This window comes from Coregonus lavaretus (genome assembly GCF_964263955.1).
Source record: "Coregonus lavaretus genome assembly, chromosome: 31".
NCBI lineage: Eukaryota > Metazoa > Chordata > Actinopteri > Salmoniformes > Salmonidae > Coregonus > Coregonus lavaretus.
Window position 1 is genome coordinate 39,432,089 of NC_140018.1, and position 72,089 is coordinate 39,504,177.

The 72,089-nt window shown below is 42.4% G+C and overlaps 1 protein-coding gene across 2 annotated transcripts; it reads left to right on the forward strand.

Moving 5' to 3' along the window:
• The first annotated feature begins 379 nt into the window (after positions 1 to 379).
• On the forward strand, positions 380 to 47,219 carry LOC311106438 (protein sel-1 homolog 1-like). 2 transcript variants are annotated; one of them, XM_084148772.1, is made up of 21 exons: positions 380 to 888; positions 1,172 to 1,215; positions 7,952 to 8,156; positions 23,449 to 23,616; positions 23,961 to 24,066; positions 28,353 to 28,515; positions 28,873 to 28,926; positions 29,115 to 29,174; positions 29,298 to 29,379; positions 29,681 to 29,835; positions 30,912 to 30,968; positions 31,064 to 31,132; positions 31,345 to 31,422; positions 32,977 to 33,039; positions 33,305 to 33,392; positions 33,667 to 33,815; positions 34,569 to 34,734; positions 42,628 to 42,705; positions 43,219 to 43,391; positions 43,630 to 43,758; positions 43,999 to 47,219. In XM_084148772.1, the coding sequence occupies exons 1-21, from the start codon at positions 801 to 803 to the stop codon at positions 44,248 to 44,250; spliced, it is 2,427 nt and encodes an 808-aa protein (XP_084004898.1). In that variant the 5' UTR covers positions 380 to 800; the 3' UTR covers positions 44,251 to 47,219. The 2 variants fall into 2 exon arrangements, with proteins under 2 accessions (XP_084004898.1, XP_084004899.1); XM_084148773.1 differs by having other exon boundaries at positions 42,631 to 42,705.
• Positions 47,220 to 72,089: the final 24,870 nt, after the last annotated feature.

Consider the following 72,089-nt stretch of genomic DNA (forward strand, 5'->3'; position numbering starts at 1 on the left):
GAAAGGTCACTGGTTTGAATCCACGAGCCGACTACGTGTAAAATCTGTCGATGTGCCCTTGAGCAACGCACTTATACCTAATTGCTCCTGTTAGTCGCTCTGGATAAGAGCGTCTGCTAAATGACTTAAATGTAATTATGTTAAGACTAGTACTGATTACTTTTCTTTTTTTTGGCGTGCCAAATACATTTTATTGCCACACAAATTTACACACGAGAGAAGATCCCGAATTATGCCAGAAGGCGTTTCGTCTTTCGTGTTGTGTACAACCAAAGGCTAAAACATTTTGTACATGCAAGAAACGTAATTGTGTGTGCACACCGGATTGGATGATGTCTTTTATATTGGTCAATTTCAGTCAACGCGTACTAGGATTGGTCTATCGGAGGGATTAGGAAGTGGCGTTCAAGCGGCAGTTTAGCTAGCTGTGTTGTATGATAAAACTCTGCGAACTATATAACAGCACATCGTTGCTGTTTATCAGCAGGTTTCAAAGACTAGGAAAGCGTACAGTTACCTAGCTAACGAAATATTTATCTCAAAGCATATCGAAGCTAGGTCTTTTGTTTAGCTAACATGCTAGCTAGCCAGCTAAATATCTTGCATGTCAGCAGTAAAAAAGAATGAGCTAGCTATTATTATTATTTTTAAACACCTCCCTGTCGGCTTTGTCCTCATGAACGTTAGTTAGCAGTGTATGCAAGAGAAGAATAATCCTTGAAGTGGATGATTAACATTAGCCACAGAGCTAACTTCGTTAACTACAGTAGCTAGCTAGCAGTCGTTAGTTTGTAATCTAAATGGATTTTAAAGGGTCATTCAAGACTTCGAGGATGGTTTTGTCCTTGGTCATTCTCCTTATAGTTTTCTCACACGGAACAGCAGCTGGTAAGTCTTAAAAATGTCAGCCGGGTAGATGTCATCTGTCAACGTTGATACTATTTGACAGATTGTGTAACGCTAGTGCTGGCTAGCATTAGCAAGCAAGCTTGTTGAAATTTTTGTGAGGCACTAGCTAGCTAACATTAGCTAACTATCAATACTGTCTGTCTGTAGGAAAGTGTTTTTTTCTACGAAGTGGTGTTTTTTGGAAGAAAAGTGTTGTTTGGATTGTCAGCAGATGCACAACGCCTAATCAATGATGTTTTCCTTTGATGTTGACTTTCTGCAGATGAAGAGCTACAGGGGAATCATGATCATGCTCCTGAATTGAAGGTAGCTATAAACACATTTCACTAGCCCTAGGTTCAAATAGGTACCTACTGTGCCCTTTTCTATTACTTGACGTAACAAGCAATATATACTGTGCATTCGGAAAGTATTCAGACCCCTTTATCCACATTTTGTTATGTTACAGCCTTATTCTAAAATTGATTAAATTGTTTTTTGCTTTTCTACACACAATACCCCATAATGACAAAGCAAAAAGGTTTTTATAAGTTTTTGCAAAGCAATTTTCAGGTCTCTCCAGAAATGTTCAATTGGGTTCAAGTCCGGGCTCTGGCTGGGCCACTCAAGGACATTCAGAGACTTGTCCCGAAGCCACTCCTGCCGTTGTCTTGGCTGTGTGCTTAGCGTCATTGTCCTGTTTGAGGGTGAATCTTTGCCCCAGTCTGAGGTCCTGAGTGCTCTGGAGCAGGTTTCCCTCGACCCTGACTAGTCTCCCAATCCCTGCCGCTGAAAAACATCCCCACAGCATGATGCTGCCACCACCATGCTTCATTGTAGGGATGGTGCCAGGTTTTCTCCAGACGTGACGCTTGGCATTCAGGCCAAAGAGTTCAATCTTGGTTTCATCAGGCCAGAGAATCTTGTTTCTCATGGTCTGAGATTCCTTTAGGTGCCTTTTGGCAAACTCCAAGCGGGCTGTCATGGGCCTTTTACTGAGGAGTGGCTTCCGTCTGGCCACTCTACCATAAAGGTCTGATTGGTGGAGTGCTGCAGAGATGGTTGTCCTTCTGGAAGGTTCTCCCATCTCTACAGAGGAACTCTGGAGCTCTGTCAGTGACCATCGGGTTCTTGGTCACCTTCCTGACCAAGGCCCTTCTCCCCCGATTGCTCAGTTTGGCCTGGCGATCAGCTCTAGGAAGAGTCTTGGTGGTTCCAAACTTCTTCTATTTAAGAATGATGGAGGCCACTGTGTTCTTGGGGATCTTAAATGCTGCAGACATTTTTGGGTACCCTTCCCCAGATCTGTGCCTCGACACAATCCTTTCTCAGAGCTCTACTGACAATTCCTTCGACCTCATGGCTTGGATTTTGCTCTGACATGCACTGTCAACTGTGGGACCTTATATAGACAGGTGTGTGCCTTTCCAAATCATGTCCAATCAATTGAATTTACCACCTGTGGACTCCAATAAAGTTGTAGACACATTTTAAATAATTTTCTATGGAAACAGGATGCACCTGAGTTCAATTTCGAGTCTCATAGCAAAGGGTCTGAATACTTATGTAAGGAAGGTATTTCTGTTTTGAATTTTTTATAAATTTGCAAAAATGTTTAACCTGTTTGCTTTGTCATTATGGGGTATTGTGTGTAGATTGATGAGGAACATTTTTTATTCAATCAATTTTAGAATAAGGCTGTAACGTAACAAAATGTAGAAAAAGTCAAGGGGTCTGAATACTTGATGAATGCGCTAGAATACAGGACTAGAATATGGCTAGAATACAGTATATACATATAAAGGGGGTAAAACAGTATGTTAACATTATTAAATTGACAACGATGTACACTGGTACAAAGCAGTCTCGCTTTGTCATTATGGGTTACTGTGTGTAAATTGATGAGGATTTTTTTATTCAATCAATTTTAGAATAAGGCTGTATCGTCACTAAATGTGGAAAAGGTCAAGGGGTCTGATTACTTTCCGAATGCACTGTCATATATTGACAGACTTGAAAGATTTATTATGCAGTCGCAATCTTCGCTCTCTCTCCCACTACTCTCTCTTCTATCCTATCATCTCTTCCTTCCACTAAATCCTTCTCCCTCCCGACTCTGCATCTTCAACCCTACTCTCCTCCCTTCCCACCTCCTTTGACTCCCACTGTCCCCTTTCGTCCCGGCCAGCTCGACCCTTCCCTCCTGCTCTTTGGCTGAGTGACTCACTGCGTGCTCACAAAAAATGGAGGAAAACTAAACTTCCAAGGCCCTATCATCCTTCCACCCTCCTCTCTACCTTCTCTTCTGTATCCGCTGCTAAAGCCACTTTCTTTTTTCTTTTGTATTTTGCTTTTACCCCCTTTTTCTCCCAATTTCAATAATGATCTTGTCTCATCGCTGCAACTCCCCAACGGGCTCGGGAGAGGCAAAGGTCGAGTCATGCGTCCTCCGAAACATGACTCGCCAAACCGTGCTCCTTAACACCCGCCTGCTTAACCCGGAAGCCAGACGCAGGTGCCAAAGTCAGCCTGCAGGTGCCCGGCCCGCCACATGGAGTCGCTAGAGCGCAATGAGCCAATTGTGTGCCGCCCGATAGGACTCCCGGTCACGGCCGGTTGTGACACAGCCTTGGATCGAACCCAGGTCTGTAGTGATGCCTCTAGCACTGTGATGCAGTGCCTTAGACCGCCTCCGACCCTGGGAAACTCTTTTCCACGTTCTACTCCCTCTTTAATCCTTCACCTCCTCCCTCTCTGCAGACGACTTTGTCAATTTAAAATGAAAGGTTGACGACATCCGCTCCTCATTCACTCAGCCTACTGAAGCCACTGGTCCCACTCACACAGCCCTACCCTACGCCTTGACCTCTTTCTCCCCTCTCTCTCCAGATGAAATCCTGCGACTTGATGTCCAGCCGCCCGAGAACCGGCCCACTCAACCCCATCCCCTCTTCCCTTCTCCAGACTATCTCTGGAGACCTTCTCACTTCCCTCAACTCATCCCTGACCGCTGGCTGCGTTCCCTCTGACTTCAAGATGGCCAGAGTCACTCCCCTCTTCAAGAAACCAACATTTGACCCCTCCGATATCAAAAACTTCAGACCGGTATCCCATCTTTCTTTTCTTTCCAAAACACTTGAGCGTGCTGTCTCTGACCAACTCTATGGTTATCACTCTCAGAATGATCTTCTTGACCCTAACCAGTCAGGCTTCAAGACGGGTCACTCAACTGGGACTGCTCTCCTCTGTGTCACGGAGGCTCTGCCAAAGCTGAATTTCTCTCTTCTGTTCTCATCCTCCTAGATCTCTCCACTATATTTGACACTGTGAACCATCAGATCCTCCTCTCCACCCTCTCAGGGCTGGGCATCTCAGGCTCTGCACACTCTTGGACTGCATCCTACCTGGCGGGTTGCTCCTACCAGGTGGTGTGGTGAGTATCTGGTTTTAGGCCCTCTCCTCTTCTCTCACCACCTCAAGCTTAACCTCGACAAGACGTAGCTGCTCTTCCTCCCGGGAAGGCCTGCCCGCTCCAAGACCTCTCCATCGCGGTGTCCCCTTCCCAGAGTGCAAAGAACCTTGATGGGACCCTGGACAACACCCTGTCGTTCTCTGCAAACATCAAAGCAGTGACTCGCTCCTGTAGGTTCATGCTCTATAACATCCGTAGAATACGACCTTTCCTCACACAGGAAGCGGCGCATGTCCTATTCCAGGCACTCGTCATATCCCGTCTGGACTACTGCAACACTGTTGGCTGGGCTTCCCGCTTGTTCCATCAAATCCCTGTAACTTATCCAGAACGTCGCAGCCCATCTGGTGTTCAACCTTCCTAAGTTCTCTCATGTCACCCCTCATGTCGCTCTTCCGTACACTCCACTGGCTTCCAGTCGACGCTCACATCCATTACAAGACCATGGTGCTTGCCTACAGAGCAGCAATGAGAACTGCTACATTCAGGCTATGCGCAAAACCTACATCCCAATCAGCCATCTCTTGTCTCTTGGTGGTCCCACCCCTATGGGAGGTCAGCTCCCGCTCAGCCCAGTCAAAGGGGTAAATCCATTTGAATTCAATCACTTTTTGACAGCATGCCTTTTTGTTTTAAACAACTTGTTTTGCCCATGGAAGAAGTGGTCGGAAAGGGACTTTTTTGCCAAAACATGGACTTGAATGACCCATTTTGCATACCCTACCCTACCATGAGACATCCATGTCTTCATCATTGGAAAATATAAACGGTTGAGATTGATGTCATTTAAAGGCTTACAAACAGGATTGTCAAACTTTCATAATTTTATTTTTTAAATAAATAATACGATGTCTTTTTTTTTTACCTTTACATCTATCTAAAAACATATTTGCATATGTTGTAGCTTAGACCCTATTTTACATCATATACATTTTTTGTGTTGTGCCTGCCATCGGTTGAGACAACATGCTCTTGAATACAGGGTGGGTGTCATTTCAATCATAGAAATAGAATGGACCTATCCCTTCAGACCATTGCAATGTATCAGGTATAACTTCTAATTACTACCACAAAGATGGCCAACGTTCCACCCACCGTTGAATGTCAATTTTGTCAAAATTGTCATGTCTATTCTGTTATCTATATTTCTATGATTTAAATACAGTTGAAATCGGAAGTTTACATACACTTAGGTTGGAGTCATTAACTTGTTTTTCAACCACTCCACGAATTTCTTGTTAACAAACTATAGTTTTGGAAAATCGGTTAGGATATCTACTTTGTGCATGACACAAGTAGTTTTTCCAACGATTGTTTACAGACAGATTATTTAACTTATAATTCACTGTATCACAATTCCAGTGGGTCAGAAGTTTACATACACTAAGTTGACTGTGCCTTTTAAACAGCTTGGAAAATTTCAGAAAATTATGTCATGGCTTTAGAAGCTTCTGATAGGCTTATTGACATCATTTGAGTCAATTGGAGGTGTACCTGTGGATTTATTTCAAGGCCTACCTTAAAACTCAGTGCCTCTTTGCTTGACATCATGGGGAAAATAAAAAGAAATCAGCCAAGACCTCAGGAAAATTATTGTAGACCTCCACAAGTCTGGTTCATCCTTGGGAGCCATTTGAAAACGCCTGAAGGTACCACGTTCATCTGTACAAACAATAGTATGATACCGCTCAGGAAGGAGATGCGTTCTGTCTCCTAGAGATGAACTTACTTTGGTGCGAAAAGTGCAAATCAATCCCAGCAAAGGACCTTGTGAAGATGCTGGAGGAAACAGGTACAAAAGTATCTATATCCACAGTAAAACTAGTCCTATATTGACATAACCTGAAAGGCCGCTCAGCAAGGAAGAAGCCACTGCTCCAAAACCGCCATAAAAAAGCCAGACTACGGTTTGCAACTGCACATGGAGACAATCGTACATTTTGGAGAAATGTCCTCTGGTCTGATGAAACAAAAATAGGAAAAAGGGGGTTGCTTGCAAGCCGAAGAACACCAACCCAACCGTGAAGCACGGGGGTGGCAGCATCATGCTGTGGGGGTGCTTTGCTGCGGGAGGGACTGGTGCACTTCACAAAATAGATGGCATCATGAGGAAGGAAAATGATGTGGATATATTGAAGCAACATCTCAAGACATCAGTCAGGAAGTTAAAGCTTGGTCACAAATGGGTCTTCCAAATGGACAATGACTCCAAGCATACTTCCAAAGTTGTGGCAAAATGGCTTAAGGACAACAAAGTCAAGGTATTGGAGTGGCCACCACAAAGCCCTAACGTCAACCCTATAGAAATTTGTGGGCAGAACTGAAAAAGCGTGTGCGAGCAAGGAGGCCTACAAACCTGACTCAGTTACACCAGCTCTGTCAGGAGGAATGGGCCAAAATTCATCCAACTTATTGTGGGAAGCTTGTGGAAGGCTACCTGAAACATTTGACCCAAGTTAAACAATTTAAAGGCAATGGTACCAAATACTAATTGAGTGTATGTAAACTTCTGACCCACTGGGAATGTGATGAAAGAAATAAATAATTATCTCTACTATTATTCTGACATTTCACATTCTTAACATAAAGTGGTGATCCTAACTGATCTAAGATAGGACATTTTTACTAGGATTAAATGTCAGGAATTGTATAAAACTGAGTTTAAATGTATTTGGTTAAGGTGTATGTAAACTTCCGACTTCAACTGTAGGTTTCCTATGGAGGATTGACAGTATAATTTAAAACAACAGATATTCCCATTCGTCAACATTCTCTGAAGTCTGGACCTCCAACCATCTTTTAGTACATTTATCAGCCAAAACATGACACCCACCCTGTATTCAAGAGCATGTGTATCAACTGATGGCGGGCACAACACGAAAACCTCAGATGTAAATTGCAACATCTGTGAATATGAAAATAATCTGAGTTGATGGTTAAAAATTACAATTTGTATAAAAAAAAAATATATATATAATAGTTTGACATCCCTGTTTATAAGCTTTTACATTTATATCAATCTCAACCATTTATCTTTTCAAGTGATGAAGACATTGATGTACATTTACATTTACATTTTAGTCATTTAGCAGACGCTCTTATCCAGAGCGACTTACAGTTAGTGAATACATATTTTTTTTTTATACTGGCCCCCCGTGGGAATCGAACCCACAACCCTGGCGTTGCAAACGCCATGCTCTATCAACCGAGCTACATCCCTGCCGGCCATTCCCTCCCCTACCCTGGACGACGCTGGGCCAATTGTGCGCCACCCATGAGTCTCCCGGTCGCGGCCGGCTGCGACAGAGCCTGGATTCGAACCAGGATCTCTAGTGGCACAGTTAGCACTGCAATGCAGTGCCTTAGACCACTGCGCCACTCAGGAGTCTAGGATGTCTCATGGTATGGTTGTTAAGCAAAGAACTGACCAAAGCGGATTTGTGTAGCCTTGGTGTTACTTTCATCCACTATCCATCAATCTAATGACAATATAATAATAAGTGAAGTTATATTTCATAATGTAACATGACATGACTTAGAATGTCTTTGTTTCCCCTCCACCCTCTCATATTGCTTGTTTCCCCCCTCTAGTCTTACCATGACCCAAACTCTGAGGAGGAAGAAGTCCCAGTAGGCTCCAGGATTGTAGCAGGAATGGTGACTTCCCCCAGGGAGGCACCGCAGCGCGAGAGGGAGAGAAGACCTGACGGTGGGGTCCAGGAGGATGGGCTGGAGGGGGAAGAGAAGGAGGACTTGCCCACCCAACCACCACCTGTTGAGCAAAGGCCCAAAGAGGGTAAGGACAGCTAGGACAAACAAATTTTCACGATTACACTAATATCATCAAAATCAAGAAATCATATCACGTTTTGGGGCTCATTCTGTAGTTTTTACCTGATTTTAAAGTAGAATCCTGTTAATTTTTTTTTTTCAAAAATACCATTTATATTCCTAAAAAATAAGTTGCAAATGATACTGTTGTTGCTTCCTGTTGTCATGTATTTTTCATTTCAAATCCAATTTTGTCACATACTTCGTAAACAACAGGTGTAGACCAGAGTTTCCATTAGGAGAATATGGCGCTGGACAACGTGACCGGGAAGATGTTTGAGAAATTTACCGGACCCATATATGTTGGGTGCATAACACATTAGGGCGTCCACCCACGGTGCTCAAAATGACAGAAATCACATTTAGATTATGGTAATGCATCTTAACTCATGTAATGAAGCAGCCAATAAAACTTAATTTCTAACATTTGCCAAAATGCAATTCATGGGAAAACACCATTCTAAGCAGTGCACCTGATAGCAGTCCCATGTGTGACAGAGATAAATATATCTGTTAGAAACTTAGAAATCTAAAGATGCAACAACTAGGATGGGTTGCTAATATGACTAGGATTGTGCCTTTGGCTTCTGGAAAACAAAAGAAAGTTGATATGAAAACCAATAGAACATGAGAGAAATGGCACATCGGTGGGTCCAATAGGGAAGTAAATGGAAATGCATTTGCAAAAATTATACAGAAATAAATAAAATCATAAATACTTCACCAGAAAGCATGACTTAGCCACAGAGGAATCGAGGATCATTAGCTTCTTTAAAATGTTTTTGCTGTGGATTGTTTCAAATCACAAGCTCGTAGGCCTATGCGTATTTGGGAACCCCGCAGTTTGGGCGGTGCGTGTGGCAATAGGCCTAGCTGATTTGAGTTGCGGCTGTCAGTGAAAAGCATCTAAAATATGTGTAAAGATAATGTGTCTTGAGTATAATTTTAAATTTTGAGACAAGAACAAGGGGAGGGGTGTGTCGCGAAGATATAGGCATGTCTCTCCAGAATGGCTCAGCTTTCTCCCGCCAAATGTTGCTCATTAATTGTTTCATTGTGTGAATGGTTTGTCCTTTTTGTTTTTTTCTTTAATCAGTACCGTTAATCCTCGTCGTTTGGTTACATTAATTTCTGTTAATGCATTTATTCATTAGTCATTTACCATTCTCATTCTCGGAGTGGAAACATTGTTTGTAGAGTTCACAACCTGCTACACTTGTGGTAAACAGGTTTTGGTTTATTTCATAACCATCATTTACGAGATATGTCCATTTTTGTCATTTGTCTTTTGTTTGGAGTGTTCCATGTGAGCAATGAGCATGTGTCTGGTTTCTCTGTCCTGAGAATGTTGAGGGAGCGCGCGCACCTGAGCACACTTAGAAGTACCTGGCCTGCTCTGCGAAATGTAAGAAAGTGTTTTTTTAACATCCATTGTGAATGATAATATATTAAAACTATAGTTCCTCACAGTAAGCTATTTGGAGAAACAATCTCGTCCTCGATAATCACCAATCCTCGGTGTGAAAGAGCAATGAAAGTTATAGGCCTATTGCTGCATAGGCCTATAGGCAATGAGTTCCATGCGCGTATTTCTTCAGCCGCCAATGGATCACGGTGTATCAATGTGTCCATATGGCAGAGGCTGGTGATCTCGCATTAGTTGACTTTTAACTTTAATTTTATGTCAGATTTTTATGATTAACCGCATGACAATGATTTTGAGAAACTAAAACGTTATTATTGAAATGAAACTGTTCCGCACAAATGTGCATATAAAAATCATAACTGGCACGCAGAACTGTAGAAATGGTAGAATAAATTCTAAGCTTCCCCAAACTTGAAACTCATGTGGCACCTATAAAGTCATAAAATAATTGCCTCCATGTTTCCATGGTCAGATTCTGCCTATAGGCTACTTTGAAGCGAGGAAAGACATGCCTGAGGAGCTGTAGGATAAATCCTGCTCAAAATTGGCTCTGTATGCTGTGCGCATGTGGTAGTTGTGTTGTTGTGGGGTGGATAAATAAGATGCATGATGACTAATGAAACACACAGGCCAATTTAATTTCACTCAATTATGCAAATTTACCTTTAGACCGATAACGATGATGGTCAAATGTATTTCCATCGACTGGTATTTCTATCGATGAATAAAAAGCATTATTTTGCAATGGATCTTTTTTTTTCTCACGGTCATTTTAGCCAACAACAGTTTTATTTATCAGCTTTTCATTTGTTTTATCGGCCAAAAGTCGGCAATTGCCATTTAACAGAAACCCTGGGGTAGACTAACAGTGAAATGCTTACTTATGGGCCCTTCCCAACAATGTAGAGAAAAAAACTATTGAACTATGAAATTATTGAAAGATAACACAAGGAATAAATACACAATGAGTAACGATAACTTGGCTATATACACGGGGTACCAGCACTGAGTTGATTTGCAGGGGTACGAGGTAGATATGTACATATACTATAGGTAGGGAGAAAGTGACTAAGCAACAGGATAGATAATAAACAGTTGTAGCAGCAGCGTATATGGTGACTGTGTTTGGCGTCAGTATGCATGCGCGTGTGTGGGCGTATGTAGTGTGTTTGAGTCAAAAGGGCTCCCGAGTGGCGGAGCGGTCTAAGGCACTGCATCTCAGTGCTTGAGGCGTCACTACAGACCCCCTGGTTCGATTCCAGGCTGTATCACAACCGGCCGTGATTGGGAGTCCCATAGGGAGGCGCACAATTGGCCCAGCGTCGTCCGGGTTTGGCCGGTGTAGGCAGTCATTTTAAATAAGAATTTGTTCTTAACTGACTTGCCTAGTTAAATAAAGGTAAAATACATTTTAAAAAGTGTTATTGAAAAAAAAAAGGGTAAATACAGATATTTTGGGTAGTTATTGGTTAACTATTTAGCAGTCTTATGGCTTGGGAGTAGAAGCTGTTCAGGGTCCTGCTGGTTCCAGACTTGCTGAATCGGTACTGCTTGCCGTGAGGTAGCAGAGAGAATAGTTTATGACTTCGGTAGGGCTTTCCTCTGACACCGCCTGGTATAGAGGTCCTGGATTGCAGGGAGCTCGGCTCCAGTGATGTACTGTGCTGTACGTACTACCCTCTGTAGCGTCTTGTGGTCGGATGCCAAGCAGTTGCCGTACCAAGCGGTAATGCAGCCAGTCAAGATGCTCTCAATGGTGCAGCTGTATAACTTTTTCAGGATCTGAGGGTGCAGGCCAAATCTTTTCAGCCTCCTGAGAGAGAAGAGGTGTTGTCGTGCCTTCACGACTGTGTTGTTGTGTGGGGACCATGATAATTCCTTAGTGATGTGGTCACCGAGGAACTTGAAGCTCTCGAACCGCTCCGCTACAGACCCATCTATGTGGATGGGGGCGTGCTCGGCCATCCATTTCCTGTAGTCCACGATCAGCTCCTTTGTCTTGCTGACGTTGAAGGAGAGGTTGTTGTCCTGGCACCACACTGCCAGGTCACTGACCACCTCCCTATTGGCTGTCTCGTTGTCGTCGGTGATCAGGCCAACCACCGTTGTGTCGTCAGCAAACTTAATGATGTTGTTGGAGTCGTGCGCGGCCATGCAGTCGTGGGTGAACAGAATGTACAGGAGGGGACTAAGCATGCACCCATGAGGGGCCGCGTGGAGGATGTGTTGTTGCCTACCCTCACCACCTGAGGGCAGCCCATCAGGAAGTCCAGGATCCAGTTGCAGAGAGGTTTTCAGTCCCAGGGTCCTGAGCTTAGTGATAAGCTTGGAGGGCACTATGATGTTGATTGCTGAGCTGTAGTCAATGAAAAGCATTCTCACGTAGGTTTTCCTCTTGTCCAGGTGGGAGAGGGCAGTGTGGAGTGCAATAGAGATTGTGTCATCTGTGGATCTGTTGGTGGTATGCGAATTGGAATGTGTCCAGGGTGTCTGGGATGATGGTGTTGATGTGAGCCATGACCAGCATTTCAAAGCATTTCATGGCTACAGATGTGAGTGCTACGGGGCGATAGTCATTTAGAGAGGTTACCTTGGCATTCTTGGGCACAAGGACTATGGTGGTCTCCTTGAAGGTTATTACAGTCTGGGTCATGGAAAGGTTGAACATTTCAGTGAAGACACTTACCAGCTGGTCAGCACATGCTCAGAGTATGCGTCCTGGTAATCTGTCTGGCCCTGCGGCCTTGTGAATGTTAACCTGTTTTAAGGTCTTACTAACATCGGCTAGTTGCTGTCATGCATGGTTCAGTGTTGCTTGCCTCGAAGTGATCATAGGAATTTAGCTCGTCTGGTAGGCTAGCGTCATTGGGCAGCTCGCGGCTGGGTTTCCCTTTGTAATCCATGACAGTTTGCATGCCCTGCCACATCCAACAAGCGTCAGAGTCGGCGGAAAACATGGTTGTTGTGGATATTGTTTCAAAGCCTAACACAACGAAATGAACAGCGCTTTCTAAGGTGATGATTAATTCAAAACACATCTGTATATCATTTGACATTTTTACATTTTAGTCATTTAGCAGACGCTCTTATCCAGAGCGACTTACAGGAGCAATTAGGGTTAAGTGCCTTGCTCAAGGGCACATTTACGTCATTTAGCAGACGCTCCAGTCCAGAGCGACTCACAAATTGATGCATTCACCCTATAGCCAGTGGGATAACCACTTTACAAATTTTTTTTTGGGGGGGGTAGAAGGATTACTTTATCCTATCCCAGGTATTCCTTAAAGAGGTGGGGTTTCAAATGTCTCCGGAAGGTGGTGAACGACTCCGCTGTGTGTGTGGGGGGGTAGAAGGATTGCTTTATCCTATCCCAGGTATTCCTTAAAGAGGTGGGGTTTCAAATGTCTCCGGAAGGTGGTGAGTGACTCCGCTGTCCTGGCGTCGTGAGGGAGCTTGTTCCACCATTGGGGTGCCAGAGCAGCGAACAGTTTTGACTGGGCTGAGCGGGAACTATGCTTCCGCAGAGGAAGGGGAGCTAGCAGGCCAGAGGTGGATGAACGCAATGCCCTCGTTTGGGTGTTGGGACTGATCAGAGCCCGAAGGTACAGAGGTGCCGTTCCCCTCGCTGCTCCAAAGGCAAGCACCATGGTCTTGTAACGGATGCGAGCTTCAACTGGAAGCCAGTGGAGTGTGCGGAGGAGGGGGGTGACGTGAGAGAACTTGGGAAGGTTGAACACCAGACGGGCTGCGGCATTCTGGATGAGTTGTAGGGGTTTAATGGCACATGCAGGGAGGCCAGCCAACAGCGAGTTGCAGTAATCCAGACGGGAGATGACAAGTGCCTGGATTAGGACCTGTGCCGCTTCCTGTGTAAGGCAGGGTCGTACTCTCCGAATGTTGTAGAGCATGAACCTGCAGGAGCGGGTCACCGCCTTGATGTTAGCGGAGAACGACAGGGTGTTGTCCAGGGTCACGCCAAGGCTCTTCGCACTCTGGGAGGAGGACACAACGGAGTTGTCAACCATGATGGCGAGATCATGGAACGGGCATGAGAGGTGATGCATATATAGTGCATCACCTCTAATAGTACCCGTCAAAAATTTGGACACACCTACTCATTCCAGGGTTTTTCTTTATTTTTACTATTTTCTACATTGTAGAATAGTAGTGAAGACATCAAAACTATGAAATAACACATATGGAATCATGTAGTAACCAAGAAAGTGTTAAATAAATCAAAATATATTTAAGATTCTTCAAAGTAGCCACCCTTTGCCTTGATGACACCTTTGCACACTCTTGGCATTCTCTCAACCAGCTTGACCTGGCATGTTTTTCAAACAGTCTTGAAGGAGTTCCCACATATGCTGAGCACTTGTTGGCCAGGTCATCTGATGCAGCACTCCATCACTCTCCTTCGTAAAATAGCCCTTACACAGCCTAGAGGTGTGTTGGGTCATTTTCCTGTTGAAAAACAAATGATAGTCCCAATAAACCCAAACCAGATGGGATGGCATATTGCTGTAGAATGGTGTAGTAGCCATGCTGGTTAAGTGTGCCCTGAATTCTAAATAAATCAGTGTCACCAGCAAAGCACCATAACACCACCTCCATGCATTACGGGTGGGAAATACAAACATGCGGAGATCATCCATTCACCCGCACCGCGTCTCACAAAGACACGGCAGTTGTAACGAAAAATCTCTAATTTTGACTCATGAACAAAGGACACATTTTCACCGGTCTAATGTCCATTGCTCGTGTTTCTTGGCCCAAGCTGGTCTCTTCTTATTATTGGTGTCCTTTAGTAGTGGTTTCTTTGCAGCAATTCGACCATGAAGGCCTGATTCACACAGTCCCCTCTGAACAGTTGATGTTGTGATGTCTGTTACTTGAACTCTGTGAAGCATTTATTTGGGCTGCAATTTCTTAGGCTGGTAACTCTAATGAACGTATCCTCTGCAGCAGAGGTAACTCTGGGTCTTCCATTCCTGTGGTGGTCCTCATGAGAGCCAGTTTCATCATAGCGCTTGATGGTTTTTGCGACTGCACCTGAAGAAACTTTCAAAGTTTTTGACATGTTTTGTATTGACTGACCTTCATGTCTTAAAGGAATGATGGACTGTCGTTTCTCTTTGCTTATTTGAGCTGTTCTTGCCATAATATGGACTTGGTCTTTTACCAAATAGGGCTATCTTTTGTATAACCCCCCTACCTTGTCACAACACAACTGATTGCCTGAAACACATTAAGAAGGAAAGAAATTCCACAAATTAACTTTTAAGAAGGCACACCTGTTAATTGAAATGCATTCCAGGTGACTACCTCCTGAATCTCGTTGAGAGAATGTCAAGAGTGTGCAACGCTGTCATCAAGGCAAAGGGTAGCAACTTAAATATAAAATATATTTAGATTTTTTTGGTTACTACCTGATTCCATATGTGTTATTTCATAATATATATATAATATATGCAGTTGAAGTCTAAGGTTTACATACACTTGGAGTCATTTAAACTTGTTTTTCAACCACTTCACACACTTCTTGTTAACAAACTATAGTTTTGGCAAGTCGGTTAGGACATCTACTTTGTGCATGACACAAGTAAATTTTACAACAATTGTTTACACTGTATCACAATTCCAGTGGGTCAGAAGTTTACATACACTAAGTTGACTGTGCCTTTAAACAGCTTGGAAAATTCCTGAAAATGATGTCATGGCTTTAGAAGCTTCTGATAGGCTAATTGACATCATTTTAGTCAATTGGAATATTTCAAGGCCTACCTTCAAACTCAGTGCCTCTTTGCTTGACATCATGGGAAAATCCAAAGAAATCAGCCAGGACCTCAGGAATTGTTTTTTCTCCAAATGCCTGAAGTTACCACGTTCATCTGTACAAACAATAGTACGCAAGTATAAACACCATGGGACCACACAGCCGTCATACCGCTCAGGAAGGAGATGCGTTCTGTTTCCTAGAGATTAACGTACTTTGGTGCGAAAAGTGCAAATCAATCCCAGAACAGCAGCAAAGGACCTTGTGAAGATGCTGGAGAGAACGGGTACAAAAGTATCTATATCCACAGTAAAACGAGGCCTATATCGACATAACCTGAAAGGCCGCTCAGCAAGGAAGAAGCCACTGCTCCAAAATCGCCATAAAAAAGCCAGACTACGGTTTGCAACTGCACATGGAGACAATCGTACATTTTGGAGAAATGTCCTCTGGTCTGATGAAACAAAAATAGGAAAAAGGGGGTTGCTTGCAAGCCAAAGAACACCAACCCAACCGGGAAGCACGGGGGTGGCAGCATCATGCTGTGGGGGTGCTTTGCTGCAGGAGGGACTGGTGCACTTCACAAAATAGATGACATCATGAGGAAGGAAAATTGTGGATATATATTGAAGCAATATCTCAAGATGTCAGTCAGGAAGTTAAAGCTTGGTCGCAAATGGGTCTTCCAAATGGACAATGACTCCAAGCATACTTCCAAAGTTGTGGCAAAATGGCTTAATGACAACAAAGTCAAGGTATTGGAGTGGCCATCACAAAGCCCTGACCTCAATCCTATAGAAAATGTGTGGGCAGAACTGAAAAAGCGTGTGCGAGCAAGGAGGCCTACAAACCTGACTCAGTTACACCAGCTCTGTCAGGAGGAATGGGCCAAAATTCACCCAACTTATTGTGGGAAGCTTGTGGAAGGATACCTGAAATGTTTGACCCAAGTTAAACAATTTAAAGGCAATGCTACCAAATACTAATTGAGTGTATGTAAACTTCTGACCCACTGGGAATGTGATGAAAGAAATAAAAGCTGAAATAAATCATTCTGACATTTCACATTATTAAAATAAAGTGGTGATCCTAACTGACCTAAGACAGGGAATGTTTACTAGGATTAAATATCAGGATTAGTGAAAAACTGAGTTTAAATGTATTTGGCTAAGGTGTATGTAAACTTCCGACTTCAATTGTACATACATACATACATACACACATACAGTGGGGGAAAAAAGTATTTAGTCAGCCACCAATTGTGCAAGTTCTCCCACTTAAAAAGATGAGAGGCCTGTAATTTTCTTCATAGGTACAAGTCAACTATGACAGACAATGAGAAAAAAAATCCAGAAAATCACATTGTAGGATTTTTAATGAATTTATTTGCAAATTGTGGTGGAAAATAAGTATTTGGTCAATAACAAAAGTTTCTCAATACTTTGTTATATACCCTTTGTTGGCAATGACACAGGTCAAACGTTTTCTGTAAGTCTTCACAAGGTTTTCACACACTGTTGCTGGTATTTTGGCCCATTCCTCCATGCAGATCTCCTCTAGAGCAGTGATGTTTTGGGGCTGTCGCTGGGCAACACAGACTTTCAACTCCCTCCAAAGATTTTCTATGGGGTTGAGATCTGGAGACTGGCTAGGCCACTCCAGGACCTTGAAATGCTTCTTACGAAGCCACTCCTTCATTTCCCAGGCGGTGTGTTTGGGATCATTGTCATGCTGAAAGACCCAGCCACGTTTCATCTTCAATGACCTTGCTGATGGAAGGAGGTTTTCACTCAAAATCTCACGATACGTGGCCCCATTCATTCTTTCCTTTACACGGATCAGTCATCCTGGTCCCTTTGCAGAAAAACATCCCCAAAGCATGATGTTTCCACCCCCATGCTTCACAGTAGGTATGGTGTTCTTTGGATGCAACTCAGCATTCTTTGTCCTCCAAACATGACGAGTTGAGTTTTTACCAAAAAGTTATATTTTGTTTTCATCTGACCATATGACATTCTCCCAATCCTCTTCTGGATCATCCAAATGCACTCTAGCAAACTTCAGACGGGCCTGGACATGTACTGGCTTAAGCAGGGGGACACGTCTGGCACTGCAGGATTTGAGTCCCTGGTGGCGTAGTGTGTTACTGATGGTAGGCTTTGTTACTTTGGTCCCAGCTCTCTGCAGGTCATTCACTAGGTCCCCCCATGTGGTTCTGGGATTTTTGCTCACCGTTCTTGTGATAATTTGACCCCACGGGGTGAGATCTTGCGTGGAGCCCCAGATCGAGGGAGATTATCAGTGGTCTTGTATGTCTTCCATTTCCTAATAATTGCTCCCACAGTTGATTTCTTCAAACCAAGCTGCTTACCTATTGCAGATTCAGTCTTCCCAGCCTGGTGCAGGTCTACAATTTTGTTTCTGGTGTCCTTTGACAGCTCTTTGGTCTTGGCCATAGTGGAGTTTGGAGTGTGACTGTTTGAGGTGTGGACAGGTGTCTTTTATACTGATAACAAGTTCAAACAGGTGCCATTAATACAGGTAACGAGTGGAGGACAGAGAAGCCTCTTAAAGAATAAGTTACATGTCTGTGAGAGCCAGAAATCTTGCTTGTTTGTAGGTGACCAAATACTTATTTTCCACCATAATTTGCAAATAAATTCATTAAAAATCCTACAATGTGATTTTCTGGATATTTTTTTCTCAATTTGTCTGTCATAGTTGACGTGTACCTATGATGAAAATTACAGGCCTCTCATCTTTTTAAGTGGGAGAACTTGCACAATTGGTGGCTGACTAAATACTTTTTTTCCCCACTGTGTGTGTGTGTGTATATATATATATATATATATATATACACACACACACACACACACACACACACACACACACACACACACACACACACACACACACACACAGTACCAGTCAAAAGGTTGGACACACCTACTCATTCAAGGAACTGGGAGCTTCGTTAAATAGTACCCGCAAAACACCAGTCTCAACGTCAACAGTGAAGAGGCGACTCCGATACTTTTGTACCTGTTTCCTCCAGCATCTTCACAAGGTCCTTTGCTGCTGTTCTGGGATTGATTTGCACTTTTCGCACCAAAGTACGTTCATCTCTAGGAACCAGAATGCATCTCCTTCCTAAGCGGTATGACGGCTGCGTGGTCCCATGGTGTTTATACTTGCGTACTATTGTTTGTACAGATGAACGTGGTAACTTCAGGCATTTTGAAATTGCTCCCATGGTTGTACGACTTGTGGATGTCTACAGTTTTGTTTTCTGAGGTCTTGGCTGATTTCTTTTGATTTTCCCATGATGTCAAGCAAAGAGACACTTAGTTTGAATGTAGGCCTTGAAATACATCCACAGGTACACCTCCAATTGACTCAAATGATGTCAATTAGCCTATCAGAAGCTTCTAAAGCCATTAATTTTCCAAGCTGTTTAAATGCACAGTCACCTTAGTGTATGTAAACTTCTGACCCACTGGAATTTTGATACAGTGAATTATAAGTTAAATAATTTGTCTGTAAACACTTGTTGGAAATATTACTTGTGTCATGCACAAAGTAGATGTCCTAACCGACTTGCCAAAACTATAGTTTGTTAACTAGACATTTGTGGAGTGGTTGAAAAATGAGTTTTAATGACTCCAACCTAAGTGTATGTAAACTTCCGACTTCAACTGTATGTCGTAGGCCTACCGTTTGTAAAACACCCCAAAAAGACGGCAGGTACGAACAGAACCAAAAAAAGACCTCCAGAAGACGTCTGCCCGTGCTTACTAGGGTGTAGCCTACTGTGTTGGTCTGCAAAGGAATTTTATCAATGCCCATCCATGTGGTAGGCCCACCGTTTGTAAAACAGCCCATTGAATTGGCTTTATTAGTCCTGATTCCTGTGACTAATCAATTTGGCTATTTAAGCTCCGAATATCAGCTACACAACTTCATCAGGAGTTATCCTGAGCCTATTTGCAATGTGTTTACACAGCGGGAAATCAGAAGTATTTTCTTTTTCGCCGTGATCAGCTCATCAAAAATTGACAGATACAAATTTGAAACCACTGATCATGAAAATTTAGCCCACAGGGTGAAACTTCTGGACAGCAGTTGTGAGTAGCCTGATTTGTCCATTTCATATTGTCCATTTTACTTTGATCTGTCTTGTTTTTAGGGTATGTCAGCGTATTTTTTTATTTCATTGGTTGCCATTTAGGTTAGGCTATTTGATCTGAGAAACCTGCATGATGTAAAACGTGTCCGTCTCATTACATTGTCATACATTTTATCTCCAGCCTGTAGGCTACAGAAAAGGCCACATACTTTTTCTACCATATGCTATATCCAGGGGTGAAAGTATAATTAATTTATTCCCGGTACGGGACCAAGCGCGTGCACCAACATTTCTTATGGGCCTAGTCATAGAGTGACAAATACAGTCCCTATTAATTCAATAGGATCTCTGTGGGCCTAGTTGTAAAGATTTGTCATTTAACTTTTAAAATGCATGACCTTTTATTGTGGCATAAACACAACCAGTCAAAATGTTTTCATCTGATTCTTAAACAATCACTTCAAAGGGCTCCTTCATAGGTTAACCATGCACATATATATTTCCAGACTCCAAACAGTGGTGAATGGAAAGAGACATCTGTTACACGTAAACACCAAAAAGTGAAATGACAAATTTGGCTATTGTCATGTCACTGTTCTCGTCGAACCACATCGCATTGGACTGTAGGCTATACCATCCGTTTTCAAGTCCATTCGCTCATTTGTCATGCCTCTGACGTGCGGTAATGATAAAGTGGTGTAATAGCATACAGTTTTCTTGACATTTTGTTTTAATTATTGTGAATGGCTCATGTTTTACCCTGGCGATATCTGCTACATTTTTTTTACGGAACGTTGGTGGAGCGCCACAGCGATGCGTCTCTCCAACAGATGGCGCCCTGGGAATGGACAAGCAAAATAATTTGTGCCCCTGCCTTTGAGTGTATGTTAACTTCTGACTTCAATTGAATGTATACAGTTATACAATACATAGATTACTGCATATTACACATGGCACAAGAACAGAAAACTAAACTAATTTTAAGATGTCTTTGGTATATAATTGGTCAAGCCTATACTTCAAAATTAAACAAATTCTAGTAATCGCCTTTGAGTGTGGATTGTATTATTATGCATACTGGATGGACTGGTTACCTTATGCTATACTCCAAAATGTCTATCCATGAGGCTGGGAGAGAACGTATAGGTCTAGGCGATGCTGTTGGTTCATTGATTGTGCATGGCTGCTTACAGTTTGCCTACAATTATAGTGAATTTGATTTTAAATAGCCTAGTAATAGGGCATTTATATATAATTTGATAATGAATAGGCAGACACAAGGCCTACCTTTCAGCTACAGAAAATCTCATCACCATGCATTTCCATTTCCTCCTCTCTCGCCTTCATTACTTTCTCGAGCGCACAGAGAGGGGCTGCCAATAGTTTAATTAAATTAGTTTTGTTGTGAAAACGTTACTATCGACGTTCCGAACAGCTGCAGAGACAGGGTTGGAGAGCCCATGGCATACAGAGTTTGGGTGGAATATCACCTGTAGCGCACAGCGAGAGGCTGCATGCGCCTCAAACATTGGTTGATGCATTGATTTAAAAAAATATGTTAATTAGTTATTTCTGTTTTTATTTGTAATAAATGTGCAAACATTTCTAAAAACCTGTTTTCGTTTTGTCATTATGGGGTGTTGTGTGTAATTTGAGGGGGGGGAATAATTTAATCAATTTTAGAATAAGGCTGTAATGTAATTTTATTTGAAAAAAGTCAAGATGTCTGAATACTTTCCGAATGCACTATATGTTTTGATTTCTAAGACATTCTAAGGTTTGCATCATTCACAACTAAAATTGCTAAACAACTCAATCTAGTTTATAGGACCTGTTTCAAATGATCATGTTTACGCTCAGCATAGCCACTTCATATGCACACTCTCTCTGGATTGGGAAAAATATCATAAGTTCAATTAATTCTTCTTACTATAAAATCATAAAATATAAAATAATGGCATGGGACTTAGACGCATATCTTTTCTGCATGGCGCATAGCCAGATAACATACAGTAAGCTTACTCATGTTCTGTTCTTCTGAAATACATTTTCTTCATATCATAAAGTTTCTATAGACCTGCCTAAAATAAATAATGGATTTATTGTGACGGGTGTATATTCAGGTAATTTATTATACTTTTTTTTTTTTATGTAGATATTTCAAAGGCTCTTATCAGCGGCTTGTATGTGGCTCTTATGCATGGAGGTCTGGAAATGCTAAATATGTTTGTTAATTGACGATCAATTACCGTGAGACCTGCAAACTTTTACATGACAATAACCGGCTGACACAATTTCATGACCGCCACAACCCTCCATTTGCAAATCTGACCATATGGTTATGGGCAGATTTGCCAAATGCAGGGCGAGGGAGAGCTTTGTATGCGTTTCTTTGTGTGGCGTAAAGGTGATCTAGAGTTGTTTGTTTTTTTGTCTGTAGTTGTACACGGTGACATGATGGTAAAAAATGTGGTAAGACTGATTTCAGTTCCCTGCATTAAAATAAACGGCCACAAGGTGGGCCGCTACTAGATGTGCATTTTCTTGTTTGCTTATGGCCCTATACAGCTCATTAAGTGGGGTCTTAGTGCCAGATTTCAGTTTGTGGTGATGAATAGACAGCTACGAAAAATATAGATAAACTCTCTTGGTAAATGGTATGGTCTGCAGCTTATCATGAGGTATTCTAACTCAGGCGAGTAAAACATTGAGACTTCCTAAACATTAGAGATCACGCACCAGCTGTTAACAGAGACACACACACCTTCCCCCTTGCCCGAAGCTGCCATTTGGTCTTGACGATGAATAGAAAAACCAGCTAGATGCATGTTATCCATGTCCCTTTTCAGCCACGACTCAGAGAAACCGGATATTACAGTTCTACACGTCCTGTTGATGGGATAGTCTTAAAACGGAGCTCGTCCAGTTTGTTCTCTAGTGATTGTACGTTCGCCAATATAACGGAGGGTAGAGGCGGTTTATTTACTCGCCAACGTAGTCTCGTCAGGGAGCCCGCTCGTTTGCCTCTTTTGCGCCGTCTCTTCCTCTTTCGAGTCCCGGGATTAGGGCCTGGTCCGCAAGGAGCAGTACATCCCACAACTGCGAACTCGTTGAAGTAATAATCTTCATCCAAATCGACGTAAGTGATCACTGTTCTGATGTCCTGAAGCTGTTTTTGGTCATAGGAAATGATGACGGAAATAATATGTAAAAAAAATAAAAAATTACGATCAGCGTAAAACCCCCCACAAAATGTCATGAGCCCGTAAAACGGCAGCTATCCACTGCAGTGCCATCTTCCCAATTTATAGCCGAGTGTCAAAACACCGGTTTTAAATGTCCAAATTCATAATCTGTATGCTGAAATAAGTGATATGTTGAAGACCAAGACACAAATTACTCCCTATACACACACGTGTCATACTTGTGTTCAGATTACTTCTATTTTGCTAAATTAGTACCGTAACTGCTCACGCGTCAACATTTACCAAGCGGTCACTCCAGACTGAAATATCATAGCTTTCACCTGGATTCACCTGGTCTATGGATTGTTTATGGCCACAATGCTACAATATGTTCCACAGATAGGAGTGATAGGAGTGGGGAAAAAGGTACTTGTGCATTGATAAGCACACCAAAGACGGGATTACCGATAAATAATCAAATAAAGACCGCACTTCTAAAAGCCTATTTCACACCATAACCTGCTGAATTTGGAAGATTACGCTTTCTTTCATTTTGATTTCGGCACAAATGAAAATGTGGTACAGGCTTGCCCATGGATTGACGTTTCAGCATTGTCTCAATGAATAGTTCAGCGTTTGACCAGCCATGTACAACATGCACGTGCAGTTACAAGCCTGTCTGTGTTTTTGCTTGAACATACTAACTCCACTCCCCCTACCATTTGTGATTTTTGGTTGATGCAGTTCCTGTGGTGAATGGGGGCACAGCCAATGGGGAGCCCTGTCTGTTCCCCTTTCTCTTCCTGGGGAAGGAGTACTCGGACTGTACCACCGATGGACGGGGGGACGAACGGCTGTGGTGCGCCGCCACCTACGACTACGACAGGGACAAGAGATGGGGCTTCTGTGAGAGTAAGTCGGCATGGCCGTTTCAGACCTTGAGGAAACTCAAGTGAGTTAGTTACTGTTATCTTAAATGGAATGTATTCAGTGAGTGAATCTATTGGTTGAATTTGTGAGCTACTGCAAAACTTGTAAGCTCAGTGAGGACCAAATTCAGAATTGTCCTAGACTGACCAATCATTTGAGTGAACCTTAGATGACAGCACATTTTTTTCTTTGTGAGTGAATCAGTGTTTGATTGTTGTGGTCAAAATGAAATTCTATTTTCTGTCCCTCCCCCTTAGAGAGGGACACACACACCACTTACGAGGCTGAAACAAACAGTGAATGAATAAAGTTGTGTTGTGTTGTAGCGGAGGAGCAGGCTGAGCAAAGGCATCTAGCGGAGGAGGCCGAAAAGGAGTACCAGACAGCCCTCCGCATGATTAACGGAACCAACCGGAAGAGCCAGAAGAAAGAGTGAGCTCTCTTTCCTCCCCTCCTCCTCCTTGTCTCACCTACACACTAATCTCTCACATTCTCCTTTAGTGTTCATAAGTGTGCCTGCTGAAAGCAAGAACATTCTAGACATCCCACTTACTCATATTATTATTATTATTATTAGTGTGCTTGCTGAGAGCAAGAACGTTTTAGAAATCCAACAATCTTATTATTAGTGTGCTTGTTGACAGCAAGAACACTCTAGAAATCCTACAGTCTTAAAATTATTTGCTCTAGCGCTTAAACTGCTTAAGCGATCAACACCAAACAAACTTTTTAAATATGCAGACAGACAGTCTTTAGGTTACTAGGGAAAGTCTGGGCTGATTTTGGGAAACCCTGGTTTAAGGCACGGAGGCATGTGGGATTTGACTTTAACTCCTCCTATATCCATCTGAGCCTCATATAGGCGGCAGGTAGCTTAGTGTTTAAGAGCATTGTGCCAGTAACCGAAAGGTCGCTGGTTCTAATCCCTGAGCCAACTAGGTGAAAAATCTGTCGATGTGCCCTTGAGCAAGGCACTTAACCCTAATTGCTCCTGTAAGTCGCTCTGGATAAGAGCGTCTGCTAAATGACTAAAATGTCAATGTAAATATAGTCTACCATTTGTATAGCCACATCATGGGTTAGCACATGCTGAGATGAAAGGATGGCCATTTTGTGCTTTTAGTAAATAAGAATTTATATTTGTATGGGAATGTGTGTGTGTGTGCATTGTTTGTGTGTACAGTGCCTTCCGAAAGTATTCATAGATTGCACACAGGGATTACACCAGGCCAACGGTGATTTTAAAACAGTTACAAAGTTTAATAGTTGTGGTATGAGAACTGAGGATGGATGAACAACATTGTAGTTACTCCACAATACTAACCTAAATGACAGAGTGAAAAGAAGAACCTGTACTCAGGGGTATTTACACCCCTGAGTCAATACTTTGTAGAAGCACCTTTGGGGGCGATTACAGCTGTCTCTTTTTGGGTAAGTCTCTAAGAGCTTTGCACACCTGGATTGTACAATATTTGCCCATTATTCATTTGTAAATTCTTTAAGCTCTGTCCCGTTGATTGATGATCATTGCTAGACAGCCATTTTCAAGTCTTGCCATATATTTTGAAGCCGATTTATGTCAAAACTGTAACTAGGCCACTCAGGAACATTCAATGTCTTCTTGGTAAGCAACTCCAGTGTATATTTGGCCTTGTGTTTTAGGTTATTCTCCGCTGAAAGGTGAATTAGTCTCCCAGTGTTTGTTGGAAAGCAGACTGAACCAGGTTTTCTTCTAGGATTTAGCCTGTGTTTCTAGCTATATTCCGTTTTTAAGTGCCTTGTGGCAAATAGGATGCATGTAAAAAAAAAATGTAAAATTCTGTACAGGTTTTCTTCTTTTCACTCTGTCATTTAATAATAATAATAATATGCCATTTAGCAGACGCTTTTATCCAAAGCGTCTTACAGTCATGCGTGCATACATATTTTTTTGTGTATGGGTGGTCCCGGGGATCGAACCCACTACCTTGGCGTTACAAGCGCCGTGCTCTACCAGCTGAGCTACAGAGGACCACATTAGGTTAGTATTGTGGAGTAACTACAATGTTGTTCATATATCCTCAGTTTTCTCATACCACAACTATTAAACTCTGTAACTGTTTTAAAATCACAGTTGGCCTGGTGTAATCCCTGAGCAAAGGGGTTGAATATTTATTGACTCACTAAAAGTGGCAGTAATAAAGCCTCTCTTGAAAAAGCCAAACCTTGACCCAGAAAATGTAAAAAACTATCGGCTTATATCTAATCTCCCATTCCTCTCAACATCTTTAGAAAAAGCTGTTGTGCAGCAACACACTGCCTTCCTGAAGACAAAACAATGTATACGAAATGCTTCAGTCTGTTTTTAGACCCCATCAAATCACTGAGACTGCACTCGTGAAGGTGGTAAATGACTTTTTAATGGCGTCAGACCAAGGCTCTGCATCTGTCCTTGGGCTCCTATATCTTGATATCTTTCTGACAGATAAGATCTAAACCAGGCAAGGACAAGTTCTTGCCTGGTTTAGATCTTATCTGTCAGAAAGATATCAGTTAGTCTCTGTGGATGGTTTGTCCTCTGACAAATCAATTGTACGTTTCGGTGTTCCTCAAGGTTCCGTTTTAGGACCACTATTGTTTTCACTAGATATTTTACCTCTTGGTGATGTCATTCGGAAACACAATGTTAACTTTCATTGCTATGCGGACGACACACAGCTCTACATTTCAATAAAACATGGTGAAGCCCCAAAATTGCCTGCCCTGGAAGCATGTGTTTCAGACATAAGGAAGTGGATGGCAGGACATTTTTTTTACTTTAAAACCCGGACAAAACAGAGATGCTAGTTCTAGGTCCCAAGAAACAAAGAGATCTTCTGTTGGATCTGACAATTAATCTTGATGGTTGTACAGTCGTCTCAAAAAAAAACTGTTACTCTGGACCCTGATCTCTTTTGACAAACATATCAAGAATATTTCAAGGACAGCTTTTTTCCATCTTCGTAACATTGCAGAAATCAGAAACTTTTTGTTGAAAAATTATGCAGAAAAGCTAATCCATGCTTTTGTCACTTCTAGATTAGACTACTGCAATGCTCTACTCCCCAGATACCCGGATAAAGCACTAAATATACTTCAGTTAGTGCTAAACACGGCTGCTAGAATCTTGACTAGAACCAAAATATTTGATCATATTACTCCAGTGCTAGCATACACTGGCTTCCTGTTAAGGCTAGGGCTGATTTCAAGGTTTGACTGCTAACCTACAAAGCATTACATGGGCTTGCTCCTACCTATCTCTCTGATTTAGTCCTGCCGTACATACCTACACGTAGGCTATGGTCACAAGACGCAGGCCTCCTTATTGTCCCTAGAATTTCTAATCAAACAGCTGGAGGCAGGGCTTTCTCCTATAGAGCTCAATTTTTATGGAATGGTCTGCCTATCCATGTGAGAGACGCAGACTCGGTCTCGACCTTTAAGTCTTTACTGAAGACTCATCTCTTCAGTAGGTCCTATGATTGCGTGTCGTCTGGCCCAGGGGTGCGAAGGTGAACGGAAAGGCACTGGAGCGACAAATCGCCCTTGCTGTCTCTGCCTGGCCGGTTGCTGTCTCTCCATTGGGATTCTCTGCCTTTGACCCTATTACGGGGTCATCCCTAGGAGGGGTCCGTGCCCCCTAATTCTCTCTCTCTCTCCCTCCCCTCCCTGAGGACATGAGCCATAGGACCATGCCTCAGGACTACCTGGGCTGATGACTCCTTGCTGTCCCCAGTCCACCTGGTCGTGCTGCTGCTCCAGTTTCCACTCTTCTGCCTGCGGCTATGGAACCCTGACCTGTTCACCGGACGTGCTACCTTGTCCCAGACCTGCTGTTTTCAACTCTCTCTCTTTACCGCACCTGCTATATCAACCTCTAGATGCCCGGCTATGAAAAGCCAAGTGACATTTACTACTCATGTACTGACCTGTTGCAACCTCTACAACCACTGTGATTATTATTTGACCCTGCTGGTCATCTATGAACGTTTGAACATCTTGGAGAAAAATCTGGTTTTAATGGCCATGTACTGTTATAATCTCCACCAGGCACAGCCAGAAGGGGACTGGCCACCCCTCAGAGCCTGGTTCCTCTCTAGGTTTCTTCCTAGGTGTCTGCCTTTCTAGGGAGTTTTTCCTAGCCACCATGCTTCTACATCTACATTGCTTGCTGTTTGGGGTTTTAGGCTGGGTTTCTGTATAGCACTTTGACATCTGATGTAAAAATGATTTATAAATACATTTGATTTGATTGAAGACATTTCAGCTTTAAATTGTTATTAATTTCTCAAATCTTCTACAAACAAAAGTCCACATTATGGGTTATTCTGTGTAGATCTGTGACAATATCAATTTAAGCAATTTTTAATTCAGGCTGTAACACAACAAAATGTGGAAAAAGTAAAGGGGTGTGAATACTTTCTGAAAGCTTTGATATGCTTGCACGGCTGCGTGTCTTGTCGCTAATCTCGTCCCACTCCTTTCTTATTTTGTATCTTTGTATCTATCTTGGACAGGATAGACAGAGAGAAAGGAAGGAGGAAACATATTGCTAGAGCAGTGGGTTGGATTCGAACCCATGCTTGCAGCGGTACTTTACACATGTGTTCTAGAGGAGAGGCAGCGGCTTAGACTGCTAGACAACCCCAGGCTACATACACACCTTTAACTTACTCAATCTTCATCTTATTCCTCATCAGGTTGTATGAAAAGCTATTGAAGGTGGCGTGGAAAGGCCACCACAAGGCCATGGAGAAGGTGGCCTACGCCATGCTGTTTGGAGACTACATGACCCAGGACATCCCCAAGGCCAAGGAGCTATTTGAGAAGCTGGCCCTGGAGGGCTCCCCCAAAGCTCAGATGGTAATGGAACATTCCTATTTAAACTAAATGGATCCAGGGTAGACATTTTAAACATGCTCTGTTGATGCTTAGGGCTACAGCCACACAGCTTTTGTCTTAAAATTACGGATTGAGTCATCCATTGATGAACGGAGCTGATTGTCCTTCAAAAAAAGCACAGTATGTCCATCTTTTTACGTATGCAACTCGCTTTTAAAGTAGTTGACTTGAATAGAAATGTTGACTGACGAAAACAAACAATTGATGTATGTATGTATGTATGTATGTATGTATGTATGTATATACGATTTCATCTATGTTTATGCATCTCTGTGTGGTTGTAGGTAGCCTAACGCTCCACCTGGTATCTTCCAACAGGCACTTGGTTTCTTGTACGCTGCCGGGTTAGGCGTGAACTCCAGTCAAGCAAAGGTACAAACATCCAGCCTCTCTCCTTTTTCTCTCTCCCTCCTTTCTCCAAGCCCGTCTCTCTTCTTTCGATGTAGCCTATATACTGATGAAAAGCTGTATTTGTTCAGAGGTAGCTTTCGTAGATAATATGGAGTTACCTCCTTAACCAGGAATGTAAAGTAAAGCATATCCCCTCAACTCTGTTTCAGGCGTTGGTTTACTACACCTTCGGGGCTTTGGGCGGAAACCTGGTGGCTCATATGATTCTGGTGAGCTACTTCTGCTTTTAGTAGATTTGAATAGAGAAGCCTTATAATGTGTATTGTTTCTCTCTTATGGATATACTGTATAATGATTGACCTTTTCTCCCTTTGCTACCATTCTCTCTTTAGGGATACCGATACTGGGGTGGTGTGGGTGTGCCCCAGAGCTGCGAATCGGCACTGACGCACTACAGACTGGTGGCCAATCATGGTAAGAAGACACCCGCTGCCAACCAATTAAACACTTTCACTGTCTCAGATTACAGTTTCTCAGTGTTTTGAATCGAGAACACCTGCATCTAAACAGCCCTAAACTAGCATGTGCAGTAGAGTTCGAAAAGTAGATTTGTTTTAAGTTTGTTTTGTTGCGAAGTGTCTCTATTGCACATTTGTAGGTGCTGCCCTTTTATAGGAAAATCCCCAGATTCTCAGCAAACTGATTAAACAAAAGGAAAGGCTGCAACTCTACTGATCACAGAGACATGTATGCAGAAACATGTGTCTTTCTCCAGTGGCCAGTGATGTGTCCCTGACGGGAGGCAGTGCGGTGCAGAGGGTGCGTCTGCTGGACGAGGTGGAGAACCCGGGCTCTACCAGCGGCATGCTGGAGGAAGACCTGATCCAGTACTACCAGTTCCTTGCTGAGAAGGGAGACGTCCAGGCCCAGGTTAGGGTTAAGATGGGGAAGACTGCTCTTAGTGTTTTTTCTGCGTAGGAAATTCTTTGGAGTTCTTTGCGATGGGAAAAACAGCATTCACTGTAAACTTGAAGGATGAAAACTAAATTGAAAGTATGTAGAAAAGATAATAGCCCTATATATTTTTTCATAATGTAATCTTTGAGAACTAACAATCACCAAAATTAAAGCTAGACAGTCAGGGAAAATGGAAAATTCTATAAATTATGAATTCAGGGCATTATACCCATTATACCCTTCCTCGCACTTGCGGGAGTTAAAGGAAGTAATCAAATCACTTGTTGAGTCTCTTGATTTTCAAGTTTCTCTGGCGCTTGCACGACTATAGCATGAAAATGGGTAAGCATGTAATGATTGAAAAGGTGGATTCTGGTCAAAAGTAAATCAAATCAAATCAAATTTTATTGGTCACATGCGCCGAATACAACAGGTGCAGACATCACAGTGAAATGCTTACTTACAGCCCTTAACCAACAGTGCATTTATTTTTAACAAAAAAGTAAAAATAAAACAACAACAAAAAAAGTGTTGAGAAAAAAAAGAGCAGAAGTAAAATAAAATAACAGTAGGGAGGCTATATATACAGGGGGGTACCGTTGCAGAGTCAATGTGCGGGGGCACCGGCTAGTTGAGATAGTTGAGGTAATATGTACATGTGGGTAGAGTTAAAGTGACTATGCATAAATAATTAACAGAGTAGCAGCAGCGTAAAAAGGATGGGGTGGGGGGGGCAGTGCAAATAGTCCGGGTAGCCATGATTAGCTGTTCAGGAGTCTTATGGCTTGGGGGTAGAAGCTGTTGAGAAGTCTTTTGGACCTAGACTTGGCACTCCGGTACCGCTTGCCGTGCGGTAGCAGAGAGAACAGTCTATGACTAGGGTGGCTGGAGTCTTTGACAATTTTGAGGGCCTTCCTCAAAATTGCATGAGGAGAAACCACTGGAGGAGAAAGCACTTCCAAAAGTAGTGCACTATATAGGGAATATGGTGCCATTTGGGACTCATACGTCGTGTTTTGTGCCATGACCCCATGCTTTGTTCACAACAGGTTGGACTGGGCCAGCTGCATCTGCACGGTGGTCGGGGGGTGGAGCAGAACCACCAGGTAACCTTTCCCTAACCCATTTTCAACCTTATTCGAACACTAGCTGTGCTGCTCACTCTTGTATTTAATGTGATTAAATGTTTGTTTGTCGACAGCGGGCCTATGATTACTTCAACCAGGCAGCGAATGCCGGGAACACACACGCCATGGCCTTCCTTGGGAAGGTAAGATTATTACATGATTTTATAGGCCTGTAGCACTGTGTAGAAGTAAGTAGGTAACGCTAACCTTACTCTGTGGCTGTGCTACTTTCCAGTGGTTTCTCCTCATGCTCCCTTCTCTCTCCTTCTCTTTATTTTTTCTTTGTTCTTTTTTTCTCTCGCCTGTCTTTTCTTGCTCTTTTCTCACTCTGTCTCTCTCTGTCTCTCTCTGTCAGATGTACTCGGATGGCAGTGAGTACTTGTCTCAGAACAATGAGACGGCCCTGCAGTACTTCAAGAAGGCCTCTGACCTGGTGAGTGTCCAAATCTTAGAAATAGAATCACTGGAGTGGAAATCATATTTCTATGGTCCAGCCATGGATTGTTATACATCCATAATGATATCTATATAACTCTGTTTGCTTCATCTTTCCATTTATCAAACAATTCACTCCTTTGGGTATCTTATAGATAGGCCACAGTGCCTGCACATACAGTGCATTCGGAAAGTATTCAGACTCCTTCCCTTTTTCCACATTTTGTTACATTACAGCCTTATTCTAGAATGGATTACATTATTTTTTTCCCTCATCAATCTACAAACAATACCCCATAATGACAAAGCGAAAACAGGTTTTTAGAAATTTTTGCAAATGTAGAAAAAAACAGAAAAACCTTATTTACGTAAGTATTCAGACCCTTTGCTATGAGACTCAAAATTGAGCTCAGGTGCATTATTCTTCCATTGATCCTCCTTGAGATTTTTCTACAACTTGATTGGAGTCCACCTGTGGCAAATTCAATTGATTGGACATGATTTGGAAGGCACACACCTGTCTATATAAGGTCCCACAGTTGACAGTGCATGTCAGAGCAAAAACCAAGCCATGAGGTCGAAGGAATTGTCCGTAGAGCTCAGAGACAGGATTGTGTCGAGGCACAGATCTGGGGAAGGGTACCAACACATTTCTGCAACAACACAGTGGCCTCCATCATTCTTAAATGGAAGAAGTTTGGAACCACCAAGACTCTTCCTAGAGTTGGCCGCCCAGCCAAACTGAGCAATCGGGGGAGAAGGGCCTTGGTCAGGGAGGTGACCAAGAACCCGATGGTCACTCTGACAGAGCTCCAGAGTTCCTCTGTGGAGATGGGAGAACCTTCCAGAAGGACAACCATCTCTGCAGCACTCCACTAATCAGGCCTTTATGTAGAGTGGCCAGACTGAAGCCACTCCTCAGTAAAAGGCACATGACAGCCCGCTTGGAGTTTGTCAAAAGGCACCTAAAGGACTCAGACCATGAGAAACAAGATTCTCTGGTCTGATGAAACCAAGATTGAACTCTTTGGCCTGAATGCCAAGCATCACGTCTGGAGGAAACCTGGCACCATCCCTACGGTGAAGCATGGTGGTGGCAGAATCATGCTCTAGGGATGTTTTTCAGCGGCAGGTTTTTCGAGGCAAAGATGAACGGTGCAAAGTACAGAGAGATCCTTGATGAAAACCTGCTCCAGAGCGCTCAGGACCTCAGACTGGGGCGAAGGTTCACCTTCCAACAGGACCACGACCCTAAGCACACAGCCAAGACAACGCAAGAGTGGCTTCGGGACAAGTTTCTGAATGTCTTTGAGTGGTCTGAATACGTTCTGAATGCACTGTATGCCTGTAAGAATTCCCAATATAAAAGTCCACTGCTCATAGTGGTCAAAAACTGTTGGGACAGAAATATTCTTATACATCGCTTTTCAATGATAACATGGTTTTTCAGGATCGATCAGTTATACATTATTAGTCAAATTAACCGGTGTAGATGTGGTTTTCAAGACTGCCTCTCTTTTTGGTGTCCTTACCCGCTGTTCTTGTCCCCTAGGGTAACCCTGTTGGACAGAGTGGACTGGGCATGGCGTACCTGTACGGGAGGGGCGTGCCAGTGGTAAGTGACTGCCAGTGTCCACCATCACCCAGTGCCACCCATACCACCTGGCACCTACACTAGAAGAGCTTGGCAAAACACATTTATTTTAGGTAAAGATTTGGCACATGCAATAAGGTTCAGCTGCATGCCTGTTTGATTCAAACTGTAGTTAAATTACTAAAGTGAGCTTTTGTAAACATTGGCATTTGAATCCAGCAGCTGTGTAGGCCTGTCTGTATTTTCTGTATGATTTACACAATAGTTTTGTGTGTGTGTCCTACAGAATTACGAGTTGGCGCTGAAATACTTCCAGAAGGCAGCGGAGCAGGGCTGGGTAGACGGACAGCTTCAGCTGGGTACCATGTACTACAGTGAGTGTGTGCGCATGCGTGTGGGCCTGTGTGTGTGTAGAGACCCACAGTTTTTTCTGTTGGTTAGTGTAAAACAGCCTTGTCCCTTTGGTCTCCTGGGGAACAGTGCAATGTTAGTTGCCCACCAAAATTCTGCTCCCAACTCTGCAACTCTGCAGCCATAAGATGCCACTCTTTTTTTCTCTTGCACACCACATCTTCCTCTCCCTCTCCTTCTCAATGTTGGGGATCTCTCACTCACTTTTGTCTCTCCATTCCTCCTCTTCCTCCCCAGATGGCATCGGGGTGAAGCGTGACTACAAGCAGGCCCTCAAGTTTTTCAACCTGGCCTCGCAGGCGGGCCACATCCTGGCATTCTACAACCTGGGCCAGATGCACGCCACGGGCACCGGCGTTATGCGCTCCTGCCACACCGCCGTGGAGGTGAGCTAGTTAGCCATTAGCTAGCTGCTGTACATAATTGGCTAGCTGCGGCATTAGCCATTAATTAGCTATAGCTGCTGTATAGAATTGGCTAGCAATAGCATTATCCGTCAACTAGCCGTTAGCTGCTATGGAATTGTATAGCTATAGGATTAGCCATTAGCTAGCTATTAGCTAGTTGAGTATCCCAGTCCTTCAGTTCATTAGCCTTTAATTAACTTATCACACACCACTGCTACACTAGCCACCTGGAAGCTAGCCTCTAGACAGTGTTTCCCGGTTTATTAGCCAGCAATTAGCTTTGTTAGCTGTGCATTAATCATCAATAAACCATCCGTTAGCCTGAGATTAACCTTAATCCGTTAGAGTTATGCATGAATAACCAATTAGCCGTCTTCTAGCTAGGCATTAAAAATAGCCACCCGTTTAGCCATTTAGTAGCCTGCTAATTGCCCTCCGTTAGCTGCTATTCAGCCATGCATTAGCTAAGCATTTAGCCATTAGCTACTCATTGTCAGTCATTGTTTGCCAATCCATACTTATCCATTCCTTAGCCATTGAACCACAACTGGGGTCAGATACATTTTAATCCTCCCATTGGTTAAAGTTAAAATCAGGGGTTGTGTAATCTGATCCTAGGTCTGTGCTTAGGGGCGACTACTATCTTGAGAATTGCCTGAACAGCCCCTGTTTTGTTCATGTTTCTGTGTGTATATGTCTGTCTTTTGTGTGTGTGTGTGTGTCTGCGAGCAGCTCTTCAAGAATGTGTGTGAGCGTGGGCGCTGGTCGGAGAGGCTTATGGCAGCCTACGGCAGCTTCAAGGACGGCGACATGGATGGGTCGCTGGTGCAGTACCTGCTGCTGGCCGAGCAGGGCTATGAAGTGGCCCAGAGCAACGTAGCCTTCATCCTTGACCAGAGTAAGAACACATAAACTGTGTGTGTATGTATGTACAGTACGAGTCAAAAGTTTGGACACCTACGCATTCAAGGGTTTTTCTTTATTTTAACTATTTTCTACATTGTAGAATAATAGTGAAGACATCAAAACGATGAAATAACAAATATATGGATAACATATGAATAAATAACATAATAAATAACATATGGAATCATGTAGTAACCAAAAAAGTGTTAAACAAATCAAAATGAGATTCTTCAAATAGCCACCCTTTGCTTTGATGACAGCTCTGCACACTCTTGGCATTCTTTCAACCAGCTTCATGAGGTAGTCACCTGGAATGCATTTCAATTAACAGGTGTGACTTGTTAAAAGTTAATTTGTGTAATTTAGCAGACGCTTTTATCCAAGTGCATGCATTTTTACGTATGGGTGGTCCTGGGGATCGAACCCACTACCCTGGCGTTACAAGCGCCATGCTCTACCAATTGAGCTACAGAGGACCACAAATAAGCAAAGAGAAACGACAGTCCATCATTACTTTAAGACATGAAGGTCAGTCAATATGGAAAATGTCAAGAACTTTGACATTTCTTCAAGTGCAGTCGCAAAAACCATCAAGTGCTATGATGAAACTGGCTCTCATGAGGACCGCCACAGGAATGGAAGACCCAGAGTTACCTCTGCTGCAGAGGATAAATTCATTAGCGTTAGCTGCACCTCAGAAATTGCAGCCCAAATAAATGCTTCACAGAGTTCAAGTAACAGACACATCTCAACATCAACTGTTCAGAGGAGACTGTGTGAATCAGGCCTTCATGGTCGAATTGCTGCAAAGAAACCACTACTAAAGGACACCAATAATAAGAAGAGACTTGCTTGGGCCAAGAAACAACAGCAATGGACATTAGATCGGTGGAAATGTGTCCTTTGGTCTGGAGTCCAAATTGGAGATTTTTGGTTCCAGCCACCATGTCTTTGTGAGACGCGGTGTGGGTGAACGGATAATCGCCGCATGTGTATTTCCCACCGTAAAGCATGGAGGAGGAGGTGTTATAGTGTGGGGGTGCTTTGCTGGTGACACTGTCTGTGATTTATTTAGAATTCAAGGCACACTTAACCAGCATGTCTACCACAGCATTCCATTCTGCAGCGATATGCCATCCCATCTGGTTTGGGCTTAGTGGGACTATCATTTGTTTTTCAACAGGACAATGGCCCAACACACCTCCAGGCTGTGTAAGGGCTATTTTACCAAGAATGAGAGTGATTGAGTGCTGCATCAGATTACTTGGCCTCCACAATCCCCTGACCTCAACCAAATTGAGATGGTTTGGGATGATTCGGACCGCAGAGTGAAGGAAAAGCAGCCAACAAGTGCTCAGCATATGTAGGAACTCCTTCAAGACTGTTGGAAAACCATACCAGGTGAAGCTGGTTGAGAGAATGCCAAGAGTGTTCAAAGCTGTCATCAGGGCAAAGGGTGGCTATTTGAATATAAAATATATTTTGATTTGTTTAACACTTTTTTTGGTTACTGTATGATTCCATATGTGATATTTCATTGTTTTTATGTCTTCACTATTATTCTACAATGTAAATAAAGTATAAATAAAGAAAAACCCTTGAATGAGTAGGTGTTCTAAAACTTTTGACCGGTAGAGTATGTATGTATGTATGTATGTGTGTATATATATATATATATACCCTAGCTAGCTAGGGGGAACTGTTTTGAAGAGTTCCGTACTGTTTAACTGCAACCATCTTGAACCTCCTTATCCCAATTATGTTTCTCCTTCTTCAGCATTTGGATTGGTGTAGCCATGGGCAAGAGTGAGCCATGTGCCTTCCACAAGTTAATTCCTTTTAAATTCAAATTTGAACAAGTGCACACTTTTAGGGAGAAAGGGGAGAAACCAAATGTGGCTCTCATACAGTATGTACATTGGTACGACCATGCCACCACTGCTTCCACTCACCTCTGTCACCAGAGGGCACTGTTACCCTATAACAAGTGAACCAAGCATACGGCCTGGGGAAAGTCTGTGGCCTGCCATCTGATCTAATGTGTTCAGAACACTAACCGCTTGTCTGGTTATATGAAAATATGTGATTTTGGAGAAATAAGAATTCACCGGAATGCAGTGAATCCCCTGTGGTTGTTGTTTAGATCATGAACGATTGTTACACTATGCTAAAATAATCAATTTCTTTGTGCAGCCCTTCTGATACGTGCTTTTACACAAACAGTGCGTTCTGAACGTTTTCAGACCCCTTTACTTTTTCCACATTTTGTTGCGTTACAGCCTTATTCTAAAATAATAATAAATAAATAAATCCTCATCAATCTACACACAATACCCCATAATGACAGTTATTAGAAATGTTTGCAAATGTATTAAAATTATAAAACAGAAATACCTTGAATGCCAAGCGTCACTTCTGGAGGAAACCTGGCACCATGCCTATGGTGAAACATGGTGGTGGCAGCATCATGCTGGGGGGATGTTTTTCAGTGGCAGGGACTGGGAGACTAGTCAGGATCGAGGGAAAGATGAACGGAGCAAAGTACAGAGAGATCCTTGATGAAAACCTGCTCCAGAGCGCTCAGGACCTCAGACTGGGGCGAAGGTTCACCTTCCAACAGGACAACGACCCTAAGCACACAGCCAAGACAACGCAGGAGTGGCTTCGGGACAAGTCTCTGAATGTCCTTGAGTGGCCCAGCTAGAGCCCGGACTTGAACCTGATCCAACATCTCTGGAGAGACCTGAAAATAGCTGTACAGCGACTCTCCCCATCCAACCTGACAGAGCTTGAGAAGATCTGCAGAGAAGAATGGGAGAAACTACTCAAATACAGGTGTGCCAAGCTTGTAGCATCATACCCAAGAAGACTTGGCTGTAATCACTGCCAAAGGTGCTTCAACAAAGTAAAGGGTAAAGGGTCTGAATACTTTTATGTAAATGTGATATTTCAGTTTTTATTTTTATATAAATTAGCAAACATTTCAAAAAACCTGTTTTTGCTTTGTAATTATGGGGTATTGTATGTAGATTGATGAGGAAAAACAATTTAATCAATTTTAGAATAATGCTGTAACGTAACAAAGTGGAAAAAGTCAAGGGGTCTGAATCCTTTGCAAATACACTGTCATTTTTGACAAAGTAAATCTTGAATGCATTTAATTACCACTTATCATGATGATATTAAACCAGTTGGTACCATTTTGTATTTATGAACCATGGGTTGGAACCGGTTCAGGAAACAACACACAACTGGAAAATAACTTCATTTTTTGACAAACAGAACCATAACTTCTCTAGTGTTCTGGAACAGAAACATTATTTAAAATCTTGAGAAACGGTTAATAAAATACAGTAACTATTCCTAGTACATGGGTCTCCAACAGGTCGATTGCGAGCAACCAGTAGCTCACAGCCCACCTATGAGGAGCACACCAAACAATTCTGGAAGTACATGCAATTTTCAAGTTTTCCACCGCAAACTGTCATAAACAAATCTCACAAGTATCAGACACCGCAAGCTCCCAACTACTATCTAATCAACGCACCGTTGACATTATCCCACCCCTGGTTAGCCACTATTGACTTAAAAAGCCAAACCTAACACAATATCTTCCAATTAATTTCCAGCAGTATTGCCCTGGTCTGGCTGTGTGGTGCGCGTGTTTGTCTATCACTCCTTGTGTAGCCATCCAGTTGATGTGATAGCCATCTTGTTGGTAGATAGAAATACTTTCCCCTAAACCTTCTCAATTAAATGTTAACTGCAAAGTAGGCTTACCTGGCAGAAGTACATTTATATATATATATATATATATATATATATATTATATATGTGTGTGTATGTATGTGGACACCCCTTCAAATTAGTGGATTCGGCTATTTCACCCACACCCGTTGCTGACAGGTATATAAAATCGAGCACACCGCCATGCAATCTCCATAGACAAACATTGGCAGTAGAATGGCCTTACTGAAGAGCTCAGTGACTTAACGTTGCACCGTCATATGATGCCACCTTTCCAATAAGTCTGTTCGTCAAATTTATGCCCTGCTAGAGCTGCCCCGGTCAATGGTAAGTGCTGTTATTGGAAACGTCTATGAGCAACAACTGCTCAGCCGCGAAGTGGTAGGCCACAAGCTCACAGAACGGGACCGCCGTCTGTCCTCTGTTGTAACACTCACTACCGAGTTCAAAACTGCCTCTGAAAGCAACGTCAGCACAATAACTGTTCGTCGGGAGCTTCCATGGCCGAGCAGCCGCACACAAGGCTAAGATCACCATGCGCAATGCCAAGCGTCGGCTGGAGTGGTGTAAAGCTCGTCGCCATTGGAGTCTGGAGCAGTGGAAACGCGTTCTCTGGTGTGATGAATCACGCTTCACCATCTGGCAGTCTGACAGAAGAATCTGGGTTTGGCGGTTGCCAGGAGAATGCTAACTGCCCCAATGCATACTGCCAACTGTAAAGTTTGGTGCAGGAGGAATAATGGTCTGGGGCTGTTTTCATGGTTCGGCGAGGCCCCTTAATTCCAGTGAAGGGAAATCTTAACGCTACAGCATACAATGACATTCTAGACGAGTCTGTGCTTCCAACTTTGTGGCAACAGTTTGGGAAGGGCCTTTCCTGTTTCAGCATGACAATGCCCCTGTGCACAAAGCGAGGTCCATACAGAAATGGTTTGTCAAGATCTGTTTGGAAATCAACTCTAAGGTTTGTCAGACTGAAACTATTTTAAGGCGATCTTTGAAGCTTCTTGCTTGTCCAGTGTTTGCTGCACAGAGAGAATTAAGTGTTGTATCTGTGAAAGTTCACCTCTGCGCTGTCACAGACTGGTCTTCCCTGGTTCTCTGACCCTGCTGAGACCCCTGTCACCATCTGATCCTGCTCAGATGAGGCATGACAAAGAATTACCTTGGTGTACATTTATACATGATATTATCCAAGAATAGAATCAATGGTTCAATAATTGAAATGACCATTATTCTCAGATCCTAGACTGTATCCATCAACTCAAGATGGAACTTTGTATACATTCACAGATGTATTATAATATACTGCAAAATTCACTTGAGCTCCATAGGCTTGTTTTCCCTGGCTGTCTGACCCAGCAGGGACACCTGTTGCCATCTAATCCTGATAAGACATGATGAGCATATTGTTGTGTACTGACTGTGCACCTTGACAGTGAAGCGTGTAGAACTGTTTATACCGTGTCAGTCTGAAAAGTAGGGAAATAACTAGGGAAACTGACAGATCAATAACATTACATTGCTATACTGACTAATAAAAACTCACATTGCGCTGAAAAAACGTCAGAATATCAGTCTTCAATCGTTTGGCCGCTGGTTTCATCGTTTGATTCAGGTCTAGTGTGATTGAGGCAAAAATAATAGCTGAAGTTAGTGAGCTAGCTAGCTAACGTTAGACAACTTTTGGCTAGCTCTAGCTAATGGTACATCAAATTTACTTCTGTTAAAATGGGTCATAACAAAGGCTAGAAAACATTTCCATACACACAACAGCTGTTAGATATTGCTAACTGACAGATGGCTAGTAGTTCATTCACTCCAGTCGAGAGGGGATGAAACATTACATTAGCTAACGTAACGTCAGTTACACTACTAGCTCAGTACTGGGAATAAATACTTTTTTTTTTCTGTCAAACAGTAGTTACCTTGCCAGCTAGATCAGTCAACTAAAGAGTAGCCAGTTTCTGCTCTGCTTGCTTTTACAACTTGGAGAAATAGCGTAACACAGAGACAGCAGCTGCCTCTGTTAATCTCTCCCATGCTGGTCCTATGTGCCAGCCTTTCAGAAGCTTTGCCTTCACACTGCCTGTCCGCACGCGCTGTGGTGTCCGTGCGGTCCAAAATCCAGCCGGCTGAACCCGAACGCTCTGAGGCGTCCGCATGGTCCCAAAGCACACCGGTGCCTTATTTTGTATCACAGTGCAATAATAAAACTGGGGGTGACAAAAATGCAATTTCAGAATGTGAGGGGGGTCATGTCCCCCCTGTCCCTAGTGAAAGTTGCGCCCCTTGACCATATTATATTTCAAAACTCGAGCTTTGAAAACCAAATAGATCAGTCGGTGTAGCACTTGTGAGGCATAGTTGAATGTACATTTTAATAATTTGCAAATAATTTGCTTTTTTATTTTACTGGACTGCTGGTACCTGCATCTGATGTTCATTGTGCATTCAAGACAACTGGGAACTTGGTCATGACGTCACTGATCTTCAGGTCGGAAAGTCGGAGCTCTAGAAAGAGGCCAGCATTCCCGACTTGGAATTTCGAGTTGGATGACCGTTAAACAATTTTTTCCAGACTGAGTTCCCAGTTGTCTTGAACGCACTGAAATCTGACATTTCCGAGTTCCCAGTTGTTTTGAACACGGCATTAGTCTCAGCGGAGGTAGGGAGAGAGCAGCAGAGTCCCTGCTCTCTCCTTCCTTTCCTCCAGGGAGACTGACCAGAGAGAGGGGACACTGTCTTCCACCTGATGGGGAAACTCGAGTTGCACCGCATCTGCCTCGTGCACAAATTAATGTTGTTCCTATGACCAGAGAAAGTGAAATGTTCCTCTATTAAAATAGACACGCAGGGCTATCGATACACTTGGCTACTCATTCATTGCAGCTGCTGCGCAAGTGCTTTTATGTTTTGTAATAGTGTTGAGCAAAAAGAGTATTGACAGTGCTGAATAAAAACTTAAGATCTCACGCATAAAAACAGCTGCTTTTTGCTTTATTCTTTGGCAGTCTCTCTCTGTTGATGATTTTAAAAGTTATGAAGTCTCACGTAGGCTAGTATCAAAATTTGCTGTTGCCGGTGTCATGGACGCTGTAGGAACGGTGATTTAGACACAGATCTCCCTGTCCGCCGGGCGGGCTGAAATTGTATTTTCAGACAAATTGAAATGGTTCCAAATGGGAACACTTTGCCTATCCGGTGCGCAGGGCTTATGAATCAAGTGCACCTACCGCCAACAGCGCAACACAAATAATAAAAAAAGGAGTGCAAGCCTTTATTGTTGGCTTTTCTGCAGAAATGTTTGGTGATCGACTAGGAATGCCTTGAAGATCGACCAGTCGATAACGATTGACCGGTAGGTGACCACTGAATTATATCATTTGTATCTATTTGTTATTTGCGAACTTTGCCATGAGATGAGCAGCAGCAGTACAGATACATTGCTAGACCATCACATTAGACGGCACATTCCTCACTCGCTAGAAGGGCAATTAAAGGGCCAGACGCTCAATTAAAGGGGAATTACACTTACAAATCAAAATGTTAGTTTTCCAGACCTAAAGAAAATGGTCTTCTGTGATTTAAGCATTGACATGGACTCGGAACATCCAATATTGATGTTTCTCTATGAACAGTTGTAAGTTTGAGCATGAAAAACTAAAAAAATCTTAAACCATGAAAAGGAAAATATAAAACAGATTTTATAGGGCCCCCCTTAGTTGTTTACTAACCATTATTTTACCAGATATATTGACAAAACAGTGCACTATTTTCTCTTGTACAATAAGGACCCAGGGGAGAGGATAAGAATATGCCTATTTCAGCTGCATATCAAGCCGGCACTTATCTGACCAATTAAACATGTAAACAACTATCTTACCCGTTCCAAAGCAAGGTGCTCTAGTCGTGATAATAAGCTAAATTTAAAGACTGTTGATTTCACGGGTTGAAAAAATTAACAAAAAGGAACTATATGAACCATGACTTTTTTGGGGTTCGAACCAGTTCACAACTTTTATTATGATGGTTGTAACAAAAAAATATTGAGTTTCGAATGGAACAATTTGGAAAATAATTTGGGTTCCAACCCCTGTTCTGAACTGTGTGTGTGTGTGCGCGTCTCATTTTTAAGCAGAGGAGGCGCGGATCTTCAGTGAGAACGAGACGTACCCTCGAGCCCTCCTCCATTGGACCAGAGCAGCAGCACAGGGTTGGTCTAGCCTCCTTCATAAATCACCCTCCCCTGTTATTTCTGTGCTGAGCAACCATCTTGTTTTTGTACCCTTAAGTTATTGTAGGCAAGGATAGCTAAGATAAAGCTGGGGAATTAAAGTGACGTGTGCTGTATGTTCAACTGTGTGACTCAGGTTAAACAGGGACCAGGATAAAACTGGGGGACAACCACTTCTACGGTTACGGGACTGACGTGTGTACTGTATCTTCAACTGTGTTACCCAGGGCCCCAGTTAAAAAAACAACAACATTTGAATCTAGATTAAAATGATCCTGTCACAAAATAGAAGCAAATCTGCAACATATCACATTATATGCTACAATAAATATAATGTTATATGATCCCATGACATTTGGTTTGAAAAACTGGGCCCAGTTTATACAGTGGCTAGGATAAAGCTGGGGGACTACCACTTCAACGGTTATGGTACTGGCGTGTGTACGGTTATGGTACTGACGTGGGTACTATATGTCCAACTGTGTTACCCAGGTTATACAGTGGCTAGAATAAAGCTCGGGGACTACCACTTCTACGGTTACGGCACTAACGTGGACTACGAGACTGCTGTCATCCACTATAGGCTGGCCTCGGAGCAGCAGCACAGTGCTCAGGCCATGTTCAACCTGGGCTACATGCATGAGAAAGGCCTGGGCATCAAACAGGTGGGCAAACACACACATGCGCACACATTCATACACATTTACATTTAACATTTTAGTCATTTAGCAGACGCTCTTATCCAGAGCGACTTACAGTTAGTGAGTGCATACATTTTCATACTGGCCCCCCGTGGGAAAGGAACCCACAACCCTGGCGTTGCAAGCGCCATGCTCTACCAACTGAGCTACAGGGGACACCCGCACACAACCATGTAACCCTCTATCTTTCCCCCTCGTGTAGGACATCCACTTGGCCAAGCGTTTCTATGACATGGCTGCCGAGGCCAGTCCCGACGCCCAGGTGCCCGTCTTCCTGGCTCTGTGTAAACTGGGCCTGGTCTACACCCTGCAGTACATGCACGACCTCAACGTGAGTGTACAGTACAGAGCGCCTCCTGGACCTGGGTGACTCTGGGAGATTGTTTCATCAGTCGTTTCTATTTCAACTCGTGTGGGCCAGGCTCAATGTTTGAGGCAAACTTAGGCTAGTTGTAGTTTATTACATTCGTACAGGATTCATGGGATTGTACTGCTGGTTAAATGTAATCAATGCTCTCTCTCTTTCTGCTCCCTCTCCCTGCATCATCTCCCTCCATCCCCCCTCCACCAGATGACTGAGCTGGTCAGTCAGGTGGACCTTGACCAGCTCCTGGGCCCCGAGTGGGACCTCTACCTCATGACGGTCATCGCCCTGCTACTGGGCACAGTCATCGCTTACCGCCAGAGACAGCACCAGGCCGTGCCCCCGCGGCCCCCTCCTCCCCCGGCCCCAGCCAGGCCCCTCCAGGAGCAGCCCCAGCCCCAACCCGAGGACCAGGTTCAGCCCGAGGTCCCGCCCCAGGCCGAAGAGGAGCAGCAGTGAGAGATGGAGAGGGGAGAGGGGGTGGCAAAGGCTGACTAACTAGCTCAGATCTTGGGCACCACCACCTTCTCTCCCCTAACTCCTGCATGCTGACCACAGACTATGTAGGCTACTGAACAGGCCAGACTAGGGCTAATTAACTCTCCGTTAATGAGCCCTAATTAAGTATCCGGGGGTGGGGGGGGGAGAGTTCACTTCTAGGAGCTAGCCACGTGGGCTGCCAGATTGGGGCAATCAAGCAATCTTCTTAAAGGGATAGTTCGGGATTTTGGCAATGAAGCCCTTTATCTACTTCCCCAGAGTCAGATGAACTTGTGGATACCATTTTTATGACTCAGCGTTCAGTTTGAAGGAAGTTGGTAACTAACGTTAGCGCAATTGCTACTAGCATTAGTGCAATGACTGGAAGTCGATGGGAACATCTAATATGCTAGCTGTTCCTGTAGACTTCCAATTATAGCACTAACGCTAGTTAGCATTGGCTCACAAAATTACCTCTTACTTCCTGCATACTGGGCGCAGAGACATAAAAATGGTGTCCACAAGTTAATCTGACTCTGGGGAAGTAGATAAGGGACTTCACTGCCAAAATCCCGAACTATCCCTTTAATTATCGTCCAATCTGCAAATTGAACAGTCTTGTTTTGTGTGCTCTAGTAGTGGTTGGGCTCTGAAAAAATGACCAGATATTTTTTCTGATTTTTCTTAGCAGATTTTATGTAGGTGTTTAAGGTTACAACTCTCCTTATCAGCAAATAAGATTCCAGAAAGAATACACAAACCTTGCAATACCAACCTATTTGAGAGTGGCAGCAATTGGAACTCGACACGTGACATAAGTTTAATCTCCTTGTCTTTAGCAAATGATTTGTTAGGGAACACGTTCTGTAAGCAAACATGTTCTGTTCATAAACAATGATTATTTATCAAGCACGTTTTTTTCCAGCATGCTTTTGTTAGCACAACTTGTTTTGTGCAAATATTTCTTTAGCAAACAGGAACTTGTTTTGTTAGCGAATGTGCTTTGTTAGCACATTATGTTGAATTAATGAAGAAAACATAAACTTGCTAATTTATTTGACATCCAGTTCAAAACAGAGTTGAGCTTTGGACAGCCTACTTCTTGTTTGAGTGGAACAAGTAATGAAAGGTATTGTTGTCACTTGTCAGTCCTTTGAGCTCTGCTATGGTATGGTCAGGCATTAGAACGAAAGATACAAATTATTTTGCTACCCCTTCACTAGCTACCCTATTTCCTCCAGTGCAGCGCATGATTCTGTGTCTCAGAAAAAGTTGGATTCTTGAGCTATTATCCATATAATAAGGAAAATATTCTTGGGATATTGCCGAATGCCGATCCTGAGAAAGTGCTAGGTTGAAGAATCCCTTCAGTCTCTACACTGTATGTGCATGATAGTGGTGCACACAGCTGAACTCTTAAAGGTGCACTCAGCAAGATTACATCATCAACAGAAGGACATTATACAACAGCAACAGCAGATAGCTTAGTGGTTAAGAGCGTTGTGCCAGTAACCGAAAGGTCGCTGGTTCTAATCCCTGAGCCGACTAGGTGAAAAATCTGTTGATGTGCCCTTGAGCCCTCTTCCACTTAACCCTAATTGCTCCTGTAAGTCGCTCTGGATAAGAGCGTCTGCTAAATGACTCAAAAAAAATAATAATGTCCAATCTGCCAAGATTACCATTATTAAACCAATGTAACAATTTACATCCTCCCTTGTTGTACACCCACATTGGGAATAGCCAATAATGTCAGTCTTGGCAGATTTTGAATTCTCTTTATGTTGTTTGTAAGTAGGAAGTTGCCCCATTTTGTATGATGATGTCATCTTGCTGAGTGTACCTTTTAACCCTTTGTGGCATTTTTTATTTTATTTTTTACAGCAAACAGAGAAGAAATGTATATGTTTTGGTCCACTGCACTCTGCACAATATATTACTGTAAAGAGTACCATAACTTAAGAATTGTACAGTTCTGTGTTTGTTTGTAGTCTGTCTACATTGACAATTGATTATCTTATTGTAGGTACATTTTCGGGTTCCATCATCTACTATTAATTGGTAGTACGTTTGTGGCACCATTTCTTAATTTAATTTTCTTTTGGTTTGATAAGTCAAACAGACGTTTAACTGCGACAGGAACAGAGATGGCGGCTCTCATAAGCTCCGGTGACTGTGTAATGTTTTTGTTATCATTTTAGACCCAGTTACCCTTTGTGTCATGTGAAGACTCAATAGAAGAAAGCATTGACTTTTTCTGACTTGACTTTGTTATGTACATGGTTCCACTCTCAGGGGCTGTATGTATCATTCTTTCAGAGTAGTAGTGCTGATCTAGGATCAGTTTCGAGTTTTAGAACATAATGAATAAGACTAAATGAACAGGAGGGACCTGATCCTAGATCAGCTCTCCTACTCTAACACACTTGATACATTTGGCCCCAGATCTTCATATTTGAGTGTAAGGTGGCAACGGAAAACGCTGTGTGCCAAGGTAAAATATTATTACAGTACTTTAAGGAAGATTGGGTGTGGTATAATACCACTGAAGTAAAAAGAGAACATTCACACCCTTTATGTGCTATTTCATTGGCTGTGTTCATTGTGGCACACACTGGAAACCGTTTTTTAATATGAAAAGTCCCCCTCTGTTTCAGTATGTTTTGTTCCATTTGGTGCCCAATTTAATTTGCCTACGGAGGATGTATCCTTTGCATAATGTAAAGAGGAATACACATGTTTATATAGCAATACACGAATGAACCAGTACATTAAGAACATGATAGGATGTAAAGAGAATGATTCAGATTTTTCATGAGATTTTTCACTCACCAAAACGTAACAATGATGTCCTCCGTGCTCATTTTGGTTTGAGTATGATATCAACACAAGGAATAAAATAATAGGCTACATACTATTTCTCTGTCTGCAATAAAATACTGGTTCAGGTCGTTGTTGAAAAAACTGCATTTTTTTACCATCGCAATGATCTATAAATATTAATTTTATTGGCCTGAACACTGCACTATATACTCAGTTTATTAGGTACACCACCCCGTTCATGAAAATTGTTCGCTCCTACAGACAGTCACGTGGCCGTGGCTTGCTATATAAAGCAGGCAGAGAGGCATCGAGGCATTCAGTTACAGTTCGATTGTACATTAAAATGGGCAAAATGAGTGACCTAAGCAACTTTGAGCGTGGTGTGATCATTGGTGCCAGGCACGCTGGTTCCAGTATCTCAGAAACGGACGGCCTCCAGGGCTTTTCACGCACGACAGTGTCTAGGGTTTACCAAGAATGGTGCGACAGACAAAAAACATCCAGTCAGCGGCGTTCCTGTGTGCGAAAACAGTTTGTTGACGAGAGCGGTCGAAGGAGAATGACAAGGATCGTGCACACTAACAAGCGTGCCACAAACGGGCAAATAGCGGTTTGTACAACGGTGTGCAGAACAGCATCTCGGAACGCACAACTCATCGGTCATTGTCATGGATGGGCTATTGCAGCAGATGACCACACCAGGGTCCACTCCTACCAGCTAAAAAGAGAAAAAAGAAGCGGCTCCAGTGGGCGCTCACCAACACTGGACAATAGAGGAGCGGAAAAACATTGCCTGGTGAATTCCGGTTCCTATTGCGTCATACTGATGGCAGAGTCCATGGCCCCATCCTGCCTGGTGTCAACGGTACAGGCTGGTTGTTGTGGTGTAAAAGTGTGGGTAACGTTTTCCTGGTGAAAGTTGGGTCGTTTGATACCAATTCAGCAACGTTTGACTGCCACAGTATATCTGAACATTGTTGCTGACCAGGTGCGAACCTTCATGGCTACAGTGGGGTCTGACCAGTTACTAGATCGGTGTACCTAATTAACTGGCCCTGAGTGTATGTACAGTGCTTTCGAAAAGTATTCAGACCCCTTGACTTTTTCCACATTTTGTTATGTTACAGCCTTATTCTAAAATTGATTAAATAAATAAAAATCCTCAGCAATCTACAAACAATACCTCATAATGACGAAGCGAAAAGAAATGTCTGCACATTTATAAAACAAAACACAATATATATCTTATTTACATAAGTATTCAGACTCTTTGCTATGAGACTCGAAATTGAGCTCAGGTGCATCCGGTTTCCATTGATCATCCTTGAGATGTTTCTACAACTTGATTGGAGTCTACATGTGGTAAATTCAATTGATTGGACATGATTTGGAAAGGCACACACTTGTCTATATAAGGTCCCACAGTTGACAGTGCATGTCAGAGCAAAAACCAAACCATGAGGTCGAAGGAATTGTCCGTAGAGCTCCGAGACAGGATTGTGCCGAGGCACAGATCTGGGGAAGGGTACCACAACATTTCTGCAGCATTGTAGGTCCCCAAGAACACAGTGGCCTCCATCACTCTTAAATGGAAGAAGTTTGGAACCACCAAGACTCTTCCTAGAGCTGGCCGACTGGCCAAACTGAGCAATCGGGGGAGAAGGGCCTTGGTCAAGGAGGTGACCAAGAACCCGATGATCACTCTGACAGAGCTCTAGAGTTCCTCTGTGGAGATGGGAGAACCTTCCAGAAGGACAACCATCTCTGCAGCACTCCACCAATCAGGCATTTATGGTAGAGTGGCCAGACAGAAGCCACTCCTCAGTAAAAGGCACATGACAGCCCGCTTGGAGTTTGCCAAAAGGCACCTAAAGACTCCGACTATGAGAAACAAGATTCTCTGGTCTGATGAAACCAAGTTTGAACTCTGGCCTGAATGCCAAGTGTCACATCTGGAGGAAACCTGGCACCATGCCTACGGTGAAGCATGGCAGTGGCAGCATCATGCTGTGGGGATGTTTTTCAGCGGCAAGGACTGGGAGACTAGTCAGGATCGAGGGAAAGATGAACAGCGCAAAGTAGACATCCTTGATGAAAACCTGCTCCAGAGCGCTCAGGACCTCAGACTGGGGCAAAGGTTCACCTTCCAACAGGACAACGACCCTAAGCACACAGGCAAGACAACGCAGGAGTGGATTCGGGACAAGTCTGAATGTTCTTGAGTGGTCCAGCCAGAGCCCGGACTTGAACCTGATCGAACATCTCTGGAGAGACACCTGAAAATTGCTGTGCAGCAACGCTCCCCATCCAACCTAACAACCCAAGAAGACGTATTAAAAAAATGTATGCACTCACTAACTGTAAGTCGCTCTGGATAAGAGCGTCTGCTAAATGACTAAAATGTAAATATAAATGGAAGACTAGGCTGTAATCGCTGCCAAAGGTGCTTCATCAAAGTACTGAGTAAAGGGTCTGAATACTTATGTAAATGTATTATATTTCGGATTTTTATTGCTAAACCTTTCTGAAAACCTGTTTCTGCTTTGTCATTATAGGGTATTGTGTGTAGATTGATGAGGGGGGAAAAACAATTTAATCAATTTTAGAATAAGGCTGTAACGTAACAAAATGTGGAAAAGTCAAAGGGTCTGAGTACTTTCCGAATGTATGTTATAGTGACTCTAAACTTGACTTTTCTGTCATGGCTGTAATAATACTCATAATAATGACAACAGGTTTTAAACACTTTGGGCAGTTGATGACAATTGAATATACAGCTGTTACATAAACAATTTTAGTAATGCCTTAGTCATCTGCCTAAGTGTAATGACCAGGGTTGAGGTCAATTCCATTTCAACAAGGATTTTTCTGTTCCTGAATTGAATTCCAATCCACTTCCTGAATTGACCCCCCCAACCCCACTAAGGACAATGTTAAAGTCTGGTGTTGGACATGAAGTTGTTTACTTTTTCATATAAATATGTGAATTCAGTACAAATTAATGTTTGGGGTTAAACAGTTGGGGATGGAATTGACATACTTAAACTTTATATGGACTGAACAATGATTCAAATAACAAACCGTTGACAGACAGATATCCTTACATAATAATGGCTAATTGGCATGAACCAAAGCTGTGTGTGGAGGTCCGTTCCCTTGTGCTACTAGCTCCATGACCGATCGTTTATTCTTTCTATAACTGGGCCCGGACTTTGTCACTCAGCTGTTTTGGGTGGGGAAGATAAGGTTGCCCTCATATAATGGCTGTACCCTCTGGCTGTGCATCACATTGTGCTGTCCCCACTGACATCCACACACCACTATGGGTTGGCTTTTGATTGCCGTGGCAACCTGCACGCTAGCCTCCTGCTCTGTCAAAGGTAAGTGCTGGAAACAGCAGGAGAACTGCCTGCACAGAGTCCCTATCTGCATATTTCGCATTTCACACATGCCCCGTTATTTGCTGTGGCCACATTGTTGGATGGGCAGTATTCTCTGAAAGAAGGGCCTGGCCAGGTCGCTGCTGGTTTAGATAATGGGGGACCTGTTCACAAAGGAATATTTGGGATTTTTGGTTTCAAAAGTTGGACAAAAGTTTGGCAGCCTGCAGCCATGATAAGCTGCAGAAACTTGATGCAGATGGTTAGTCGTCATCACAACAGAAAAAAGGTGCGTTCCGCAGAACCTGACTTCAGTTGCTCTTGGTCTTTTGTTTTGGCTGGGTTATGTAAGAACCAGGACAAACGCAGCAGGCAAAACTGGTTGTAATGACGTCATAATGATGTCATTTCAGCCAGATTCTGGTTGTAATGACATTCCAACCAGTTTTGCCTGCTGGGAAGATACTTTATGGATACTGTCTCCCTCTAAGGCAGTGGTGGTGGCAGAATGAGGAAGGCATACGACACTACAGCCAGGAGGCTCTCCACAAGGTACTGTCCTTTTATCATCTGTGTAGGGTGAAGTTGCCCCTAGACACTGATCTTGGGGCAGTTTTGCATGGTTAAGGTTAGGATTGGGGGCAGGGGTGGAGAAGCTGATCCTAGATCTGTACCAAGGGGAAACTTCACCCCAGAGCTTTTATCTTCAGTATATGCCTTTGCTAACCTTTGGTATTGGAGGGGCCCTCCCTACATAACACGTTCATAATCAAATCATGTAATACGTTGAAATGCTCTTTAAACAATAGCATTTTGATTTAATGGTAGTTTAGTGCTTATGTGTTGTGTCATTTACATTTACGTTTTAGTCATTTAGCAGACGCTCTTATCCAGAGCGACTTACAGTTAGTGAGTGCATACATTTTCATACATTTCACATCAAGTGCACCTATGCTAGAGATTGATCTATGTTAATGACTTGAATTACGTGAAGATACTTCATTGGTCTGTGTGTACATCATTTACACATTGGTATGTAATGACAACTGAATGATTCTGCTTTGAATGACATGAATGACATGACCTTGGTGGTTTGTTTTTCAAGTTGATTCAATTGATAACCAGCGTCATGCCATGTTATCTGAATGTTTGTAGCCGTTTCTTCTGTTCTGTATTGATAGTACTTGACACACACACACACACAACTTGCTGCAACTAGTATTGGTACCAGGGGACCAGAGTTTCCATTATAATCAGAAATATGTTCATTCATTTTTACTGTGTTCTATCTTCTGTCTCTATCTATATAGCCATAAGGATGTTAAGCTTGAAATTGCTAGTGACTGTGACAGCATGGAATTCAAATTAGGAGATTGACAGATGGGTCAGGGGGAAAAGAGAGACTGTCCATTTGGGAGAGATGAGGATTCCTGTGCCACCACCGCGCTGACCAGATGCTCTCGGGGTATGCGAGAACACATGATCAGACGAGGAAATAGCAGTAGGAGTAGTGTTTTCTGTGGTAATCCATGTTTCCGTCAGCGCCAAGAAGTCGAGGGACTGGAGGGTAGCATAGGCTGAGATTAACTCTGCCTAGTTGGCCGCAGAACGGCAGTTCCAGAGGCTGCAAGAGACCTGGAACTCCACGTGGGTGGTGCGCGCAGGGACCACCATATTAGAGTGGCAACACTGATCCCAGGCCAGCCTTATTCTCTAACTCAAAGGGGTGGTTTCCCAGACACACATTAAGCCTAGTCCTGGTTTAAAAAGCAAACTCTATGGCAAATCTCTATCGAAAGTAATTTTTAGTCCAGGACTATGTGTCTGGGAAACCATCCCATAATGTCCAGAGCTGAGAACAGGGTTTTGGGAGCAGATTCTAGACCAGTGCATAGAGACATCTTCAGCTGCCTTCTCGCTGAGTAAATACTGTATGTTGTCAGTGTGGGTGTTGAATCACTGTTATAGTCCAGGCAATGCATTGCCTAGTGAAAGTCTACACACACCTTCACAGTTTTCAAATTTTACTGCAAATGTTAATTTTTTTTATGGATTCAATGTGATTTTTTTCATGCTGATCTAAACAAACCTACTCCACATTTTCAAAGTGGAATAAATTAATTGTCCAAATTAATTTAACATAAAAAACAAAGATGTGTTGATTGCGTGTCATCACACCCCAGAATTAATAGTTGGTGGAAGCACCTTTGGAAGCCATTACAGCTGTGAATCATTTTGAATAGAATTCTACCAACTTTGCACAACTCTTACAGCAACATTTATCCATTGTTTTTGTCAAAATTGCTTAAGCTCAGTAAATATGGTTGGGAATCATTGATGGACAGCAATATTCTCAATTCAGGACTGAGAATGGACCATGCAGGAACACTCAACACCTTACTGGTCCCAGCCAGCACATTTGGTTCCTTGGAAGTTGTGGGAACATATGTTATTGGTTTCCCATTGCTAGCTACCTGTCTAAACAAAATAATTTTGTTCTTTCTCTACTGCCATTGACACTTTTTTAATATATTTTTTATATTGACACCTATTTTTCATATTGCTACTATGCAAATATGTAAGTAACCATTTCACTGTACCGTTTACACCTGTAGAGACCCATCCATTTAGCAAGATGTGGCTGGGGGTTATAGCATTTATTTCAGATGACCCATCAATTTAGACAAGTGTGTCTGGGTAAGCGTCATCTAATATTTATAAAATATTTTTATCTGGACACTTCCTGTTTTTGATATTGCTACTATACAAATATGCAAGTAACCATTTCACTGTATCGTTTACACCTGTGTCCTGTGCATGTGACAAATAAACTTAGATTTGATTTGATATAGTATGTGTTATACCAGAGACGGTAATGTGAAGAACAACATAACCTGCACCAAAGTCAGATTAGGATATAGGCTTATTGTAGGCTACTACTTTTACCACTTTTAGTCTTGAAATCTTTACGACACTACCCACTTTGTTTAGCACATGGCCTCACATGTGACTCATTAAAGAGATGGGTGGGGCTAAGAAGGTGTGAATAATGCTGAATGGGTGTAGACAAAGAAGAGCTCTCCAGTAGGTGTACCAAAACATTCAAGGACAATTTTCTCAAAACTGGGGTTACAAGTTAATTACATAATTACTTTCCCATTGTTCTTCAAATACAGAGTATGATATACCATTTTGTAGCTCTGAGTATCTACTTTTTTGTGTGGACAGAGGCTGATGAGTTAAGGTTAAGGGAGAATATCGAACATATACATTTAATTTAAAAATTATATACACAGTTACACTACTCTCGGACCTAGGGACCAAGACAAAGATCTGGAAGTATGGATCCATGTGGATGGAATGGGTTCGGAAACTAGATTGGTAAATAAGGGAGGAGGTTTAATAGCACTCTGGTCTTGGAGCTTAGGGTCGGTGGAGCAGAAATATGTTCTACCAGAGCAGGAATTGGCAGTACTGGCTCATTGCTGGAAGAGGATAATAGAGCTGGCGGGAGGTGTGCCGATCATTACATTTTTACATTTTACATTTTAGTCATTTAGCAGACGCTCTTATCCAGAGCGACTTACAGTTAGTGATTACATTTTTTTTTTTTATACTGGCCCCCCGTGGGAATCGAACCCACAACCCTGGCGTTGCAAACGCCATGCTCTATCAACTGAGCTACATCCCTGCCGGCCATTCCCTCCCCTACCCTGGACGACGCTGGGCCAATTGTGCGCCGCCCATGAGTCTCCCGGTCGCGGCCGGCTGTGACAGAGCCTGGATTCGAACCAGGATCTCTAGTGGCACAGTTAGCACTGCGATGCAGTGCCTTAGACCACTGCGATCATAGTAGACACTCAGAGCAGGGTGCACAGGGAGTTGAAGAAAGAAACGGTGGAGGGCACCACAGCCACAAACGCGCGATGGGGGTAGATGGTAAAGTATGTTGATGGACCAGAGAAGCAGGCTAAGAAGGTGGAGGAGCCTGAGATAGAGTGGGAATTGTATACCGATGGCTCCCGAAAGGGGACTGATACAGGGGCCTACTGTGTTTACGTATTAAAACACCAGGGGAAAATGGTGGCGCAAAGGCAAGGTACCACTGTTGGCTCAGCCCAGACAGGTGAGGTAGGAGCAAAACTGGAAGGCCTACTGGAGGCTGAAAGCGTAGGATAATGCGGGTACGCTTCATAACGGATAGTTACTACTGTGCGAGGGCACTAAAGGAAGATCTGGAGATTTGGGAAGAAAATGGTTATGATGGTGCTAACGGTAAAGAAGTGGCCCACAGGGTGTCATGGGAGAAAATAGCAGAACTCATTACAAAAATGGAAATTGAGGTCGCTCACCAAAAAAGTCACACCACCGAAGGGAAATATTGGGAAGGTAATAGAGAGATTGACATGAGAGCTGTAATTGTTGGGGGACAGAGCTGGGAAAAGGGGGATAAAGGAATAAATGTCCCGTATAACTGTATTGAACAGTTGGTTTCCAGGGTGCACACGGAGATTGGGCATGCTGGTATAAAGGGAACTTGGAAACACTGGTAAAGCTGCGGTACAGGGTTACCCGCATTAGTGGCCTGGATTTTGAGGAAGTGTAATCTCTGCAATATGTACAACACAGGGAGGGTAGTGAAAAGAGGGTCAGACGATTAAATGAAAAGTTCTGTGGGGTTCAATATGCATGGATATGGCAGGTCCGTTGCCGGTGAAGGGCCGCAAAGGGGAAAAATATCTATGTGTACTGGTGGATTCCTGTTCTGGGTACGTGGTGACACGGGCTATCTGTGTCACCATGGGGCTGGAGGCCGTAAAACCCCTGGAACAAGCATGCAGCAGCCTTGGTATCCCCCAGGAGCTCAGAACCAACAATGGCAGCCATTTCCAGAACAAGAACGTAGATCACTGGTGTGAGGAACACGGGGTGAAAAGGGTTTTTCGGCAGCTACGAATGGACTGGTAGAGCGGACAATAGGGCTGGTAAAGGTTGGAGTGTTGGAGTGAGTAGCTGCTGTGGATGGGAGCAGTGCTCAATGACAGGGTGCGAGATAAGACGCACTCCGGCTAGGGAACTCAACTCTCGCCCGTTCCAGTCTCTCGAGACTGGAAGGAGGGGGAGTGTGGAGGACGATAATTCTAAACCAGTGTGCTCTCTGTTTGAAGGACAGGAGGTCTGGGTGAAGAGTCAAGGACACGGGCCAGCAGAAGGACAAATAAGGAAATGGTATCAGCACCAGGATCAGGTGATATACACCACCGGTCAAAGTTTTAGAACACCTACTCAATCAAGGGTTTTTCTTTATTTTTACTATTTTCTGCATTGTAGAATAATATTGAAGACATTAAAACTATGAAATAACACATATGGAATCATGTAGTAACCAAAAAAGTGTTAAACAAATCAAAATATATTTTATATTTGAGATTCTTCAAACAGCCACCGTTTGCCTTGATGACAGCTTTGCACACTCTTGGCATTATCTCAACCAGCTTCATGAGGTAGTCACCTGGAATGCATTTCAATTAACAGGTGTGCCTTTGTGGAATTTCTTTCCTTCTTAATGCGTTTGAGCCAATCAGTTGTGTTGTGACAAGGTAGGGGTGGTATACAGAAGATAGCCCTATTTGGTAAAAGACCAAGTCCATATCATGGCAAGAACAGCTCAAATAAGCAAAGAGAAACGACAGTCCATCATTACTTTAAGACATGAAGGTCAGTCAACACAAAACATGTCAAAAACGTTGAAAGTTTCTTCAAGTGCAGTCGCAAAAACCATCAAGCGATATGATGAAACAGGCTCTCATGAGGACCGCCACAGGAATGGAAGACCCAGAGTTACCTCTGCTGCAGAGGATAAGATCATTAGAGTTACCAGCCTCAGAAATTGCAGCCCAAGTAAATGCATCACAGAGTTCAAGTAACAGACACATCTCAACATCAACTGTTCAGAGTAGACTGTGTGAATCAGGCCTTCATGGTCGAATTGCTGCAAAGAAACCACTACTAAAAGACACCAATTTAGAAGACTTGCTTGGGCCAAGAAACACAAGCAATGGACATTAGACCGGTGGAAATGTGTCCTTTGGTCTGGAGTCCAAATTTGAGATTTTTGGTTCCAACCGCCGTGTCTTTGTGAGACGCGGTGTGGGTGAACGGATGTTCTCCGCATGAGTAGCTACAAACAGTGTAGCTCCTCACTCCGCAAGGCAATTAAACTGGCAAAACATCAGTATAGAGACAAAGTGGAGTCGCAATTCAACGGCTCAGACACGAGACGTATGTGGCAGGGTCTACAGACAATCACGGACTACAAAGGAAAACCAGCCACGTCGCCGACACAGACGTCTCGCTTCCAGACAAGCTAAACACTTTCTTCGCCCGCTTTGAGGATAACACAGTGCCACCGACGAGGCCCACTACCAAGGACTGTGGGCTCTCCTTCTCCGTGGCCGACGTGAGTAAGACATTTAAGCATGTTAACCCCCGCAAGGCTGCCGGCCCAGACGGCATCCCTAGCCGCATCCTCAGAGCATGCACAGACCAGCTGGCTGGTGTGTTTATGGACATATTCAAACTCTCCCTTTCCCAGTCTGCTGTTCCCACATGCTTCAAGATGGCCACCATTGTTCCTGTACCCAAGAAAGCAAAGGTAACTGAACTAAATTACTATCGCCCCGTAGCACTCACCTCTGTCATCATGAAGTGCTTTAAGAGACTAGTCAAGGATCATATCACCTCTACCTTACCTGTCACCCTAGTGTCACGAACCGGCTCAAGTTCGTAACAAAAGGGAGACACGTGGAGACAAGGAATACTCAAAGTATATATTTATTAACTAAAGTAAACTAAATCAAATAACAATGGTGTGTGTAATCAGTAATCAGTAGTGTAAGTGAGTGTTTGCATGCATAAATGTAATATGGAAAAGTGTTGAGAGGTGCCAAAGCAAACAACCAAAAAGGCCACAAAAATACCACAACCAAAGTCAAAGTATCTGCCTGGAGAGAGTCTCCTCAATGAATGTGGAAGAGGTCCATTTATGCTGGGACACACCCGGCCCAGGTGTTTCCCATGTAGCTGACGACCCTCCCAACTCCGCCCACCGGCATCCTAATAAGGAAACAAGAGCAAAGAGAGAATACGGCAGACAGAGTGGGAGGGTCGTCACACTAGACCCACTTTAATTTGCTTACCGCCCCAATAGATCCACAGACGATGCAATCGCCATCACGCTGCACACTGCCCTATCCCATCTGGACAAGAGGAATACCTATGTAAGAATGCTGTTCATTGACTATAGCTCAGCATTCAACACCATAGTACCCTCCAAGGTTATCATTAAGCTTGAGGTACTGGGTCTGAACCCCGCTCTGTGCAACTGGGTCCTGGACTTCCTGACAGGCCACCCCCAGGTGGTGAAGATAGGAAACATCTCCACTTCGCTGATCCTCAACACTGGGGCCACACAAGGGTGCATGCTCAGCCCCCTCCTGTACTCCCTGTTCACCCATGACTGCGTGGCCAAGCACGCCTCCAACTCAATCATCAAGTTTGCAGGACGACACAACAATAGTAGGCTTGATTACCAACAATGACGAGACCGCCTACAGGGAGGAGGTGAGGGCTCTGGGAGTGTGGTGCCAGGAAAATAACCTCTCACTCAACGTCAACAAAACAAAGGAGATGATCGTGGACTTCAGGAAACAGCAGAGGGTGCACCCCCCTATCCACATCGATGGGACCGCAATGGAGAAGGTGGAAAGCTTCAAGTTCCTTGGCGTACACATCACTGACAAACTGAAATGGTCCACCCACGCAGACAGTGTGGTGAAGAAGGCGCAACAGAGCCTCTTCAACATCAGGAGGCTGAAGAAATTTGGCTTGGCACCTAAAACCCTCACAAACTTTTACTGATGCACAATTGAGAGCATCCTGTCGGGCTGTATCACTGCCTGGTACGGCAACTGCACCACCCGCAACCGCAGGGCTCTCCAGAGGGTGGTGCAGTCTGCCGAACGCATTACCGGGGGCAAACTACCCGCCCTTCAAGACACCTACAGCACCCGAAGTCACAGGAAGGCCAAAAAGATCATCAAGGACATGAACCACCCGAGGCACTGCCTGTTCACCCCGCTATCATCCAGAAGGCGAGGTCAGTACAGGTGCATCAAAGCTGGGACCGAGAGAATTAAAAACCTCATAAATCTCAAGGCCATCAGACTGTTAAAATCGCCATCACTAGCACATTAGAGGCTGCTGCTGCCTATTGAAATCATTGGCCACATAAAAAAATGGAACACAAGTCACTTTAATAATGTTTACATATCTTGCACTACTCATCTCATATGTATATACTGTATTATATTCTATAATATTCTACTGTATCTTAGTCCATGCCGCTCTGTCACTGCTTGTCCACATATGTATATATTCTTAAATCCCATTCCTTACTAGATTTGTGTGTATAGGGTATATGTTGTGAAATTGTTAGATATTACTTGTTAGATATTACTACACTGTCGGAGCTAGAAGCACAAGCATTTCGCTACACCCGCAATAACATCTGCTAAACACGTGTATGTGACAAATACAATTTGATTTGATTTGGTTTGATTTGTAGTTCCCACCGTAAAGTATGGAGGAGGAGGTGTTATGGTGTAAGGCTGTGTAAGGGCTATTTTACCAAGAAGGAGAGTGATGGAGTGCTGCATCAGATGGCCTGGCCTCCACAATCCCCCGAACTCAACCAAATTGAGATGGTTTGGGTTGAGTTGTACCGCAGAGTGAAGGAAAAGCAGCCAACAAGTGCTCAGCATATGTGGGAACTCCTTAGACTGTTGGAAAAGCATTCCAGGTGCACTGGTTACAGTTTGAAGCATTTTCTTGAGTGGGCCGCTTGATGAAATTCAGTCAATATTTAAATCTCCCAGAAAATCTACCTCTCTGTTGATATCACATACATTATCAAACATTTCACATGTTATCCAGATACTGACTGTTAGCACTTGGTGATCTATAGAATGTCCTTCAGGTGAGGCAGGTTAACCTGTAGCCATATTACTTCAACAGTATATAACATGAGATCCTCTCTAAGCTTTACAGGAATGTGGTTCTGAATATAGACCGCATTGACATTTCTGTATTTTCTGTATATGTTATAGCCATGTATTCCTACCACTGTATCATCAAAGGTCTTATCTAAGTGAGTTTCAGAGGTAGTCAGAATATGAATGCCATATGTTACTAGGAAGTTATTGATTTAATGAACCTTAGGCTAAATATTTGGGCTATTTTTAGTTATTTACTGGGAAGCTTATCAGAAGTAGACAGGACAATGTTATTTATGTTTGAACTGAGGGTGAGCTGCACACACACCAAATAATGCATGCAGAGCAGAATTAGGCCAATACCTGCTAATTATCAAAATCCAGAAAATATTTGTTAAATTCTACAACCACCTAAAAGGAAGTGATTCCCAAACCTTCCACAACAAAGCCATCACCTACAGAGAGATGAACCTGGAGAAGAGTCCCCTAAGCAAGCTGGTCCATTCTAGTTTGCTCTGTTTTTTTGTTAATTCTTTCCAATGTGTCAAGTAATTATCTTTTTGTTTTCTCATGATTTGGTTGGGTCTAATTGTGTTGCTGTCCTGGGGCTCTGTGTGGTCTGTTTGTGTTTGTGAACAGAGCCCCAGGACAGCAACACAATTAGACCCAACCAAATCATGAGAAAACAAAAAGATAATTACTTGCTATTTGGCCCTAAACAGAGAGTACACAATGGCAGAATACCTGACCACTGTGACTGACCCAAAATTAAGGAAAGCTTTGACTATGAGCATAGCCTTGCTATTGAGAAAGGCCGCAATAGGCAGACCTGGCTCTCAAAAGAAGACAGGCTTTGTGCACACTGCCCATAAAATGAGGTGGAAACTGAGCTGCACTTCCTAACCTTCTTCCAAATCTATGCCCATATTAGAGAGACATATTTCCCTCAGATTACACAGACCCACAAAGAATTCAAAAACAAATCCAATTTTGATAAACTCCCACATCTATTGGGTGAAATACCACAATGTGCAATCACAGCAGCAAGATTTGTGACCTGTTGCCACAATAAAAGGGCAACCAGTGAAGAACAAACACCATTGTAAATACAACCCATATTTATGTTTATTTATTTTCCCTTTTTTACTGTAACTATTTGCACATCGTTACAACACTGTATATAGACATAATATGACATTTGAAATGTCTTTATTCTTATGGAACTTTTTTGAGTGTATGTTTACTGTTATTTTTTTATTGTTTATTTCACTTTTGTTTATTATCTATTTCACTTGCTTTGGCAATGTAAACATATGTTTCCCATGCCAATAAAGCCCCTTGAAGTGAATTGAAATGAATGCCTTGGTTTTCACTCTGTGAGTCACGTGACACAAAGATTATCCCAATGAATGGAGATAGCCGACTCTCATCTGAAGCCACATATTTGTGGATTGTAATAAACGACAGGCGGAATTCTGTAAGCACAGAATACAGATCCACAAGCACTTTTTGAATGCACAAATGCACATTCCACAATATTCTACATTTGTTCAAATTCTAGTTTTATTTGTGAGATATGTTAAATATCCACTACATATTCAAAAGTATGTGGACACCCCTTCAAATTAGTGGATTGGGCTATTTCATCCACACCTGTTGCCGACAGGTGTATAAAATCGAGCACACATCCATGCAATCTCCATAGACCAACATTGGCAGTAGAATGGACTTACTGAAAAGCTCAGTGACTTTCAACCTGGCACCGTCATAGGATGCCACCTTTCCAACAAGTCAGTTCATCAAATTTCTGCCCTGCTAGAGCTGCCCCGGTCAACTATAAGTGCTGTTATTGTGAAGTGGAAACGTCTAGGAGCAACAACGGCTCAGCCACAAAGTGGTAGGCCACACAAGCTCAAAGAACAGGACCTACGCGCATACAAATCGTCTGTCCTCGGTTGCAACACTCACTACTGAGTTCCAAACTGCCTTTGGAAGCAACGTCAGCACAAGAACTGTTCGTCCGGAGCTTCATGAAATGGGTTTCCATGGCCGAGCAGCCCCACACAAGCTTAAGATCACCATGCGCAAGGTCAAGCGTCAGCTGGAGTGGTGTAAAGCTCGCCACCATTGGACTCTGGAGTGATGAATCACGCTTTACCATCTGGCAGTCCAACAGACGAATCTTGGTTTGGTGGATACCAGGAGAACGCTACTAGCCCGAATGCATAGTGCCAACTGTAAAGTTTGGTGGAGGAGGAATAATGTTTTGGGGCTGTTTTTCATGGTTCAGGCCCCTTAGTTCTAGTGAAGGGAACTCTTAACGCTACATCATAAAATGACATTCGAGACGATTCTGTGCTTCCAACTTTGTGGCAACAGTTTGGGGAAGGCCCTTTCCTGTTTCAGCATGACAATGCCCACGTGCACAAAGCGAGGTCCATACAGAAATGGTTTGTCGAGATCGATGTGGAAGAACTTGACTGGCCTGCACAGAGCCCTGACCTCAACCCCATCGAACACCTTTGGGATGAATTGGAACGCCGACTGCGAGCAAGGTATAATCTCCCAACATCAGTGCCTGACCTCATTAATGCTCTTGTGGCTAAATGGAAGCAAGTCCCCGCACCAATGTTCCAACATCTAGTGGAAAGCCTTCCCAGAAGAGTGAAGGCTGTTATAGCAGCAAAGGGGGGACCAACTCCATATTAATGCCCATGATTTTTGAATGAGATGTTCGACAAGCAGGTGTCCACATACTTTTGGTCGTGTAGTGTATTTACAGATCATGGATTTATTTGGTGAATATTTACGTATTCATGGATGATGGTTTAGTTTGTGAAATATGTTTTACATATTTACGGATTATGGTTTTATTTAGAAAATATTTGTATATATTCACAGATCAACGTTTTATTTGTGAGTTATGTTGAATATATGCACGGATCATGGTAGACACACTTACAGAATAAAGAAACAAATCTAACTCCATAGGCTTCCTGTGTAGATTAAGACACCATGGAGCTGGCGCGAGATATGTCTCAGAAAATGTACCTCCAATCCATGGATGAGAAATGTGTTTTATTCCGAATTGTCCCATTATCCCAACTTTTACACCGAGAAGATTGATCGACTGCTCATTTTTAAGTAAACGGCCATTTTCGTCCTCACGCTAGCTAAAAGTAGCGACCGCAGCCGTTATGGAATAGCACGTCGCGTTGAACAAGAAAGGAGCTGATTGGCTGACATTGCCATTCCAAAATGGCTGCTGTGGCTTCTGCTACCTAGCATGAGTAAAAAAGGACAGCTTTCTGAAAAAGCAGTCGGTGTAACAGTTGGGATAATGGGACAATTCAGAGTACAATGCATTTCTCATCCCTGGATTGAGGTATTTCCGAAACATATCCCGTGCCGGCTCTGCGGTGTCTTAATCTACACAGGAAGTCTGTCCGACCCTAGTGCAGCTGTAAGCAATGTTATATTATTCAATAACTGGATGAATATGATTATTTGACATGGTCACGTACAGTATATGTGGGCCATCTCTCAGACAAAGTGCTATAAAACATAGCATTAGATCAGTGTTTCTCAATCCTGTTCCTGGGGACCCAAGGGGGTGTTCATTTTTGGTTTTGCCCAAGCACTAATACACCTGGTTCAAATCAAAGGCTTGATGATGAGTTGATTAGTTGGATCAAGTATGTGAGTGATAGGGATCGAGAAAAACACTGCATTAGATCACACTAATAATCACTTCCATTTAAATCTAACCCACCCAGGTGGTAAGTATAAAGATCCAGTCCATTTAAAAAACTGGAGGCCTCTTACGCTTCAATGTTGTGATGAGAAAATCCTGGCGAAATGCATAGTACATAGAATAAAAAAGGTTTTACCAGATATTGTTCATCCTGATCAGACAGGTTTTTTACATGGACGATATATTGGAGATAATATACGACAATTACTTGAAACAGTTGAACAATATGAAACATCAAAGATACCGGGCCTGGTCTTCATAGCAGATTTTGAAAAGGTGTTTGATAAAGTACGACTAGAATTTATATATAAACGCCTGGATTACTTTAATTTCGGTGAATCTCTTATACAATGGGTTAAGGTCATGTACAGCAACTGCAGATGTAAAATACTAAATAATGGTTACTTCTCAGAAAGTATTGAGCTTTTAAGAGGAGTAAAACAAGGATGTCCATTGTCTCCATATCAATTTATTATGGCCATTGAAATGCTAGCTATTCAAATTAGATCCAACAAGAACATCAAGGGGTTAGAAATCCAGGGGATAAAAACAAAAGTGTCTCAAGTTTTATGTTAAGTCCGCAATCTGGATCCCTGCACATTCTCATTGATGATCTTGATCACTTTTCTAGCCTCTCTGGATTAAAACCTAATTATGACAAGTGTACCAACTTACGTATTGGATCGTTAAAAAGGCACAGTGTTTACATTACCTCGTAGTTTACCAATAAAATGGGCGGATGGTGAAGTAGACATACTTGATATTCACATATCAAAAAATATAAATGAACTTACCACAATCAATTTCAATAGAAAGTTTGCAAAAATAGATACTTGTCTATTTATGGAAAAATCACATTTATTAACTATTTGGTCCTATCACAGTTTACTTACTTAATAATGGCGCTGCCTACTCCAGACGACTCGTTTTTTAAATAATATGAACAAAAAATATTTCATTTTATTTGGAATGCTAAGCCAGACAAAATTAAATGATTATGAGTTTGGGGGTCTAAAATTATTAAATATTAAAGCTTTAAACCTCTCACTAAAAGCTTCACTCATACATAAATTAAACTTAAAATGGTTCTCCAGTAGATTATTAAGAAAGGCTCATCCTTTGTTCAAAAATGGCCTTTTTGACTTCATACAGATTACAACATCTCATTTCCGACTAATTGAAAATGAAATGTTGTTTAAAGTATTGACCTTTCTTAAACAATCCATACAAAGCTGGTTACAATTTCAGTTTTATCCTCCAGAAAAGATAGAACAATTATTACAACAAAGTTATGGTTAAACTCAAATATACTGATTAATAAAAAAATATTTATGGAAAAACTGTTTAAAAATTGTATTATATTTATTAATGATATTATGAATAGAAACGGTGGAGTTATGTCACATATGCAGCTATTGAAAATATATGGGAATGTCTGCTCAATCCAAACTTACAACCAAAGCATTACCACAAAAATGGAGGAGGCAAGTGGAAAAGGGAGAAGGTAGGGAACTTGTTTGCCTGCCATATATTAAAGATACAAATTGTCTGAAAGGAATTGGCATAATAAATAGAAAAATATACCAGTTTCATTTGAGAACAAAAATGTTGACAGCGGCGCCATACAGGTTGCAAAATAAATGGGAAGAGATGTTCGATGTACCAATTCCATGGCAAATGGTTTATGATCTGGTAGAAAAAAAAACTATTTTAAAATATTTTAAAATGCTGTCGGAAAGTATTCAGACCCCTTGACTTTTTTCACATTTTGTTACGTTACAGCCTTATTCTAAAATTGATTAAATTGTTTTTTTCCCTCATCAATCTCCACACAATACTCCATAAGGACAAAGCAAAAATAGGTTTTTATAAATTGTTACACATTAATTACAAATAACATTTACATGAGTATTCAGTTCCTTTACTCAGTACTTTGTTGAAGCACCTTTGGCAGCGATTACAGCATTGAGTCTTATTGGGTATGACACTACAAGCTTGGCACACCTGTATTTGGGGAGTTTCTCCCATTGTTCTCTGCAGATCGTTGTTGTGTCGAGTAAACGTTGCTAATTATGCTGTGTGACCAAGGAGACCCGCTGACGCTGTATTTTCATCATAAAGGTTTATTCATAACAAAGGGTTACAGCGTCGATTTACAGATACCTGCAGATACCTGGAGAATAATCGCCCCATCTCAAATATGATTATTCTGTCATCCTTTGTCCCAACTGTGGTATATATCCTATGTAATCTGATATGGGTGTTCCCCTACAGACCAATCCCAGGAGGACACCTAACAGACTTCCTCTGCTTTAGGGTGCCCCTCTAAAACTGCTCCCCAGATGCTCCCTCTAAGCTGAATATACCTCCTCTCAGGTTCCATTTGAAAACGTTAGCAAAGTCATAATTCCTCAGATACTACATATTCCCCCCTTCGAGACAAATAAAATCTCGAAAACAAACAGAATAGGATTATGACAAGTAACAATTTCTCTTATTGAGTATCTTTAACAATAAACCAAAAACAAATTTTTCTATGGAGTGTAAATATATTTCTATGAAATATTAACAAATCTTTATGGAGTGTGAGAGCGAAAAACCTGTCTGGCAGCCTTCTTTCCAAATATCCATCCATCAATCAAGACAGTAAAATTCTCTCACGGCCCCTCTGCCCCAGGCAACCACTTAAGTACTTCAGATCAATTCATAAATCTTTATCAATGCCTTTGAATCTATGATGCAATTAAATACACATGAAAGCCTCAGCAAACAAAATACTATCAAAACATTTCCACACTCAGGCTGGTCGACCCATCGAACCTTCCTGTGGATTCTCTCTATCCCTGCCTAGACCCCATGTCCCTAAGCATCCACGAAATAAACAAAAACATCTGAGATCCCCACATGTACCCAATAACAGCAAATATCATTCTACAAAAATTTATACCAAAAGAATATGACACAAATTATGTATTACACATGCAAATATGTCTATATATCATTGCAGACACTGGAATGTAGTCCACTACACTTCATCTCCTCAGCAATGTCGACTTCCAATGCATCGTCGATGATGGAATCGGAACATTTCCACACCTTCCTTGTTCCACTTCCTTCAGTCCCTTCATATTGTCCTTTCATATTGTCCCTTCATATTGTCCTTGTTTGAGTATTTGAATCTCTACATATTCCCCCATATGCTTCTGGAAGAAAAGAAAAGACCAAACAGTATCTTTTGCAAAACAACACATTCAAATTAAAACATCAATATCAACTAAGAATAAAAATGATATATAAATGAATCACATTCCATTTCCCCCCTTTGATTCTAAACAAAATACTAACTATCACCATAATATTTAAAACCCCTTTGAAAAATACAAAATTGATATACTCCTTTGAGTCTTGACAGAAGGTTAAACCCTCTTATCGTTTCATTTGCAAAACCCTTCAAATTATAGGTAATATTATCTATGTTATCTTCTCAAATTTTACACCACACCATGTAAAAAATCCCCACTTCTCTCTTAGACTTATCCTCCAATGATAGGCTTCCCAGACTATGAAACTTCTCTCTTTCAGAATCAGATTTATCTATGTCCCTTTCTTCCCCTCTTTTAATTTTAAAACCTCATATGGAAGCTTCAACTTCAACATGTAACAACATCCTATCCATCCATAGGGTAAGAATATATTCTCTCACATCTACAAGGAAGATAAGCTGTATCACCCATCCTAACCCTAATGACAGTCTTTTCCTCTAAAATTGGTGCTGGAGCGATTGGCTCCCTTGTAATCAAATGTGATATATTTATAGCTTTAATAACTGTCAATGTTGAAAGAGTTGAATTGCTTCTCACTGTTGTTATAATATGCTGAAGTGTTGATGTCATTGTTGTTGATTCATCTATTTTCCCTAAGGCTTTGAACTCTTTACTTGTATTTCCATCTATCACCACTAGTGTCACTACATTAACTCTCAGTCCCAACTCTAATCCCTCACTTTCAAACTGTTGATTATAAAAAATACACTTATAATCACCTTCATCTTCCTGCTGGGAATTGTAAATATAGCTACTGCAATCACCCTCAATCTTCTCTTATCATTCAGCAACGCATACTTTCTCAATGCATCTGCTCCTAACAGATCTAAACTCCTACCATATCTATCTTCCCACTAAACTCTAAATTTCCCTTCACCACTGTTCTCTCTCTCTTACTACTAACATTGAAGCTTAGCTTACTGTCCTAGAGTTCCTTCAACCCTAGTTTTCTTAACTTTTTAATCTGACTTTTCTCCTAACTTTTTCAAAAACCATTTCACTGATTTATCCACAAATTCCTTTCCCACTAATTTTAGAAAAACCATTTCACTGATTTATTCACAAAATCCTTCCCCACTAATTTTAGGACATGTGATCGGGAAGTCCCCACCTGCTTATGACTTCTTTACACACAGACTTGGCAAACGATTGAGCATCTTTTAGCCTAATTTGACATCTTATTCACCTCTTGGTGTAGGAATGTAACCAAGAATAACAGTCACCCCCTGTAAACATTATTTTTAAGACAGATTGTCCTCCTTCCTATGATATAATCTTTTCAAGCAAATATGATTCCCAAAAACCCTACTCTTTTATAATCTTCTACCAGACAGCCGTCTGGTGTACATCTTATTGTACAGTTCAACTTACACAATGCATCTCTTCCCAACAATGCAATAGGTATATGTTCTGATACCAATATGGGTATTGTAATTTTTTGATTTTTATAGCAGAGCTCAATTGGTTCCTTAAGAGTAATCAGCTGTTTTACTCCCTCAAATCCCTATCCTAATTAGTTGATTTTACATAGTGAGATATGTAACCTCTTCAGGCTGAACACAGATAAAAGCTGTTCCGCTATTCACCATCACTTCTCATAGTCCTTTGTTTTCACTTCAATTGTTGGATATTTTTCCCCTAACTGGTGCTACCAGCTGACACCCCCCTTTCGGATCTTCTAGGCACCCCTAGAATCCTTGCTCCTTGCCCCTATAGGGTTCACCTGTCCTCCAGATGATCTTCACTTGCTCCTGTATCTTCCTCTGAAATTCTTTCTTTCCAGAAACTATCTATGGATATGAAACAACTTGTACCACTAGTTGTGGCTGGTACAATTGCATTGAACCTTGTTCAGTTGAAGCTGTAGCAGTGATTGTTGATTTGGTGCACACTGATTCTTCATAACCAAAGCTTTTCTTCTCCTTCTTATTCTCCCCCCAGTTGTATTTGATTGAGTTTTCTGAGAGTTTCTTGGTCCTGTTCTTTCTTGTTGTTGACATATCGGTATTCTTCAAAGGCTTATATTCTAAGTTCTGTCCTCGAAATATCATATTCCATCATCTTCTTACTGGTGCTCTCTTCCCTTGGACTCAATGTATACTTCTCCAATTCTTGGGATCCTTTTCTCAGCAGTTTTTTTCCCTCTTCTCTTCTGTATCTTCAGCTTCTTGAGTTGTTGTTCCAGTTCTCTTTGTCTCTTGTAAATTATTCCCCTTATCCAGGCATAATACGCATCGGTCTATATCTCTTTCTATTTCTTCTTTACTAATCATTGTAGGATAAAATCCTCTTGAGCATAAAGCACCTTTAATCTCCAAATCTTCATCACTTTCTCTATCTTCACTTTCCTCAGAGATCGAATCTCTAGTATCCTTCTTCTTTCCTCTCTTGCCAACTTCCTTCTAATCACAGAGTCATATCCACCCATGATCTCTTCTCAATCACTCTGATCATCATCTTCATCTTCATCATCATCTTCAAGTTCCATCTTCCTTAACCTCACTCCACTCTTAGTTTCCAGACATCTCATTTTCTTCCTACTTTTTGAGTTTTGGATTCATCTTTATGGTCGTTTCTGCTTTTCCTCTCTCTATTATTCAATCACTTTCAGCATGTTGATGACGTCAGGGTTAAGATTCCCTTCCACTAGCTATGGTTGTTCAATGTCATGCCAACTTTTATTCCCTTTTCCAGATAACCTTTAGTTAATGGTATTGCAAGGTTTACTATTTTCAACTATATCAACAGGTGTAATTACTTTCATGGTTCTGATGTCCTTTTCCCCCCTTGTAACAACTATTTTTTTATATTCCTTTATTGTAAATTATTTTTATTTTAGACTATATAACCTATGGTTTCCTCCCTATTTTTCCTTCCCCAAATTAATTAATTAATCAATTTATTTATTCATCAATTTATTTATTTATTCATTTTATTTTTTTTACCAAATTATTGATTAGTGGCAATCTTACCACATCCAATCAGGAAATTAAATGTAAGTAGTCAACTTCAGAGCAATCCAAAAAAATAAAGACCTCTAATCCTACAACACTACAGTACTCACAAACCCCATTGCTTAATAAGCACCCAATTACCTTGATTTTACAGAATAATGTCAGTACTCGATTCCCCTCATATCTAATCAAACCCACTCATGCACAAAAACTCCAATATGCACTTCTTATTTTCATCAATTGATCAGTCTTTTGCCAAGTCCTTGTCAAATTGTCATAACATCAAATATGCTAGGCACACAAAATATCCTGTATGGGAAGGTAGGTTTTGTAAATAGAAGAGTACTGGCCTTGATTTGACTCGATCCTGTTGCAGCAGACTCTGTCACATCACACCCTGTCGCGTGATGTACACATCAGCACTTCCTCTCTCTCTCTCTCTCTCTCCTCCTTCCTCTTATCGTCTCTCATATGACAGAATAACAAAGAAACAGACAAGAATCCAGTAGTTCATGCACTCACTGAGTTATTTCAACCATTCAATATTTCTCTAGTCACATTCACGCTAAGAATTAACTCAGGAATCGTATAAATAGCTCAATAACATTTTATTTTATTTATTTTATTATTTGTATTTTTTAATCCGTCGACATATCTCTAGTTTATCAATTCGATAGGTCTCAAGAAAACAGTTTCATCATTAAACAACAGCCGATGTAACAACCAGAATACACTATTAGTCTAACTCTTCTCCTCTCTCTTCGTTCCTTCGTTCGTCTGCGTCTCCCCGCAGAGGAGTGTAGGCAGGGGAGTGGCATATTTGCCCTACGTAACTCTAGTCATAAAATCACGCGCATGCGTAGTTCAAACATCAATACGATTTCACAGTGGATGGAGCTCTCTCCCAACTCTCTCCAAGCCAGACAACAGAAAGTAGACAGTCCCGCTGTACTTCCTCTCTTTTACCCCTCATAGACAAACAATAACACTTAACAGAGCTCACAAACCATAGGACACAAATCCTACACTATTCTATAGACAATTTAAGAGGCTCAATCCATACCTATGGACCCCTAAGGTAACATGTAGCATGTAGCATGTATCATTTATCATGTAGCATGTAGCATGCAGCATGTAGCATGTAGCATGTTACCTCCATTGCGCCATAAAATTATTTTGTTCTCTAAATTTTTGCTACCACGAGTTCCCGCGGAAATTCAATGAGCGGTCACATCAAACATATGATTCGTCAACCACATGCTGAGAGGTAACTTACAACCAAATATATATACCACAGCCTCAAGTCCCCTGGACTCACCTAACTACACCTAACGTGTTATTAGGATTTTTGGCCCATCATAATGATCGCCTCCTGGGAGGGCTAACATAGATTCGCAACGGTTCTAAATTGTACACATTTACCCTAGGCCTTATTGCTTTCAATCTATTCTTCTTGAACTTTATTCAAGCAAAATATCCCTATAGACACTCCCCCCTTTTTGCGTTGTTTACCAGCGCAAACAAATTTAGAACGGACTCCTATCCCACAGCAAATCAGCAACGCACACACGCAAGTTCTTTAACGGTGCATTCATTCAAGACCGACACACACAGACACACGAACTGACCAGAGCCCAAAGTGGAGAGAAAACTCACCCTTATCTGCCGGACTCTGGAGCCAGAGTCAGCTCGGCGCCCATGAATGGAACGCTGAGAAAAACGCAATTCTCCAAATTCCTCGTCGCCATTTTGTTGTGTCGAGTAAACGTTGCTAATTATGCTGTGTGACCAAGGAGAACCGCTGACGCTGTATTTTCATCATAAAGGTTTATTCATAACAAAGGGTTACAGCGTCGATTTACAGATACCTGCAGATACCTGGAGAATAATCGCCCCATCTCAAATATGACCCAACTGTGGTATATATCCTATGTAATCTGATATGGGTGTTCCCCTACAGACCAATCCCAGGAGGACACCCAACAGACTTCCTCTGCTTTAGGGTGCCCCTCTAAAACTGCTCCCCAGATGCTCCCTCTAAGCTGAATAAACCTCCTCTCAGGTTCCATTTGAAAACGTTAGCAAAGTCATAATTCCTCAGATACTACATTGTCTAAAGCTCTGTCAGATTGGATGGGGAGCGTTGCTGCAGAGCTATTTTCAGGTCTCTCCAGAGATGTTTGATCTGGTTCAAGTCCGGGCTCTGGCTGGGCCACTCAAGGACATTCAGAGACTTGTCCCAAAGCTACTTCTGCGTTGTCTTGGCTGTGTGCTTAGGGTCGTTGTCCTGTTGGAAGGTGAACCTTCACCCCAGTCTGAGGTCCTGAGCGCTCTGGAGCAGGTTTTCATCAAGGATCTCTCTGTACTTTGCTCCGTTCATCTTGGCCTCGATCCTGACTAGTCTCCCAGTCCCTGCCACTGAAAAACATCCCCACAGCATGATGCTACCATTTAAATTTTTAAATTTTAGTCATTTAGCAGACGCTCTTATCCAGAGCGACTTACAGTTAGTGAGTGCATAAATTTTTTTTCAT

What these genes read in the sequence shown, in the direction of transcription:
- LOC311106438 (XM_084148772.1), top strand. Translation starts at nt 801, where the DNA reads ATGGATTTTAAAGGGTCATTCAAGACTTCGAGGATGGTTTTGTCCTTG. An exon ending in CAGACTGGTGGCCAATCATG is followed by an intron (nt 29,380 to 29,680) that starts GTAAGAAGACAC and finishes GTCTTTCTCCAG; the next exon opens with TGGCCAGTGATGTGTCCCTG. An exon ending in AAGGCCTGGGCATCAAACAG is followed by an intron (nt 43,392 to 43,629) that starts GTGGGCAAACAC and finishes CCCCTCGTGTAG; the next exon opens with GACATCCACTTGGCCAAGCG.